Source organism: Typopeltis vanoorti, chromosome 2 (genome assembly GCF_054136105.1).
Source record: "Typopeltis vanoorti isolate ZY-2024b chromosome 2, IOZ_Tvanoo_1.0, whole genome shotgun sequence".
In the NCBI taxonomy this organism is placed as follows: domain Eukaryota; kingdom Metazoa; phylum Arthropoda; class Arachnida; order Uropygi; family Thelyphonidae; genus Typopeltis; species Typopeltis vanoorti.
The window spans coordinates 154887463-154959551 of NC_143550.1; the positions used below are offsets into that span (position 1 = coordinate 154887463).

The 72089-nt window shown below is 36.5% G+C and overlaps 1 protein-coding gene across 1 annotated transcript; it reads right to left on the reverse strand.

Moving 5' to 3' along the window:
- Positions 1-8179: 8179 nt before the first annotated feature.
- Positions 8180-48147, reverse strand: LOC150109548 (uncharacterized). The gene is made up of 2 exons (XM_090408941.1): positions 46769-48147; positions 8180-8652 (listed from the first exon to the last, which is right to left on the reverse strand). The coding sequence occupies exons 1-2, from the start codon at positions 46857-46859 to the stop codon at positions 8375-8377; spliced, it is 369 nt and encodes a 122-aa protein (XP_090265067.1). The 5' UTR covers positions 46860-48147; the 3' UTR covers positions 8180-8374.
- Positions 48148-72089: the final 23942 nt, after the last annotated feature.

The following is a 72089-nucleotide window of genomic DNA, read 5'->3' on the forward strand; positions in this document are numbered from 1 at the left end:
ATCATTTTTAACATTCTCCCTTTGCACTCTTTCCACTGTATTAGAATCACACTGGAAACCAGAGACCAAACCTGCACATAGTAATCCAAGTGAGGTCTTATCAAGGCCTTATAAAGAGGCAAAACGACATCTTATATTTACATGCCAAAGTTTGTTGCAGCATTGCAATTATCTTCTAAGTTGTATTTGCAATCTTTGCTACATGGCCCCTGAACTTCCACTTGCTAATCTACTAACACTCCAAGATACCTAGCCTGATCACTTTCGTCTGGTATAATCCCACCAATATAATACGACACTGGATGTTTAATCACGTCAAAGTGCATAACTTTACATTTACTGACATTGAAGTGACATTCATTTTCCCGTGCACATAATTCCAGCCTATTCAAATCATTCAGCAAGTACTGCAAATCAGCAGTATTTGGGATTACCCTACCTATCTTTGCATCATCAGCAAATAGCTGTATGTCACCTGTCAAATCCTTCCCAATGTCATTAATTAACAGTGGACCAAGAACTGATCCTTGTGGTACACCACTGATTACCTTAAATCTTGAAAACTCACATCCTCCATATACACTTTTTGATATCTTTCAGTCAGCCATCCTCTTATCCATGCTAATATTTTATAATCCAGACCCATATTCTTCAATTTATGCAACAGTCTTCCATGCTGTATAGCATCAAAAGTCTTAGCAAAATCCAAAACTAGCATAGTGTATCCATTCCCCTTGTCTAGATCAATGGTAACATTATTATAGAATGTGAGGAAGTTGCTAAAACATGACCTTCCTAAATAAAACCATGCTGTTCTTTGCAAAGTAGAGATTCTGTCAACACATTTCTGAATGTGAGCCCTAACCAATTTTTCCAAATTCTTTACCACCACTCCTGAGATACTGATTAGTCGATAGTTGGATACATCAGTCTTTGCATCAACATTGAGCAATGGGATTACCATACATTCTTTCCACTATTGTGGAAATCTTCCCTGTTCTGAGATTCAAATTGTATAGCCTGGCCAAAGGAATAGCCAGTTCATCTGAATACCCTTTTAACATCCATGCTGATATCCTATCAGTCCCTATTGTTGAATTCTTATTCAATTTGAGTAAAATCTCTAGTACGTCATCCTCATACACCTGAGTTTCTTCATTCAGTGAAGAGGTAGCAGTCAGTGCAATGTTACATACAATAGCTGATCGCTTTCAGCAAAATTTACACTCATTTGTTGAACAATCTCTTCAGCATCTGTCACCCTCATACCATCTGCATTCAGTAGAGTTATTCTTTCATATTGATTCTTTCTTTTACTTGCAGTATAATGAAAGAATTCTTTGGGTTGTCTTCAGCTTGCAGAGTCAATTTCTTTTCATACTCAGACATAGCTTTCTGTACAACAGTTGAGACTCTTTTGGCCTGCTGCTTATAATTTTCATAATGGACATCATCCTTATGCACATGGTATTCCTTCCACATCATCTGTTTCTTATGAATTTCTTGCTTGATCAGAATACACGTTCATTTCACTCCTATTTCACAATCATTTCACTCCTACTGTATTTATTCTTCAAACTTTAGTCACACATTTTGACACTGCCTCATTTAAGTATTTTTTAAACACAGTCCATGCACTATGAATATCCTTCCAATCCAACAATGGATATCATGGCAAAAAATCCAGCATACTCCTCAGCTGGTAATAATTTCCTGTTTTGTAGTTCAGCATGTAACTTTTTCTGAATGGAATATTCATAAACTTAGACACTTTCCAAGTGAGTACTGCGCAGTCACTGTCACCAATCAGAGGCAGAATAGTCACATTTTTAACTGAAATTCCCTCTGAGAGTATAATAAAATCTACCACTCTTTGACCTCACGTTCCTTCTGTGACATGTTGCTTGAGGAAGTTGTCTCACAACAGCTCTCATACTGCTATTCAATCAATGTTTGGACAATTAAAGTACCCCAAGTGTGATTACTCTTTTCGCACTCATTATCTTTATTTGATGTTGCATTTTTTCATCAATAGCAACCAATCCACTAGGCCTGTAACAACACCCCCCACTATCTATTTGATCTTGTTAACCTCCACTGCACACCAGAATGTTTCAAACTCACTCCAGATGAAAAACTGTTACTAGTAATACAGTCATAGGTCTCAATACTAACTGGATTCCAATAATCCAATATCATTAGAAGCACACCCTTCCTCTCCTATTCTGTCTATCCTTCCTAAAAATACTGTACCCTTTACACTCGATATCAGTTAGTATGTCTGCTTCTCATAGCCAAGTCTCACTAATGCTTACAATTTAAGGTTCCTACATATTGACCAGGGCAACAAATTCTGCCCTTTTGTTTCCAATACTCCTAGCCTTTGTGTACATAAATAATAAGCTACCTGCTTGTTTTTTTGTATACTCTTTTCTGTAGACTCTGTGACACAGTTGGTAACTTCACACTCACTCCACACATTCAAAAACTTGCATTTATTCCTTCTACACAGCCTATGCATTGAATTGTTTACCTTCATAGCCTTTCTTCTTAATTCATTTTTATCATATCTACGTAATATACTTGCGAATTTCACTTTCTCACTCTTCATACTTGCTTTTCAATGACCATTCCATATTCTCTCTCATACTGAACTTATCGCTAATTAAGTTATTAGTGCCTACTACAATTCCTATCTCTGTTACTTTTCCATTTTGGATGGAGATATTCAGTTGTTTGCAGATGATGCAAAGTTGGGACAAACTATGAAGAGCAGAGAAGATGTTGTGGCCTTACAAGAAGACTTGAATAAATTGAGTGAATGGCACCGAAATGGGAATGCAAGTTCAATGTTGCAATATGTAAGGTTTTAAAATCTGGTAAACAACGATGGGATGTAGAATTTATAATTCATACTTGGTGGGGATATATTGTTGGAGGTGAAGGAAATAAGATATCTTGAGGCGATAATGGATAAGAATCTGAAATATAGGGGACGCACTGCCAAAATTGTGAGGACAACACAAAGAATTCTGGGAATGATGTGGAGGACACTGACTTGTAGAAGTAAGAAGATTCCTGTTCCATTGTATAAGGCTTTGATTAGGCCACACATGGACTTCTGTGCACAGATTTGGTCACCTGGGTTTCAAAATGACGAAGAGATGTTGGAAAGGATAGAGGTGACTGACTAAGTTAGTTTCTGATCTCTGAAATGTCAAATATGAAAAAAGGTTGAGAAGATTCAATTTATAGAGGCTAGTGGATAGGAGGAAGATTGATGATATGATAGAGACCTAGAAGTTATTAAGAGGTTGTTACAGAATCAATGTTGGAGAGGTTCTACAGAAAACAGTGGGAGATCAGGGGTGAAGGTTTCTAAATAATAATGCTGCTAGTGTCATGAAAAAATATAGCAGTGTTTTTTGAATACTAAAAAAAGAGCATTTTAATTTGTTTTGCATTGCTTTTTATTTTATTTTATTTTTTTTGTAATAGTGCTTTAATTTTGTTGCTTTTGGTTGGTACTGCTTGGTATCCTGTTGTCTGTTGAAATTTTAAAAATAGCATTTGTAAGGAAGTGCACATCAGTGGTGGCAAGTTTCAAATCAAAGGTTGTGCTCTTCTTGGCACTGAATTATTTCAGTGGATATACTGCAATAATTGTTATTATATGCATGAATCAAAAAATGTGAAATATTTTTGGACTGTTACGTGAACGAAAAGAAAGTATCGGAGAGTGTGATGATAATAGAATGGAGCACTCCAAAACTGAGAATAACATTACTAAAAGTAGTCAGAAAATAGATGAAGGTAGATAATATGATAATAATGAAAATGAAGAGTGAAATGCAGTGCATGGAGGATGAAACTGCATGTCTGAAGAAGCGACTGATTGATGTGAATGAGAAGGAGAAAGTTAGAAGTATGGTGAATAACAGAGTACATAAAACATGCTTTCCAGAAAGCACATTGAAACAAATAACTGAGATTTTCATGGAAAGAAGGGAGGAAGGGATGGGAATCAGAATTCAGAATTGACCATACATGGGCAACCATTTTCTTCAACCATATATGATAACAGTGAGTTGAAAAGGAGCGTAGAGATAATGAATGACAAAATGATTGTGTGGTGTGAGGCAGAGTGTGTAGTATAGAGTGAATTGAAGGCAAGTTGGAATAGTTTGAGGTTGACAGACTGCATGTGAATAGGTTTTGTGTTGGACATTTTGAGCAACCATTGTCTGCTGAGTGTGCAAAGTCAAGATAAAGTTAGTGTGGCTAAAGATCAGACACGGATTGAAAGTAGGCTATGGAAAGACAGGAAGATGATGGATATAAGATTGAGGAAGTGATTACAGCAGGGAGTGATGAATGAATAAAACTAGAGATGAGAGGGATATAAATGGAGAGAAATATAAGCGATCAGAGTGATAGGAGGAAGTATACTTACAGCATCTAGAGTAAGGAGGAATAGTGTTAGCAGGATGATGTCTCAAAGGGAGCAACCTTTCTAAATTTATATATAAAATTACAAATTTGCTGGCCATTTTGTTACCTTACTGTAGCTACTGCAGTGATTTTTAGAATCCTTCTGTTATTTGTATATTATGCTGTTCCATTTTTGTACTGAAGATGCATTTGGTAAAAAATTTTAACATTGATCAAATTATTTAACTGAGTTTTCTGTTTCTTTTATTTTTAATAGTAAATGACAACTTACGTTTTTTTCAATTTAAAACAGGAAAACAGGTAATTATTTTAAGCAGCATGTGATGGAAGCAACTACGATGGCATCTGTGAGGAGAGAATAATAACAGACATAGGAATAATGGATTGATATTTCTCTATGCGATACCAGGCATATCAAAACTAAAGGGAATGAATTTGTGGCATTGACTGCAGCCTGATAAAAATTATTAGAATCAATGAAATACGGATGACAGAAGATGTCCTGATGGGAACAAAAGTTGAGAGGTTCAGCATATGGTAAGATGGGAAGAGAAACAGGTTGCTGGAGAGTCATGATGTGACAAACTGTGCCACTCAAAGTACAGATTTGAAAGGAAATGGCACTAATGTTTTGAAAGTGTATAGTGTGAGATAGAGGCAGGCAAGATAGGATATTCAGTTTGATGTTGCTATAGGCTAGGAAACATAGAGTGTGATGAGCACATATTTAGGCAGCATAGTTCGGCATGTGAGATTTTATGATTTGTATGAAATTTCAACTACAGCAGTATAAACTGGGCAGAGGAAACAGTATACGGTAGTAAGAGAATGGGATTTCTGGAATTCTTGAGGGACAGATGCCTTAGGCATAATGGAGTAGAAGGAACATGAAGATCAAGAGTTTTGGATTTGGTTATAGCATCAGGGGAAAGTGACCATGTAGTCTTGACTTGGAGGATGAATAGACATTCAGAAGTATCAAAGAGAAAGGATTTCATGTGGGATGTGATTATAATAGCTTAAGAAATCAATTTGCTTGAGCTCATATCTCTCCCTTCCATTTCTTCCATCCCTGAAAGAATAGAAAGGGAAGGATATCAGCAGTACATGAGAGTTATTTAAAAAATATTTATCAACAGCTATAGCAGTTACATACCTCAATGATAAAAAAAGGAAAAAGTGAAAAAATTGGAGTTAAGTGGATGACTAGGGAAATCAAACAGACACTGCTGGTAATTAAGTTATAGAAAAAATACAGAGAGCAGTTGCATGAGAAATATAAGACTCACTAAGAAAGTGGTATAGTGAGGAAGATAAAATTGAAATAGGAGAGGAGAATAGATATGTTTAAATTAGAAAGGAAATTTTTCTGGATAAATACAGAAGGGATTATACATGGAACAGATGAGAATAAGAACAGGATGAACAGGATAAGAATGAAACAGGATGAGAATAAGAGGACATCCTTGGAAGTTTTGTAAAGGTGTGGCAAAGAGGGAGTGAAAACTTGAGATTTTGAATTGTGAATGCTAGGAGTATGAATGAATTTAAGTTTCAACATGACAGAACGACCGACTGAATGAGACCTTCCGCAATGAATGTGTTGATTTCATGAAGATTTGTTATAATATTAATAATCTCTATAAGGTGGACTCCTGTGCAAAGATGTAGTTTTCTAGATTTCTTAGGAATGAGCAGTGAAGAGGATGAGTGACTGGTATGTGATCTGTGCAATGCTATCTATTTGGAGAGAATGAAGCATTGTTGATAACCGTTAACAGTTGGTTGATAGGGAAAAAAGGGATGTTAATAGAAAGATATCTTATATATATATATATACTAAATTGGATTTAGATACATGGTTAGTGGGTAACTTATCAGTTCATGAGTTTAAGGAAAGGTATAACAGTCATTGTGTGAATAATGGTTAGATCTAATAGGCTTTCCATGATAAGTTTTTTGACTAATCATGAAGATGTTTATATGACAGCAATGATATTTCCAATACATTAATCAATATTTATATATAATATGTATATATAATATGATGGAAACTTTTATGCTGGGTGGAGGAGTTTACCAGATTAATGAGGAAATATGCATAATCTGAGTGAGAAAGAGGTGGGGGAAGTGGAACAAACAAGATACTGAGTGTATATTTTAGATTTTTGTATGGAGAGTAGTGGGTGCGTAGAATGCATTGCCAGAGTTTGTTGTGAATGCTAAGAGAATGAACAAGTGTGGTGATCTCTCAATTATCTGATATTCAAATGAATGAACCTTTAATTAACTAACCGTGGTTTGGGTTAGTGTGTCAAGTGATTTCTGGAACATGCAATCTAACTGTACCTTTAGTTATTCAACTCTTCAATTATCAGACTGGCAAACTGCTCTCCCATTGTGGTTGGATAATTGAGGGATTAGTGTACTTAAGTTTCAATAAGATTTGTTGTCTAGTTGTGTGCAACCTCTCATTATGAATCTATTGATTTCAATCAGGTTACTTAATGATGATGATGATGATGACAATAATAATAGTAATAAATACATTCTTAGCCTGAAAATAATAAATTAAAAATAAGTTCATGGAAATAATTTTATGGGTGGGAGCCACATAAAAAAACAAAATTGATAAACACTGCAATTCTGATATGAATTATTGTATTATGTGAATTACAGTGCCCTATCAATAATCAACCTTCAAATGAACAAATGTTCAATTAACCAATCCTTGAATGAGTTAGTGTATTAAATTATTTTTACATAATCGTGCCTTCAATTATCCAACTCTTTGATTACCCAACCAGCAAATACTTTCTGCTGTGGCTTGATAAATTGAGGGATTACCACGTTTAATAATTCCAACAGTAGTAATAATAATTCTTATTATTAGAATTATAATAATTCATATTATTTACAGCAGCATTTTCAATATATTGAGAAAGAATATTAATTTCTAAAGCTTTAATATTAAATATTATTTTCTAGAAAACTTTCTTACTTATTTCTAGATTTGCTATATATCTGGTAATGTCAATTAAGTCTAAAATATAAAGTTTTTCTAACATAGTAAACAATTTATAGCTTGATATTTCTAAACAATGCAATTCTATTTCAAGGCTTTCATATGTCAAAAACATCAACATGATTATGTTACAAAGGTTTTATTCTTTATCTCTTTACTGAATTGGTAAATAAACTTAGTTCTATTTGATAATACATAGCTTAAATCAACCTTAACTTATTTTATAATTTGCAATATTTATTATTTTAAACAGCATACATGCATTTGCACCTAAGCTGTTCAAAATAATAAGACCTACGTATGCATATGTATGTATGTCTGATTATCATTGTCATTATGAAAGAATTATTTTATTCAAATCAAATTCAAAAACAAAGCAATTTCTTAAAAACTTTTTTCTTATGAAGATGTTACTTGTGATTGTTTCAGTTGCATTCAACATTTCAAAATTCAACTGTGTAAACTGAATTACACTGCTGAAATGATTAGAAACAAGAGAAAAATTATAATAAGCAGCAAGTAATTTTTATTTTTTTAAGTTGGTACCATACATCTGATGTAAACATGAAATGTATTTATTGTTAAAATTTTATTTAATACATGTTAATATGATTCATATCAGATATCAAAAAGATATTTTTAATATCTTTTAAATACATCTTTCAAGAACTAGTTATAAAATATTTTTTCTGACACAGAATATTTACTAATCTTTACCTGCAGTAATACATGATGCATCTAAGATTTTGCACCTTATGCAAAACAAAACAAAAAAAAGTAAAAGAAAGAAACATTTATGACCATTTCTTAAACTGTGTAATGTCAAGAAGGTAACACTAATTTCAGTGAAATTTCAAGACAGGCAAAATATCATTTAAAAAATATATATTTTTCTAGTTACAAAAAGTAATTTTCTTGATGATGTCTTCTTATATGCCATCTTAGTGAATGTTTCCAGCGAAATGTTTCTTTGCAGTACATACAATGAAAAGAGTTAGGGGCATGCATTGCTAGATGTTGTCTTAAATTATACTTAGATTTGAAAATCTTGCCACATAGATGACATGGATGACTGGGAGTAGAATGTACAGTTAAATGTTGCTTAAGACGATGCAGTTTTTCAAACTTTTTTCCACAATAGACACACTGGTAAGGTAGCTTTTTTGGAGCACTGCCTGCAAAAAAAAAATATATTTTTTTAAATATAAGTTGTCCTAAACTTTTAGTTATGTTTATAGTTGTACCACTATAAAAGCTACTACTCGGAAATAAATATGAAGACACTAGATTTCTCAATTTCCAAATTTTTCTAAATGCCAATATGTCATTTAATGAGAGAAATAAGTATATGATAATAATGAAAAATATTGAGAATAACTGCAAATGCTGTGCATCTCATTTTCTTTCTATATCCTATATATATTAATGTTTTGTCTCATATACTAGAATATCATGAATGCACAAGTTCAAATTGAAGCAGCCAGTAAAATTTTAAATAACCAGTTTATATTTAACAATGAAAAAAATCAAACCATTTTCATTGTTTTCAACAATGTTATCTTGTGCAAAAAGACAATTTTTAATTAATTAAGAAGAGAGCTGTCAATTCTTTTAATATTATAGTATTCTTCTTCAAGAGGCATTTTTAAAATTTTTATTTTTAAATACAGTACTAAAATAAACTTGCAGTTAAAGTTGTTTCCAAGTAAAGAAATAATTATTTGCAACTTCCCAGAAAAATAAATATAGTAACAAGGACTTTGCTATCTGGTACACTAACATAATTACAGAATTCAATACCAAAATTTAATATGGACTTAAGATACTAGACTAAATGATAAGTGTTTTAATAGCATTATCATTATCATTAATCAATTGTTCTAATAACCAGCCACTTCTGTAATGCAGTTGAATAAATGATTAATCCTATATTGAGGATGAAAAGATTATTCTCTAGGCCTTGAGATGAAGATTAGTTAGCTGGCCACAAACATGAGCAGTGCATTTGTTTATCATCTGAGTAACCTTTTCCCTTTTATGGAATAGAAAAAAACCATATACATATTCTCTCATATTTGCATAATCTCATGGCTTTAGTTAGTATTGCTTTTAAACACAAGTTGAGAGTTATAAAATAACTACAGTTGCCTCCAGTGGCGCACCCAGAGGGGGGGGGGGGGCAAGGGCCTGGGCACCCCCCACAAAAAAGGAAAAAACACTAGAAAAATTTCCAAAAATCTTTTCCTAATTAAAATTCATTTTTTTTATTTATGTTGTGTGCTACTTATGAATTAGCGATCACTGCAGATGCTCAGTTATAGGTTGTATGTGTAGTGTGTATTCGCAAAACGTCTACTCAACTCCCCCCCCCCCAAAGGTTAAATCCTGAGCGCTCGGCCCCCTCAAGATTAAATCCTGAGTGTGCCACTGGTTGCCTCTGTTATAATGAATTTTCTTCATTATTATATCATATACCTTACTCTTTTCCTTAAAGTATAGATTAGTGTTTAAGTTATCAATTTACACATTTAATTTTGTTTAAGTGTGTGCGCGCGTGCACACACAAGCACGCACGTGCACACACACACACACACACACACACACACACACACACACACACACACACACACACACACACACAGTATATATAAACTTGTTTACAACTATTTAAAAAAAATGCTTTTTCTTGAGAAAATGGTATCTGTGTGTGGGGGGGGGGGAGGCACATGAGCAAAAAATTGTGTATGCATTTTTGTGCGCACACACACACACACACATACAGTAATACTGCGACTTAAATATGTCAGTTTATTTGTGTTTATGTGTGTATTTGTGTAAAGAATTGCATTCAATTTACTTACTGCTTTCTCCATGCAAAAAATATTCTTTTTTGTTTGCTATCCACTTTCACTATTTCTGGGGCCACCTTTTTCCTATTTCACTTCCTTCCAATCTTCCACTGTTTTAATATCTTTTGTATCTATCTGGTATCCCCCCCCCCCAATTTAAATATTTCTAACACATCACCTCTTTTTATTGTTCCCTCATTACTAATTTGTGCAGATTATATTAACTCAATCCATCCATATAATAATTCCAGTTCTGATATTACTTTAGTTAATTGTTTGTAGTCTTCATTATTCTACAAACAAATAGCTAAAGTGGTTAGATTATCACTTCAAAATTCGATGTTAAAGATAATTTACCTTCAGGGTTTTGATAAGCTTATCTAGATTATTTTGCTCTCCGTTGTCTTTTTGTTCCTTACAGAATCCTTGGATTTTGTGAAAGTTCAGAAATATATAACAAAAACAATATTGGATTTTGTGAAAGTGAGGAGACAGTGGAAAGCGTTCAGAAATATATAACAAAAACAATATTGGACTTGTGAAATATTGATCATAAAGACAGATTGGTGCAATGTAGCTGTCTGGTTAATAGACAGCGAAGAAAGACAGAAACGTATAAGTTAGTAAGGGAAGTTTACAGATGGATACACAAGAAAATTTTCCTTTTATGAAAGGTGGGAAAAGAACAAGGAGACCATGCCTGCAAGCTGAGAATACATGTCATTACACACAATAATACATATAAGACAGCACCTTATCTCAAAATTATAGTTACAAAAGTCAGTTTATGTTCTTGGCCTTAAATGCCTATAAGTACCATTTATTATTATTATTAATAATATTAATTATTATTTATTACTGATTTGGTCATATGATGCAATACAGTAATTTCATTGTTGAACCAATTCTAGGTTTAAGAATTACCATCTGATCTCCATGGAGTCAGAGACTCATATAAGGAAAAAGCTACTGTCATTTTTAATAGAAAATTAATTTTGAAATGATTATAATAATATTTTTTTTTTATAACTGGACTATTTTTATTGATAAAATGATTTACAATGATAACAATAATTTTCTTGATGGAATTATTATTGTTATTATTATCAATATTAATTCATAGCCTAATGGATTTAATGAAATTTGATATTTAGGATAACATGAACTGGACCATTTTAATGACAGAATTAAAGAAAACAAAATTATAAGCAGATATGCTAAAAAGAGCTTTAGGTTAACTTTTTAATGTAAATTCCATCAATGGAATATTATAAACCTATAATACATTCATATTGGTGAACTAAAGTTAAATAATCCAGAAATCCTGTTACAGAGATCAAACATAAAACATTTGCAAGCCATTTCAGATCTCAACTAAGTGGTGTGGTGGTCTTACACCAGATAATGAAATTCATCTACCAACTAAAAACTTCTGTAACAATAATGAATTTTCTTATTTTTTTTACATTAGCCTCTCACACTAGAGGTTCAAAAACCTATCGAACATTTGTGCCATTTGTGAGAAAGTGGCAAAAGCGAAAGCTGGATGCTTGTAGTGATGGCTGGAAAAAGTCTCCGCATACTAGTATTAATGGAGTCACAAGTCTAGACCCATCTCAGACAACACAAGATCTCTCACATACTACTTTGAACAGACAGAATATGGATTACTGTACACAGATTTGTTCGTCAGGTTTTCAAAAGGATGATGAGATGTTTGAGAGGTCCAGAGACGATTGACTAAGTCGGTATCTGGTCTTTGGAATGTGGAATATGAGGACAGATTGAGAGGATGCAAATTACAGAGCCCAGTGGATAGAAGGAAGAGGGAGACATCATCAAGGTGTATAAGTTGGTAAGGGGTAATTACCAGATTAGTGTGGATATGATTTTTCATAGAATATTTGGAGACAGGGGAAAAATGAGGCCATCCCTGGAAGCTGTATAAGGTGGATGTGAGCAAGGGGGTGAAGAGTAGAATTTTTGTATGGAGAGTAGTGGGTGATTGGAATGCATTGCCTGAGAGTGTGGTGAGTGCATTTAAGTTGAGGTAGGATGAACTGTGCATGTGAGAGTGGTACCTCCCACGAAGAGCCTCTTGACTCCATGGAAGTCTGTTGATAATAATACTTTTAAACCCATTTTACCACCCCTATCAAGCAATGAATTCTATAGTTCATCCACTCTCCATACAAAAAAGCCATTTCTCACTCCCATACTCATCACCTCTTTTCACAACTTCCAAGGATGACTGCTTAGCTTTCCTCTTGTTCTACTATATGATGACCTATGACCTATGTGATGACCTATGTCCTCTAAGAGTGGAGAATTTGGAAGGAAGTGAGACAAATGATTTTGAGAGCGTATGATGTGAGGTAGAGGTAGGCAAGACAAGATATTTAGTGGGGTGTTGATACAGACCCAGGAGCACAGAGGATGGGGACCAGGAGATGTTTAGACAGCTAAGTTTGGCAAGTGCAAGAAGAATGATTGTTATGGGAGATTTTAACTTCAGTAGTATAAATTGGAGAGAGGAAGATGCATGTAGCAATAGGGGAATGGAATTTCTAGAATTCTTGAGGGACAAATGTCTTAGGCAACATGTAACAGAGGGAACAAGAGGTTCAAAAATTTTGGATTTGGTTATAGCATCAGAAGAGTTGATAATAACTGAGTTGATGTCTCTCCCACCAGATGGAGAGAGTGACCATATGGTGTTGACTTGGAAAATGAATAGACATGCAGGAGTATCAAAGAGACAGGAACTTATGTGGAATTATAAGGCAGGTGATTATAATAGTCTTAGACGTCAACTTCGGGAAGTTTCATGGAGGGAGGAATTGGAAGGCCGGGATATCACCAGTGCGTGGGAAATTGTGAAAGAATATTTGTTATCAGCAATGGTAAGTTGTATACCACGAGTGAAGAAGAGGACGCAATTTGGAGTAAAGTGGATGACAAACAATATTAAACAGGAATTGCATGCGAAAAAGAGGCTATGGAAGAGATATAAGGAGATAGGTGAAGAGATGCATGAGGAATATAAGACACAGGCCAGAAGAGTGACTAGTGTGGTAAGGAAAGCGAAACTGGAATATGAGAGGAGATTGGCCCTAAGATCCAAAGAAAATCCTAGGGAATTTTTTAGCTATGTGGCCAGTAGGAGGAGAAATGACTGTGGAAGAATGATATTGTGGGATAAAAATGGGAATAGAGTGACTGATGCAGAGGACATAGTGGAATTGTTCAATGAACACTTTATTGGAGTATTTCATCCTAGAGGAGTCAGTTTTAATGCTAGAGGGATAGGACTGGTACGAGGTCTGGAGGTACAGGAGGAGAGTGTGTTTCAGATACTGAGTACTCTGGATGTCAGCAAAGTTGTGGGACTGGATGGTATTTCGCCACGAGTTTTGAGAGAATGTGCTAGGGAATTGACAGTACCTTTAACGTGGCTTTTCAATGAAAGTCTGGCTTTGGCAAAGGTGCCCGAATGGAAGGAAGGTAAGATAGTGCCATTGCATAAGGGTGGTAACAGACTGGAAGTGTCTAATTATAGGCCAGTCTGTGTGTCATCAGTAGTTGTTAAGATCTTGGAGAAAGTAGTGAGGGACCGTGTACAGCATTGGGCAGATGAGGGTAATGTTATCTGTGAGAATCAACATGGATTTGTGAAAGGACGCTCTTGTTTTAGCAAAATGCTAGCCTTTCATAATAAAGTTACAAGAACATTAGATGAGGGAAAGGCATATACTGCAATTTTCTTAGACTTGGCGAAGGCATTTGACAGGGTGCCACATGATAAGCTGATATTTAAGTTGCAGCACATGGGTCTGGATGTCAGATTGGTCAACTGGATTCAGGATTGGCTGTCTGATAGGTATCAGAGAGTTGTGTATGGTGGAGCAGTTTCCAGGAGGCAGAGGGTTACAAGTGGGGTCCCACAGGGCTCAGTACTAGGACCTATATTGTTTAACCTTTATATCAATGACATAGCCAGTGGATTGCAGGGGAATATTCAGTTGTTTGCAGATGATGCGAAGCTGGGAAGGATTATTAGTAATAGTGCAGATGTGGTAGCCCTGCAAGAGGATTTAAATAAGCTAGATAGATAGGCAAATGAATGGGGGTGTCAGTTTAATGCAGCAAAATGTAAAGTCTTGAGGTTTGGGAAACATCGATGGGATGCTGCATACTCTATGGGAGGAGTTATACTGGAGGAAGGGGGAGACAAGAGATCTGGGGTTGATGATTGATAGAAACCTGAAGTTTAGGGGACATATTGCAAAGGTGGTGAAGGTAACACAGAGGATTGCTGCTATTATGAGAAGGACACTGACCTGCAGAGATAAGAGGGTTATCATTCCATTGTATAAGTCTCTGATCAGACCACACTTGGACTATTGTTCTCTGATTTGGTCCCCAGGATTTGAAGGGGATAAATTAACTGTGGAAAGGATACAAAGACGGATGACAAAGATGGTTTCAGGACTGTACAAGGATAGTTATGAGGATCGGCTGAGAGAATGTGGACTGCAGAGTTTGGTGGATAGAAGAAGGAGAGGTGATATGATTGAGACTTTTAAACTGTTGAGAGGTGGTTACAGGGTTGACACTGGGGAGTTCTTTCGCTTGGTTGATCAGCGGGAAGGAGTGATGACAAGAGGCCATCCCTGGAAGTTACGAAAGGAAGCTGTGAGCAAGAGGGTGAGGAGTGGTTTCTTTGTGTGGAGGGTGGTTGAGCCGTGGAATGCATTGCCTGATGGAGTGGAGGGAGCGAGAACGGTCAATGAGTTTAAAGAGTGGTATGATAGACTTTGTGTTTCTCAGGGGGGGACCTCCCCTCAGTGAGTCTTGACAGACTTTATGTCTTAGGAAGGACCTCCCTCGATGAGTCTTTTGACTCCTTGGAGGCCTGAATAATAATAATAATAATAATAATAATAATATATGAAAAATCCCATAACAGTTTTTTTTTACGTCTCAATCATGTCACCCTTTTGTTTATCCACCAAATTCTGCAGTTTGAATGTTCTCACAGTCTATCCTCATAACCAACATTGTACAGCTCAGATATCTTTTTTGTTATAGCCTCTACACTGAAGTACTTCATCCCCTTCAACTCCTGGTGACCGGATTTAAACACAATAATCCAGAGATAGTCTGATCAAGGCTTTATACAATGGAATCATCACTCTTGTTAGTAGCAGCAATCCTCTGGATTACCTTCACAGTATGTCCCACAAACTTTGAATTTTTATTGACTATCACTACATGATCCCTTGCTTTCTCTGCTTCGTCTAGTACAGTTCCATCAATAGAATAAGTAGTCTCCCATGGTAGATCCAAAATCTAAAGAGCTTATCTTTAGTTGCATTAAAGTGACATCCCTATTTTTTCACCCATCTGTCTGGCTTAATCAAATCTTCCACCACATCAGCATTATTACTAATAACCAATCTTAGCTTCGCATCATCTACAAATAACCATCCTCTGTGATAATATCAGCAACATTAAGGTTAAAAAGCAAAGGTCGCGATACTGATCCCTGTGGAATCCCACTTGTGACATTCCTTTTTCTTTGATATTGTTCCCCTCTACATAACTCTCTGATATCTATCAGATATCAGAGATACGGCCAATTTCCAATCCAGTTCACTAACCTGATATCAAATACCACGTGTTGGAACATAAATATAAACTCATCATATGGCATAAGGTCAAATACCTTTGCAACATCCAAAAAATGCCAGTCTGTTCCTTTCTGTCATTAATCACTCTAGTCACTTTATTATAAAAGGTAAGCAAATAACTGAAACAAGAGCATGTTAACAAATCCAGACAATATTACCCTAATCTTCACAGATAATATTACCCTAATCTTCCCAACTGCATATATGATCTCTCACAAATTTCTCTGAAATCTTAACTGCAGAAGAATATACAAATACAAATGGGCCTAGAGGTTTTTTTTTTATATCTGAACCACATACAAAAGGTCACGATACCTATAGAAGATCAGTGCTGTGTATGTGGAGAGAGGATAAGAAGAAAGGAGGAATCTGTTTACTTTTTTTTTTTTTGAACAACTGATGGTTGTATTCTTTGGGGAAGGCCATTCCAAAGAACAGAAGTAGATGGAATGAAAGAGAAGGCAGTGGAGTTGGTTCAGTGAGTTTCAAGCTGGTACTGGATAGCAGCGGCTCTTGTTCTACTGATTTTGGAGGAAAGTGGAGAAACAATAGTGGCCACAGAGCACTATCCATGAAAGCTGTACAAAAGGCACAAGCAAAAACTGAACATCTGTGAGAGAAGATACATGAGAAAGAGAGAGAAATAGAGCAATCTCAGAGAGGATTTTGGTGAACCGCCCTAAATTTTGGTGCTGGCCTGGTTGGTCGAATGATTAGTGCATCTGCTCTCCAGCCAAAAGCTGCAGGTTCGAATCCTGCTGTGGACATGGATGTTTGTGATTGTCTGTGGAAATACTAGCGGTGGTGGTGGATGGTAGATGCCATTGGTGTAGTTATGGTTGGTGATTGAGTGGTGGAGACAGAGAGAGAGAGATGTAGAATAGGTGCCCTCCCTCGATGAGTCTGTGGACTCCCTGGAGGTGTCTCGTAATAATAATGATATTCCATGGTCGAGTGGATTTGGGATTTGTATACAGTTAAGTAGTGTCTTGTGAAAAAGTACATGCAGAAGTTATAGTTGAAATGTGTTTGTGCCAGGAGGTTGGAAGTGTTGTCCAGTCTAAGAAAGGAAATCTGATTGTATTTGGATACCTGGGTATTATTGAAGGTAAGGGGGGGGGGATGTAAGCTCTTTCTTGTGAAAGATCAGACAAGACTGAGTTTTGGTGTTGTCTTTGTCCATTGGGATACAGCTGGGAGATAAGACTTCAAGACAATGGTCATGGTGGATCTTGAGGATTGTAATACTTGAGTACTACAAGGTTTGTCAAATGAAAAGGAAGAATGAGGTGTGCTATCATCACCAAAGCTATGGATGAAATTGGAAGTCTGAGGGAGCAGGTCATTTATATACAAGAGGAAGACAGTGGGTAAAATAATGGAACTCTGGGGTACTCCTGCATTGGTTGGGCAACAATCTGAGGACAGGAAACCATCCACCATGACATGTAGTGAGCAACCAATGAGAAAGGTTGGTGATCCAGTGCAGAGTGTGGAAGGCAGACCATAGGATGACAGTTTATATTTCAAATGCCTTTGAAATATTGAGGCCAACCATGAGTTTCTCCAAATTTTTCCATGGCTTGAGTCCAGAGGTAGGTGGTGAAAAGCTAGATCAGCTGTAGATTGTGAGTGTCGGAATCTGTGCTGTTGGTCACTGATTGGTGAGTAGGTCTCTAGGTAGTTCAAGAAAGGTTGTTGATAACCTTCTCTATAATGTTAGAGAGAACAGAAGTGAGAGCAATTCGATGGTTGTTTGTTGGTTGACGTTTATCACCTTTCCTTGAGATGGGCTGGATGTGGCCTGATTCCATGTTGTAGGGTAGATATCAGTTGAATAGGATGGATTGAAAAGATGATACAGGATAGGCGTTAGTTCTGGGGTACAATTTTTTTAACACAATAGGTGGGATACCATCAGACCAGATGTCTTGTTTTTGTTCAGATTATTAATCTATGAATTTCTTTCTGGCAGAAGATATGGCTTACCTGGAGGGAGCACTTATTGGTGGAGTAGGGGGGAACTTTCCCCAGCTCAACAATGCAGGAATTGGGAGAGAAGAGTGCTGCCAGTAAGTCAGCCTTGTCTTTAGGTGAGGTAACTACAGCACCATCAGGATGTGAGAATGGTGGAAACCTGGATAAGTAAAGGTTGTATCCAATAGCCATAGTAAGGGACCAGCAGGAGCAACTACCATTTGGGCAGGAGGTAAGTTTGCAGCATTTGGTTCTTTCAAAGTCTGATTTGGATTTGGTGATGATTCATTTACAGCTGTTGTGAGCTATAGTAAAGGTCGAGTGAGCAGCTGGAGTTTTGGTCTTGGGCCATTAATGGTATGCAGAGGTTTTTTTTTTTTTCTCTGCATTGGAACACTTTTTTGAGAACCAAGGTTTGAAGTGGCTGTGAATTTAGGGTGAAATAAGGGATGAAGGTATTCATTCTTGTTATTCAGTCTGAGCAGGTGTCTGAATTAGGAGAACTGAAGCAGTATTTGGACCATGGGAAGGAGGAACAGAAGTCACAGAGGTCATCCCATTTGGAACCCTTGTACTACTAAAAGAAACAAGACTAAGAACAGGTGGATAGAGGTTGTTCTGTGGTAAAAGAGACTTGTATGAGGTTGTGATCTGAGTCACCAAGAGGAGTAGTGACATCCAGAGTATACTTAGAATGGGAGTTTGTTAGAAAGAGATCAAGTAGATTAGCAAATTGGAGTAGCTGTCAGGTATTTTCAATGACCTATCACAGATCATCAATCTGTGATAGGTCATTGCTAATGGCTAGTACCTTGGCATCTCTGCCTGCTTTATTGGTGAAACTGAAGAGGAGAAGCAAATTTGAGTTGTGGATGTTGAAGTCCTCAAAAAGGATGATCTCACTATTAGAATAATTTGACTGTAGAAAGTCAAGCTTTAGAGAAATAGTTGAAGAGATAAGAGTGATTAACAGTTTGAGAGCATATGAAATATTAACAGAGAGAGCATATGAAAAAGGCAGATTAGGTTGGTAGAGAAATTTTGTGCCAAAGCAGATCAAACAGAAGGATTTCAGGATTTGCAATCTTTAGCATAGTATGTTAGCTCTTATGAATGTGCAGGTGGCTTTTTTGTGACAGAAAGAACTGTGTAATGTGCAGTTCAGGTGGACAGTGGTTGTTGAGGTTGCCACTTGGAGTTCTGATATGAATAGTAATTCTGGTTTAGATGATTGTAGGTAGTGTACATCAGTTATATTGCTGTTTAGGCCATAAATGTTGGTGGAGACAGAAACTTTTTTTTGGCAAGAATTAATGTTGGTGTTTTTTTTTTTCTTTTTTGTTGTTTTTTATGTTTTTTGGTTAGATTTTTTTGTTTTTATCATTGTTTTTGTAAACTATTTTTTGTGGAAGAATTTTTGTGATCTGCAGTAAAGTCCTATTTCTTTGGATTGTGATCTGTTGATCACATACAGAGGGAACCTCTGTATGTGTGGTATGTCTCCTCTCCATAGATAGCCACGATAGTTTCTCCCTGCAAATACTGTACTTGGTCTCCCTTGAGTCATGAGTCTATTTTACCAGTGGCTGCAGGATTTAATGCTAGCTGATCTTATTCTCTTTCCCCTCCTTGGGCACTTTTCTAGTAGTGATACCTTCATTGAACAGCCAGGTCAATGGAACTGTCTGTTTCTTAGCTCTTAAAATATGTGGCAAAATCCCCTCCAGGTCCAACTGCCTTACTTCCAGAAAGTATTTGAAACACATTCTCCTTGTGCACTTCTAAATTTTAAACCCTCTACATCCTTTAGGAATAAAACCTACTTTTTTGGGTAACACACTCCAATAAAGTGATCATTAAACAGCTACACTATGTTATCTGCATTGACCTGCATTTCCATCTAACAGGATCATTCATTCAGAATGAATGAATGAATGAATGACAGGGTGTATCATTCATCAAGAATCATTTATTCTTCTACTGGCAATATAATGAAAGACTTCCTTAGAATTTTCCTTGGATTGTGGTGCTAGTTTCTTCTAGTATTCCATTTTTGTGTTCTTACTATACTAGTCTAGACCAGAGTCTTATATTTTTCATGAAATTGCTCTTTATACTTTCTTCAAAACCTGTTTTTCAGCTGTAATTCCTGTTTGAATTCTTTATTCACCTGCTTTACATCAAAATCATACTATGTTTTTCACTTAAGGAATGCAATTTGCCATTTCTGTTGATAATTATTTCTTATTTCAAATCTATTTCTTATCTCATTCTCAGGCACTGATGATATTTCTTTCTTTTAATTCTTCCATCCATGGAACTATCCCTAGTTGATTTCTAAGATTATTAGAGTCATTTGCCTTATAATTCTATATAAGTTCATTTTTCTTTGATACTTCTGCATGTCTGCTGACACTTGAAGTTAAGACTACATGGTTGCTTTCACCAATGGGGGAGTTGGGCTGTCAATCAGATCCTCTGAAGCTAATCCAAAACTCTTGATCCTTGTGTTCCCTCTACTATACACATTGCCTGTGAAATTTGTCCCTCAAAAATTCCGTTCCCTTAATGCCATATGTTGTTCAATACGGTCAGACAATAAATATAAAAATTTAATTTATCTCTCTGTAGCCCTTAGAATCCTCTATCTTTATGCCATCACCACCTGGTGGAACTGTAGCGATAGATGAACTGAAGGTATGCAGAAAATATAATGAAATCTTAATGTTAATGGGGAATTTGTACTTAAATGTAATATTTCAGTACAGTTTGTAGCATTCTTTGTGCAGTGTTTAAATAATGGCAACAGCTACAGCTCAGTTTGCCAATGACTTATCAAGTCCATCCCCATTTAAGGACTACATTTTATATATCACACTATGGGATTTTGTGGTATGTGGTGCTTGTGGAATGTATGCATCCAGGTAGTTAGAAATGTGGCAGGTGAGAGATTGAGGAGTGCATGTTTGTGGAAAATGTAGAAAATGGGAAGAACTTTGTGATTTAGAAATTAGAATAACAGACCTTGCAGTGTTACGTCAGAAATGGATGAATACTAACCGAGAGAGATAAGTAGCAAGATCAAGGGTGAGGAAATGAGCAGAATGAGAATGAAAAAATAAAATTGGCAGTGTCGTAGGTTTGAAACATCATGACATTTTCAAAGATAGTGTTAATTGGGAAGATGAATGTTGAGTAAGAGTAGGTAGCTTGCAGAGAGAGAGAGAGAGAGATGCTTGAAAGAAGAAGAAGTCGAATGAATTGAGAAGCATGAAGGTTGAGATTACGTAACTGGGAACAAAGAATGCAAAGCAAATCAAAACAGGAGTGAGAGAGAGAGAGTTATGGGAATGATAGAAAGGGGAGAGAATAGGAGAACCAATGAGAGAAAGCTGAGACAGTACTGGAACAAGGGATGGCAAGGTGACAGGACAACAGGTTAGAGGAGAGAGAGAGAGAGAGAGACATACAGTGAGGGATGTAGGTGAGCAAGTAAGAAACTGACTAGTAAGAGGTGTGATGTATGGAGACTTGATGATACATGGTATACAACATAGAATGCCAGAGGAGTGTTTGCCTGGAGGAATGATAGATAGTATGACTATGGCAACTAAGTGAGGTGAAAGGGTGGATGAGATAATTGTAATGATGAGCACCACTGACTTGAGAGGCAGTGTGAATTGGGTGGCAAGAGATCTGAATTCTTCTGTTCTTCACCAATTTCTCCAAAACCTTAACCACTACACTTGAAATGCTGATTGGCCTATTATTTGCTACTTCTGTCTTGGGACATCCTTTATGCAGTGGAACTAATTTGTGCTTTTCCACTCCACTGGCACCTTCCCAGTACCAAGGCATAAATTAAACAGCTTGGTCAGAGGCATTGATTGTTCCCTTGCACAATCTTGTAATATACTAGATGATATGCTATGTAATCCCATGACTGTGTTTGCATTGATGTTTTGCAATATTCTAAGCACCTCCATTGCTTCAATCTCTATTCTCCCAACAGTCAATGTCACTTCTGGCACTGCAATATCACCACCTAGATGGTACACCCTTACAAAATGATAATCCAGTAATTCAACTATTTAGTTTGCTATTGTTACTTCCCCAATATCAGCACTTTTTAAAATCATCCTTCCGTAGTCATTCTTCCTTTTACTTGTCACATAATGAAAGAACACTTAAGATTTCTTTTGGTTTCATTAGCTACCTTTCTGTCATAATCAGTTTTGACTTCCCTTACCATACAAAGTCACGCTTCTTGACTTGTACTGCTCATGGACATATTGATCACCTTTTTTCTTTATATTCCCTTACAACCTCACAACTTTTTCTTGGTCTGCAATGCCTGCTTAATGATGCTCTTCATCCATCTAACTCCTACCTGATTTATCCTTCTGACACCCTTTGACAATGCACCAAAATGTCTCCCCCTCCAAATTCTCATCCAATGGCACTGCTGAAACCAGACTCCTCAGTTTGTCATAATCAACTGCTTTTAATTCTACATATATCCATTCTTAACAAGCATGTCTGGCAATTTCCCAGGTCAAGATTACATGAAATGCTAATTGAATCACTTTCTCCAAGCAGAGGCAGCATAGTCAGATTGATTACTGTTAAGTTCTCTGATGCGGTGACCAGATCCAGCACTCTTAAACCTTGTGTTCCCTCCGTTACATGCTGTCTCAAGTAATTTTCTCTCAGCAGCTAGATAAATTCCATTTTCTTTCCTACCCTTGACAATTCCACCTTTCAGTCTATTTCCCCATAGTTGAAATCTGCCATAATAACACTCATCGTGCTAATTTTCTAATGCATGCCATCTACATTTTCTCCCTTATACCGCCTGGTTAAAACAGCAATCAATTATATATTTCATCCTTTTGGCTTCCATCTCGCACCAGATAGCCTCAAATGAACTGCCCTGTGCATGTCTCCTCCTGTTTTTGGTTTCAATTCCTCTGCTATCATTAGCAAAAACCCCATCCCCGCCATCCTGTTCCTTCTGTCCTCTCTAAAGATACTATATCCTTTGAGTTCTATTCCTATATCATCATTAGTCAAGTCCCCCTAATGCCTATAACTTTTGGCCAAGATGAGCTAAGCAATGCCAAAAACTGCAACCCCCCCCCCTTTATCCTACAACCATCTTTACATCTTGTGTTGATTAGCCTATTATACATTAAGAATGTGGGAAGCTAAATTTAGCATCAGGTGATCATTTTCTCACTTACTACCCTCTAGGGTGCCTGGACCCACACTCACCTGCATTCCAACTAAATATTCTAGTTTCCATGATTCTGCACTTAATGAACTCTCACTGAACAACACTTTCTCAAGACTCCTCACCTCAAATCCATTGAAATGCAAGCCATCCACCATAAATCCTCCCTTGAATCAAACTTCAAACTCATTCCACATATCCAGAAACTACCAACACCGTTATTATTATTATTACTGCACCCTCCATGGAGTCAGCATACTCATGGGAGATTCATTCAACTGACAACATATTTATCATGCTGAATCTTAAAATCCTTAACACTCCTTGCATTAACAACACATTCTGGTAATGCATTCCATTCACTGACAATTCTCCATTCTAAAAAATCTACTCCACAATCTTACATAACTTCCTAGGATGACCTCTGGTTTTTCCTCTCTCATCTTCTATTCTTTTTTATAATTTCACATGGATTAACTGGTTACCCTCCTTTTTTTGGGACACTACTCCATTGTACACAACTTGCTGGTATCGTTCAGAGAGCCAATCTCTGATCCATCAATATACTATCTTCAACATCTCTCCATAGCCAGCATTCCAAAGTCCTGATAATGTCTTAGTCACTCATCTCTGGACCCTCTCCAATGTTTTCACATCACACTGAAAACCAGGTGCTCAGATTTGAGCACAATAGTCCCAAGTGTGGTCTTACTAGTGCTTAATACAGTGCGCAACTACTTCCTTATTCCTACAAGTTAGAGTATTTCTTATCATAGCAGCACTATGATGTGCAGCATTTGCAACACTAGCAATATGCTCTCAACTTTGGTCTCCTGTCAACCATCACTCCCAAATCTCATCCACTTTCTTCAGTATGGCATCATCTATATCACAGTCTTATATTTCTGCACTTTAAAATGTAACACCTTGCAATTATTAATATTAAAACTACAACTCTACTCCTTTCTCCAAGTCAAAAGTCCATTCAAATCTTCCTGAAAGGAATTAACATCAGCAGTGGTACTTATAATTCTCCGAAACTTTGCATCATCAGCAAACAACTGAACACTGACAATCAGTTCACATGATATAACATTTACAAACAAATTAACACGTTCGCTGCCAACTACGAGTATACTCGTAGTTGGTAAACCAGCCACACAAGCCAGCTACGAGTATACTCGTATGACGCTTACCGCCGGCAACGAGATTACTGTACTGACCTTGAAGAAGTGAAAATGCTTGGCTTATGGAGCTAGCATCAAAACTGTGTATTCTCATAGAAGGTATATGCTCTGCACAAGCCAACTATGAGTATACTCATATGACGCTTACTGCTGGCAATGAGATTACCGTACTGACCTTGAAGAAGTGAAATTGCTCGGCGTACGGGAACAGACTATGCTGAAGTAGTGTGGCAGCGAACGTGTTAAACAGCAGGGGCCCAAGAACAGAAACCAGGGGAATGCCACTGGTTACCCAACTGTTTTGAGACACTACTCCATCATACACAATCTGCTGGTATCGTTCAGAGCCAATCTCTGATCCATCTAACTAATCTACCATCTATCCCATTCTCTGCAGTATGTACACCAACTTGTCAATCTATCAAACACTTTTGCAAAGTCCAAGAATATCACTTTATATATAAGATTGTGATGATAGGAACAAATGACTTGACAGGTAATGTAAATTGGGCAGCGAGAGATATGAGATTCTTGCTTGAAGTTGTGCGAAAGAAGACACAGAGAGGAAAGATAGTGTGTGTGTGTGTTGCCTAGATATGATAGTGAAGAGCAGTAATATTGAATAACATAATAGCTATAATGTGTCAGAAGAGAGGATTGGAATATGTGGATGCTTGGAGGGTGTTTGAGGATAGAGAGGAATTGTATGCAAGAGACTGATTGCATTTCAATGAGGATGGACATAGGCATCTGGAGAGATTGCTGTTCTGAACGAGTCGTTGCGTCCCAGGGGTGGCCTCTTGTGGGAATGGATACTTGGGAGAAGGGGGACGACATTGGGTAATGCTGAGCCCAGCAGAGTCTAGAGTGGATAATGCTGGGTATAGAAACAATGGCATTTTTATGCTTTACACCAATGCCAGGAGTATCTGGAATAAAGGAGAGGAATTGATGGCGCTGATAGCATCAGCCTGGCCAAAGATTATTGGGATCACTGAGATGTAGTTGACAGAAGAGGATATAATAACAGGAATAGAAGTAGCAGGATACAGCATTTTTCAGCAGGATAGGAAGGGAAAGTGTGGTGGTGGAGTACTGCTTATGATAAGTGACAACTTATGTCCTCTAAGAGTGGAGGCTTTGGAATGCAGTGACACTAAGCATTTTGAAAGCATATGGTGTGAGGTAGAGGTGGGCAGAACAGGATATTTAGTGGGGTGTTGCTACAGACCAAGGAGCACAGAGGGTGGGGACCAGGAGATGTTTAGACAGCTGAGCTTGGCAAGTGCAAGAAGAATGATCGTTATGGGAGATTTTAACTACAGCAGTATAAATTGGGGAGAGGAAGTTGCATGTAGCAATAAGGGAATGGAATTTCTAGAATTCTTGAGGGACAAATTTCTTAGGCAACATGCAATAGAGGGAACAAGATGTTCAAGTTTTGGATTTGGTCATAGCATCATAAGAGTTGATAATAACTGATATGACATCTCTCCTACCAGTTGGAGAGAGTGCCATGTGGTTTTGACTTGGAAGATGAATAGACATACAGGAGTATCAAAGAGACAGGAACGTATGTGGAATTATAAGGCAGGTGATCATAATAGTCTTAGATGTCAACTTGAGGAAGTTTCATGGAGGGACAGGTTATCATTAGTGCTTGGGAAATTGTGAAGGAATATTTGTTAGCAGCAATAGTAAGCTGCATCCACGAGTGAAGAAGAGGACACAATTTGGAGTAAAAGGGATGGAAAACAATATTAAACAGGAACAGTATGCGAAAAAGAGACTATGGAAAAGATATGAGGAGACAAGTGAAGAGAAGATGCATGAAGAATATAAGACACAGGACAGGAGAGTGTCTAGCATGGTAAGGAAGGCAAAACTGGAATAAGAGAAGAGATTGGCCCTAAGATCCAAACAAAATCCTAGGGAATTTTTTAGCTATGTGGCCAGTAGGAGGAGAAATGACCGTGGAAGATTGACATTGTGGGATAAAAACGGAACAAAGTGATTGATGCAGAGGACATAGTGGAATTGTTCAATGAACACTTTATTGGAGTATTTCATCCTGGAGGAGTAAATTTTAATACTAGAGGGATAAGGCAGATTTGAGGTTTAGAAGTGCAGGAGGTGAGTGTGTTCCAGATGCTGAGTACTCTGGATGTCAGTAAAGCTGTGGGAATGGATGGTATTTCACCACAAGTTTTGAGAGAATGTGCTACAGAACTAACAGATCCTTTGACCTGGCTTTTCCATGAAAGTCTGGCTATGGGAAAGGTGCATAGGGAACGGAAGGAAGGTAAGATAGTGCCATTGCATAAGCGTGGTGGTAGCAGACTGAAAGTGTCTAATTATAGGCCAGTTTGTGTGCCATCAGTAGTTGCTAAGATCTTGGAGAAATTAGTGATGGCCCGTATACAGCATTGAGAAGATGAGGGTAATGTTATCTGTGAGACTCAACATGAATTTGTGAAGGGGCGCTCTTGTTTTATAAGCAACTGGTAATATGGTAGCCTTTTATAATAAAGTTACAAGAGCAGTAGATGAGGGAAAGTCATATACTGCCATTTTTTGGATTTAGCGAAGGCATTTGACAGGGTGCCACATGATAAGCTGATATTCAAGTTGCAGCACATGGGACTGGATGTCAGGTTGGTCAACTGGATTCAGATTGGCTGTCCGATAGGTATCAGAGAGTTGTGTATGGTGGGGCAGTTTCAAGGAAGCAAAGGGTTACAAGTGGGGTCCCACAGGGCTCAGTGCTGGACCTATATTGTTTAACCTTTATATCAATGACATTGCCAGTAGATTGCAAGGGGATAGTCAGTTGTTTGCAGATGATGTGAAGCTGGGAAGGGTTATTAGTAATAGTGCAGATGTGATAGCCCTGCAAGAGGATTTGAATAAGCTAGACACATGGGCAAATGAACGGGGGATGTCGGTTTAATGCAGCAAAATGTAAGGTAATGAGGTTTGGGATACATGGATGGGATGCTGCATACTCTATTAGAGGAGCTATACTGGAGAAAGTAGGGGAGACAACAGATCTAGGGGTTGATGATTGATAGAAACCTGAAATTTAGGGGACATACTGCAAAGGTGGTGAAGGTAACACAGAGGATTGCTGCAATAATGAGAAGGACACTGAGCAGCAGAGATAAAAGAGTCATCATTCCATTGTATAAGACTCTGATCAGACCACACTTAGACAATTGTTCTCAGATTTGGTCCCCAGGATTTGAAGGGGATAAATTAACTGTGGAAAGGGTACAAAGACAGATAACAAAGATGGCTTCAGGACTGTGCAATTTCGGTTATGAGGATCGGCTGAGGGAATGTGGACTGCAGAGTTTGGTGGATAGAAGACAGAGAAGTGATATGATTGAGACTTTTAAGATTTTGAGAGGTGGTTACAGGGTTGACATTGGGGAGTTCTTTTGCTTGGTTGAACAGCATGAAGGAGTGATGACAAGGGGCCATTCCTGGAAGTTACCAAAGGAAACTGTGAGCAAGAGGATGAAGAGTGGTTTCTTTGCATGGAGGGTGGTTGAATCATTAAATGCATTGCCTGATAGAGTGGTGAGACTGAGAACGGTCAATGAGTTTAAAGAGTGATATGATAGACTTTGTGTTTCCTAAGAGGAATCTCCCACGATGAGTCTTGATAGACTTTGTGTTTCGTAGGAAGGATCTCCCGCGATGAGTCTTTTGACTCCATGGAGGCCTGGATAATAATAATAATAATATGATTCTCCCTTATCAAACATGCTCTCATAAAATGAAAGTAAATTGCTAAAACAGGACTTACGATTACAAATCCATGCTGGCCATCCTAAAGAATGCTATGTTCATCAACCCAATCCTGTATTCTATCACTAACCAATCTCTCCAATACCTTGACCACAACCTTGCTTATACAGACTGGTATATAACTGGAAACTTCTGTCCTAAAAGTACTATTTTGCTTCCTTTCAAATCCTTAAAAACCATATCCACTGCAAGACATTCATTAAATAACTAGGTCAAGGGCATAGCCAACTATGGTGCACATTGCTTAAGAATACATGGTGATGTGTAATATCACCACGTATTCTCAGGAGTGGTGGTGAAGATTTTGGAAAAACTGGTTAGGGCCTGCATTCAGAAATGGGTTGACAGTGAATATCTACTTTGCAATGAACAACATGGGTTGACTAAGGGAAGGTCATGTTTTAGCAACTTGCTCACATTCTATAACAATATTACCATTGAACTAGACAAGGGGAATGGATACACCATAATACGTTTGGATTTTGCTAAGGCTTTTGACAGAATACAGCAAGGAAGACTGCTGCATAAATTGGAGAAAATGGGTTTGGGTTATACAATATTAGCATGGATAAGAGGATGGTTGACTGACAGATATCAAAAAGTGATATACAGGGAATCTGAGTCTGCAAGGTTTAAGGTAACAAGTGATGTACCACAAGGATCTATACTTGATCCACTGTTATTCAATCTGTACATTAATGATATTGGGAAGAATTTGACAAGTGACATATAGTTATTTGCTGATGATGCAAAGATAGGTAGGGTAATCAGGAATGCTGCTGATATGTAGTCTTTGCAGAATGATTTGAATAGGCTGGAATTGTGTGGGCATGGGAAAATGGGTGTCAGTTCAATGTCAGTAAATGCAAAGTCATTCACTTCAGCATGATTAGATATCGAATGTCATATTATATTTGTGGGATTAGGCTAGAAGAAACTGATGAGGCTAGGGATCTTGGAGTGTTAATAGCTAGGAAGTTGAAGTTTAGGGGCCATGTGGCAAAGATTGCAAATACAACTCAAAAGATAATTGCAATGGTGAAACGAACATTCACATGTAAAGATAAGGATCTTATTTTGCCTCTTTACAAGGCCTTGATAAGACCTCACTTGGATACTATTGTGTGCAGATCTGGTCTCCTGGTTTCCATTGTGATTCTGATATATTGGAGAGAGTTCGAAGGAGAGTGTTAAAAATGACATCAGGATTGTGGAATACTGATTATGAAAATAGATTGAGAATTTGTACACTGCAGGCGCTAGCAAACAGGAGAAAGAGGAGTGATATGACTGAGACTTACAAACTTCTGAAAGGGTCATACAGGATTTCAATTGATGGAGGGTGGCGAAAGGATTTCAATTGATGGAGGGTGACTGAGACTTACAAACTTCTGAAAGGGTCATACAGGATTTCAATTGATGGAGGGTGGCGAAAGGACGAGAGGGCATTCTTCCAAGAATGCCCTCTTGTCCTTTTGCCAGAATGAAGGCCGCCAAGAAAGGTGTGAGGGCTAGATTTTTCTCTCAGAGGATGGTACAGGATTGGAATGGATTGCCATTGGATGTTGTGAATGCAAGCAGTGTGAATGAATTCAAGTATGATAGCTGGTGTATGTAGTATGCGGCCTCCCTCGATGAGTCTCTGTCTCCCTAGAGGTCTCTCTTAATAATAATAATAATAATCATTCCCCCAGCCTTAATAACATCAAACCCAATCAACAACTGATATATATACCTCTGATTCTTTTGCTTCCAATTCTCCTAATACTTGCCTGCCTTCTATATATTGCACTGCATCATTTACACCAGAATGATATATGCTAATAAAAGTGGTTATTCAATAATTCCACTAACTTTTATCCTTTTTAACTGTAAGTATGCTGCCATGAATATACATCCAACAGTATCAACCTACCATAATTATTCTTTCTCTTGCTTGCAACATAGCAGAAAAATTCCTTTGAGTTATCCTTGGCCTGACCAGCTAATCTTCTCATACTGTACCTTTTCTTTCTTTACCATCCTTGTCACCTTCCTCACATGCACTTTATACTCTTCATAGATCTGAATGCCACCAACTCTTTTGTACCTACTCCACAGCACTTTCTTTTCCAGCACAGCTTGCTTGATATCACCATTCATTCATTTCACCCATACTCTGTTTACTTGATTAATCCTTGGTATGCAGTTATACATTGCTTGTGTCAGATACTGCCTTGTGAGTTTCCATATATTGTTAACATGTTTTCTCCTCAGCTTCTACCCAACTTACTGATGCTAACTGACTACAACGATGCCTATAATCACCTGCTTTATACTTCCAAATATATCCATTTTTGGGAGTAAACTTTTGTTGTTTCACCCCCCCCCCCCCACAAATAAGTACCTCATGATCACTATCACCAACCGGTGGTAGTGTCAACACTTCATGAATCTTGTGAAGTTATCACCAAATCCAAATCATTAATGGCTCTAGTTGTTTCAGTCACATGTTGCTTAATATATTTATCTCTCAGAAATTCAACAAGCTCACTCTCCTTGTTCCTATACACTATCTCCTCCTTCCATTCTATTTTCCTGTAATTAAAGTCTCCCATTAGGATCATCTTCTTTTTACATGCAGAACTAATTTGCCTGAACATTTCACAATCGGTATTATTTTTTGCATTCCCAGGCCTATAGCAGCATCCTATCAGATATACTAGCCTGTTAATTTCATCTTCACACCACACAGATTCAAAAATTTGTGCAATGTAAAGTTGAATGCACTAGCAACTTCCACACTTTGTGGACACAATTCCTCTGCAATCATTAATTATCTTTTCACATTTCAATTCTTCTGGAAAATTATATATCCTTCCATTTCTATTCCTGACATCACATCCTCCTCAGACAACCAAGTTTGATTTATTCCAATTATCTTTGGGCATACTGACTAAATCAATGCACAACAAACTCAGCTCTCTTGTTTTGAATACTCCTTACTTTTATGAACAAACATAACAATCCCTGTGTCTTCTTTGAGGCCATTCTACCATCCCCAGCATTCTCTATTCTAGCTGCCACACCCCCCTTTCTCTCTCTCTCTCCCCCTCTCTCTGGTCTGACCACTCCCGTTTCCCTGATATCCATTCATTTCTGTCTCATCCCCACCTTTATGCATTCCATCACCTTGTGCTGCTGGAACCATATCTTTCAACCTCATATCTATGTTCCTCCTGTTGTACAATCCATTTAGTTGTGCTATCCTGCTTTACAAGTAGACTCTGTCATTTACTACATTAACTTTTTGACTCTGTGCCTTCTCAGAAAACAATAGCTTTTCTAAATGCCCAACACCAAACTCATTCAAATTTAATCCATCAACTTTAAACCATTTCAACTTTCCTTCAAATTTATTCCAAAGATTTACAAATTGAACCTCCTTTGTCTCAAACAACTGAGCCATCTTACTATTCATTATCTCTGTTTTCCTTCTCAATTCACTATTGTCATATCTGGGCAACATGCCTATGACTTTTCCAACAACACTATTATTCTTTACATGCCGCAACAACTTCTTCAAGTCTCTATCAACATTTTTTCCCCCCAACTAAGTCACATTAGTGCCCACAACTACCACTAACCTTTTCTTCATAATACTAACTTCTTCCTCCTTATTCTCATCAGCCAATCTCTTCTTTAGATGTTTAATATCCTCTTCCAAATGTTACATTTTGCTTTTCATTTTCATTAACTCTTGCCCAAGCTCTTCTCCTACAGTCCTAACTCTTGCTCCCATTTCTAATCACTCTAATCTTTCAAGACACTTTTCACATACATTAATGCTTTCCTTTTTCCTGTATAATCTTAGTGATTCACTGATGATCATAATGCACTGTCTAAGCTGACCCTCCATTACCATGGCAACAGACACACAACTTTCTCACTCTTCTTTTTCACATGTGCTATTCATATCTTCTCACATGCTAAACTTTCTTTGGCTAAATCATTTGTACCAACCAAAATAAACATCTCTTTCACCTTCATTCTCTGCATCCTTATAGTATTAGTAACATCCTTAATCTTGGCACTAAGAAAACTCCATTTCATCACCCTCTTCTCAAGCACTCCAGTTATCAATGAATCACCACACAAACTTTGATCTTTATTCTCACACTTTTCCTCTTTCTTACTCTGCTTTCTCTCCCCTTGCATCTTCTTCCTTCTTTCATTTCTGTCATGTCATCTGTCAGACATTTCTTCAACAACTCAATCTCATGAACTCTCAAGGAAAATGTGATTGGCATGGTTGATGTTACAAGCAATATATGAGTGACTGTAAGAATGAAATGGTTGAAAATAAAGACAATGACCAGAAGGTAATCTGATCATATTTTTGCATTTCTCTACACTGTTAGGGCAGTGTAGAGAAAGTCTGATAGTCGACTGTAGAAAGCATTCTTGGAGTTTTCATCTGAAGTCTCAGTGGGTGCATTGATACAGGTTATTGTTGCTTTTGGATTAGAGTTTAAAGTTATTGTCAGTAATCTCTCAGAGTATTTGAAGATAGTTTGAGATGTGACTATAGATCCTTTTGTTGATTAGGATTCCCAATTCCTCCATTACCAGATTTTTCTACTGATATATAGATGAAAGTACATTTCATGCAATTTCCATTGTTCTCTGTTCAGTTTTCTCTATTCAATGTCCTCTGTTCAAGTAGTTGCTAACTAGTAGCTTGAAAACTTTCCCATTCAACCTAATAACAAAAAGCAATGTAAACTTTATCGTATAATTATTATTCGAGTTTTCTCACTTCAACTTTCTATAGAAGAAGGGGGAAATTCATTAAGTTAAATTCTATACCAAATTAATTGGTGAATTCAAGGACAGGTAGGGGTTGAAATGGTTTTGAACCAAAATAAAATGTTCCTCCCAATTCAAAAAGAATTTTTTTTTCTAATTACATGAATTAATAATCCTGGATAGAAATTCTTTTGTTACTGTGAATTTTTTATCTATCCAGATTGGAACAATTTACTTGTTCCTCTGAAAATATATTATTTCTGGGTCAAAGCAAAACATTTCACACACACACACACACACACACACACACACACACACACACACACACACACACACACACACACACACACACACATTATATGCATTTACTATTCAAGAGTAATTTAAAAATTATTATAGTGGAAAAAAAATCATGCAAAAATAGTATTTCTTTATGTATTGTTATTATTAACAAGTAAAAAGAGTACTGATATTCAAAATACAAAATTGAAATAAAAGAAAAGTTTTACTTATAGAAAAGATATAAGCAGCGTGTTTGAGTATGTGTGTTTTGTCATGGAATTTTTTTAAACACAACTTATTATGACATGCCGTGCAAAGCTATTTGCTTACCACTATTATAAATGCTCTGAAAACCAAGTACTGCTCTTGCATGCATGCACAAAAAGGCAAAAAATTTCCCTCCATGAAAATATAGTTCCAGCTGAAAGAAAAAAAAACTGCAATGTTTGTAAACTTCTGATTTTCTTTTCAAACTTCTTATTTAAATCTTCCTCATTACAAGGTGCCTACATAACTACATCTATCATTAAACTCCTCTAAATATGTTTTTGACAGAGATGGACAGGAATGCATGACTTGTTGTTTACAATGTTCACTTTTTATTGCCAATTGTTCAGAGAATGTCTAAGTACAAATATGGAGAGACAAAAGAATTCATATTATTTGAATTTGATGAGACTCATTCAAAATCCAAATGCAAGCAACCAAATTGCAATGTTCAGCTAGTTGGAAGCCTGAGATGTCATTTACAAAGGTACAATCCAGAAATTTTCAATCAATTTTGTAACAGAAGAGTGAGATAATGAAATGAAGGTGCACCAAGATAACCCTCTCCATGCACCTTCTACTGAGAAAAAGCAAAAGATTTGTATTGAAATGTCTCAGGCTCAAGTCAGACAGTCTTTATTGCAGTTAGTTGCTAATGAAGGTGTACCTTTCAAATTGTAAGATTCCTCTGCATTTTGTATTCTAATTCAACATGTATATGAGGCATTAAAAATGTCTATTATGAATTCTCATAATACTGACAATTTAAATGAAAATAATTTAAATGACATAGCTGCAAAAGTATGAGGAAATATCAAAAAACTATCTAAATAAACTGTTACCACTGAAAACTGCTACTAGACAAGAAAGGACCATATTAGGAATAAATCTCAAATATATTGAATCAAATTCTATAGTGATCAAGACAATGGCCATGGTTCAAATGAAGGAAAAGCATATGAGTAACTACATGAAATCCAAAGTGCTGGAAGTCTTGTCAAATCACAACATTAACATTGCACAAGTGTAATTAGTGCATTAGTATAACTACGGACAATGTCAACAATATTGGCATTGTTGGTAGTTCCAATTCATCAACAACTGCCAATGAACTGGAGAATGAATACAATGAATTTAAAGAAACTCTCCCTGAAATGTATACACATTTAAGTAATGAGATTTAGTCAGATCGATGTGCAGCACATAAATTTAACCTGGTCCTTCAAATAATTAAAGAAAAATCCTGTAGTGAGAATATAAAATTTGCCGACAAATAGCAAGAAAGCTTTAGACTCCAACCATCCAAAACAGTTTGACAAGCCATACTAAAAATGATCAAGACACGGACGAAACTCAATGTATGACATGAGAAAGAGGCTAAATGAGATAAGACTTTTTAACACAGTATTTTTCAATCATTGCCTTTTAGTCAACGAGTGAATCATATAATTTTGGGCATAATTTTTACAGGTTTTCAAGCCAGTAAGAGACACTGCAGTTCTTCTCCAGACATCCACTATGACTGCTAGTAATTTATATAAACATTGGATGGAACTGAAACTAAAACTTAATACTTACAGTAAGTATAAGTATTATATGGTTAAAAATTTATTCCACACTATGGAAAGACATGAGTCCAATTTTTTCAAAATGAACTATTTTTGGCTGGCTTATATTTATACCCATGGTTCAACTGTATTGAAATTGAAGGTTTGTCAGTCACCTCCACCTTACTGTGTGTTCCTGGTCCTTAAAAAAAATCAAATTCTCTTGCATCAATGTCAACTGTCCTCAAGGATAGCCTAGTGGCTATGTGCTTCGCAACATATGCCTGGGGAAGGACTGTCCTAGGTTCGATTCCCGTCGACAATGTGAGGAGCTTAAGGATCTTCCTCAGCCATAGCCAAGTTAGCCAGTCTTGGGCGTGGACAGCAGGATTTTCCCCCCATTTTATCTGGGGTTTTTCATCCCTCAAGCAGGCAAACTGGCCCCCGTGAACACACATGGATACAGTCAGGAATACTTAAGACAATCCCTCCAGCCATAGGTCTGAATTGTCAGCTATGCCAGTCCCGAGCACAGATAAAAAATGGGGAGGGGGGGATCGAGGTGGTGCCGTACCTCCCCGCAAAAAGGGCTCGCGGCCGTTGAATCACCATACGAAATGAATGAATGTCAACTGAAAGCACCATTTCTACATCAACCCTGCTCAAAAGTTTTCTATCAGTTGAGTTCAGTGAAACTTCATCTGAAGATACACAATGTGAACTTAAACCCAAGTCTGCCCCTAGGAATTTTGCTGCCCCTTTCCTTTATTTTTTGTATAGTTTATGCCAATTTTGCCGCTCTCCAAAAACTTGCCACCCCGTGCAAATGCACTGTCGGTAGAGCCAGCCCGGCTTGAACCATTTTGAAAGCATTTTTCAAGAAATACAAAACTACAGATAAACAAAGAGGATGCCATTACATACAAATGTTTTGGAGGTATAGGGTGGAAGAAAACACATCTAGGGCTATCAAAACTTAGTGTGATTGCAGAACAATTATTGGTGTTCCTGTAACACAAGTAAATGTAGAGAGGTGCTTTTCAGCCTTAGAACTAATTCTGACAAAAAGGGAAAATTTCTGACAGAGGAAAATTTGGACCTTTTAATTTATAGATTAAATAATGACCAATGATATTTGGCAAAATATTTATATTTATAGTAGTGCTTAGAATTTTTTTTTTCAGAAAATTTTTTTATAGTTTAATTTTTTATTTTTTTTCCCCCTGTATGAGCAGTACTTTGTTTTCATAGCATTTGTAATAGTGGGAAACTATTCAGATCTGTACAATATAAGTCATAAGTTATGTTTAAAATCCATGAGAAACACACACTGCTTATATCTTCTCTATAATTAAAACTTTTCTTCTATTTTCATTTTGTATTTAACTAAATTTAAATTATCAATATTCTTTTTCCTTGTTAATAGTGACAAGAAATAAATACATACTATTTTTGCACCATATTTTTTAACTATCATAAATTAATCCTAAATAGTCAATTATACCTTATTGTTATTATTATTATTATTACATAACACCTCCAGGGAGTCCAAAGACTCATTGAGGGAGGGCACCTACTTTACAATTCTCCGTCTCCACCAGCCGCAACTACCTTCATCATCTACACCAACGCCATCTACCACCGACCACCACCACTAGTATTTTCACAAACAAACATCTATGCCCACGGCAGGATTCAAACCCACAGTCTTTTGGCTGGAGAGTGGATATGCTAACCACTTGGCCAAACAGGCCGAAATATAATATGTGCATGTTTTTTCCAGATGGTACATTATTTTCTCAGAATAAAATTTTTTGCTCCAAACCAAACGATTTACTGGAGCAAAAAAAAAAAAAAAAAAGTTTTTTTTTTTGCTGCTCTGGATTAAATCCTCAAAGACAGATATCCTAGAACCTAAACATCAACTGTTTCAGTAGGATATACATATCCTTTCAAAAAACCTTTCATTCCATTCTGGACTATCAGTCTCAGGATCAAAAAGAATTCGTTCTTCAGATATTTCTTTCAACCTGAGTACAGGTGAACCTCTACTTACAAACTTTCAAGATACAAACAGTTCGCATTTATGAACATTGTGCACACTACCAAATTGTAACCCCCAATTCATTCAGTCATTGGAATATGGAAAACAAACATGATTGTAATAATTATAATAAATTTAGTTTAATCCTTTATCCAAGTGTGAGCAAACAAAGTTTACGCCTGAAAATATCTTCAGGACTGAGGTAAGGCAGTACAACACCGGGCAACTCGCAGCAAAGGTGGATCAAGATCTCAGCTCCTTGTCTCAGTATCTCCCATAATGCACAGCACATCTCCTTGCGGACATGTATACTGCTATGCATTAAGGGGAGGGGTGCACTACCCATACCGGTTTCGACCTTTATTGAGGTCTCGTCAGTGGGAGCCAGGCCCGGAGTGGAGATACTAAGGCAGAAGCAATAGGAGAGGTCATCCTTACCTATAGGAGTTGCCAAAAGGTGTGCCACCTTATGGCAACTATTCGATTGTAATAATTGTGAAAGCATTAAAAGTGACAGCCTAAAGGAGAAACAAAAACAACAACAAAAAAGCATTCTGAATAACTTAATTCAACTGTTTGTGCTTGTAATGTCAATCATTCTAAGTTGCAGGCAATTTTAAAAGAGAAACAAAAAAAATTGTGATTATTCCCAATGTAATTTCTGTTCAGTCTGTAGTATGGGAAGTTGCCCTTCCCATAATGCACAGCATTATACATGTCTGCAAGAATATGTGCATTGCATTATGAGATACTAAGGCAATTGATGTGAAGTCATTAACCTCTATATACAAGTAGCCCAGTCATGAAGTAACTTCATGTGCAAACTTTGTTTTCTACACGTGGATAAAGGATTAAACCAAGAATATAACTTCTTGGCATATTTAATTTATACATACCTTTGGATATGCACTGTAGAATATTTTGGAGAAACTGAAGCCCTTGAATTTTTCCATAGCATCTGACTGAGTGTGGCACAAAGGCCTTCAAAGCTTCTTACCTTTGTTGTTTGCAATTGGATGCACTGTTTTCTCTATAATCATCATCACTTAATGCATGCAATGGTGAAAGACATTCTATTCAAACTTCTCTACTACCAATAGCGATGTAGGGGGTTATTCATACTGTACATTTATAATTTTCTATATCAACAGCAGATTTCATTCACAGTCTGATTTATGATAGTGTTATGTCCTTGGATTTATAGATCTGAACTTCTGGATGTATGGTAAACTCATGAAGTTTTGTGAGTCTGCAGCAATCAAACTCTACCTACAACTTTCACAATGATGGATGTTTTAGCAGCTCTGGTATATTCTTCAAGCCAAAAGGCATTAAATAATTAGACTGGCAGAAACGATCTGGGAGTGAACCAGGTAAGAAGGGATTGATATGTGGCATTCAAATTGCTTAAAAGGAAATCTAAAGCCTCTGTGGTATTAGGTTATGAGATTACTGATGAGTTTCACTGCCTAGTGTATACTGCCACTTTATGACTATAGACTTGAAGTGGACAGAAGCTTGTTTGACTCCAGTGAAGTTTACTGTTTTGCCATTCCTTCCAGCATGCAACATGGATGATATTTTCAGAATTATGGCAGACATCATGGAGAGATGCAACAGTTCATCTGAAGAATCTTTTTCTTATTCTAGCTTGCTGAACCTCTAAGCTTCTTTGCTACAAATACCAGCTTCTTTTCTGCTTTAAGCACTTCCAACACAATCAGAATTCTCATCTCAGCTGCCTTTTTGGATGTTTTCATTCCAATGCCATCACAGTCTTCCTCTAGGTCACTTTCCATTATACCTCATCTTGAATGATTATTTAACTATTCTCTCCTCATCCATTCTTTCCACATGTGCAAGCTGTCTTAGTCTCCAAGTTCTGATTTGAGCAGTTTTAGTAGTGGGAATCTATATAGTCGGTAAAGTTTTTGGTTATGTCTTTTCCATTCTTCTATTTTATCATCACTTACAGGTCCAAAGACTTTTCTAAAGATTTTATTTTGAAAGTACATTTTAGTCTATTATGCTCCACATAGGTCTGATGATTGCATTGTATATTTCTATTTTAACTTTTCTGCTTGAGAGATTTTGAAGATAGCAAATTATGAGGTGAATGATAAGCTCTATTATATGCATGTAATCTAGCTCACATTTCAATGCTAATGTTATAATCTCAAGTAGTTAATGATCCAATATATCTAAAGGAAGTGGCATTCTTAAATTTTTGGTTATTAATCATAAACTGGTCATTTCTCCCTTTTGTTGTTTCTACATACATTTAAATATCTGATTTTATCCTGGTTAATTTATAATCCTAGTTTTTCAGCAGTTTTAAGTTTTCTGAATATTGTAATGCCTTCAGCATTTTCTCCAACTAACACATCTGAATAACCTAATATTACTGTTCTACTTGAGCTATTTGTCTTTTAGTTTCCCCTAAAGCTAAATTAAAATGGGAGCATCTCCTTGTTTCAATCTTGTCTAAGTTTCAAATCTAATTCTATTAGTCAATATCATGCACAACTTTTGAATAACTTTATTATCTTATGAGTATTCCAAGTTCATTTAAGACTCTCCAAAGTCCTTCTTTATGAATTCTGTCATATTATTATAATTATTACAGTACCCTCCATGGAGTCAACAGACTCATCATAGGAGGTCTGCTCAACCAGCAACATGGCTATCACATCGAACCTTGAAATTATTTAAACTCCCTTGTTCCACTCGTCAACAACTCTCCAAGTAAAAAATCTACTCCTCACACCGTTTTTCACTATATCATCATACAACTTCCAGCTCTCATTCTTCCCATTTTAACATCCACTCTTTTTATAATTCCTTCTGTGTTAACCTCTATTATTTCTCCAATCTATCAAACTCTGTAATCCAAATTCCCTCAACTGCTCTGGATAACTAACACTCCACATCAGAATCTAATGTTTCCATATCAGAATGAAAACTAAGTGACCAAATTTGAGCACAATAGTCCATCTGTGGTCTGACTAATGCTTTATATAGAGGCACCACCACCTCCTTATTCCCTCTGTGTCAATGTACTTTTTATCATGACAGCAACATGATGTGCAGTCTTTGCAACACTTGTGATGGGTCCTCTGAACTTCAGTCCACTGCCACTGTTTATCATTTAAACGCGTGGATAGGCTTATGTGTTCGTAACACATGCTGAATTGGATTTAAACGGTATTGATGCGAACACAGACTGATAAGAAAATACAACACAAGATGAAAGTCCTAATACAGTGCCATATAAGTTATTAAAAAAAAAAAAAAAAAAAAACAATAGTCCAAAGTTTTGAAAAAAATATAGTAGTCCAAATAGTAGACTCTGACTTCTTCACAGAAGCTTCTAAAAGTCAGAGAGGTTGTTCCTGGAATCAACAGAAGCCTTAAAACATACTCCAAACCTCAACAAGTATGGCTGTATAAATCTACCGAAGATTTGGGAGACAGTCATCCTAAGACCAAATTAATATTTATTTATTTTAATTTTATTTATTTTAATTTTTATTTTTTTCAAAACTTTGGACTACTATTTTTCAAAACTTTCAAAGACTACTATTTGGATTACTATATTTTTTTTCAAAACTTTGAACTACTGTTTTTTTTTTTTAACTTAGATGCCGCCGTATTAGGACTTTAGTCTTGTGTTGCACGCTGCAATTACTTATACTAGCCCCACTGTTACACCAGATTGTGGTTGTCTCGCATTTGTAACAAACTTTGTTTGTGTGCTCTGAGGATGCTGGATATAATACCAGCAATATTAAGTTAATAAATAGTTATTTTCTTATCAATCTGTGTTCGCATCAATACCGTTTAAATCCAATTCAACTATTTATCATTACTCCAAGATCCCAAATTTCATCCACTTCTTGAAGCACAGCTCCACCAATATATCTCTGCATCTCAAAGTGTAACCTTGCATTTATTAATATTAAAACTGCAACCCCACTTATCTGTCCAAGCTAAAAGTCTATTCATATCTCTTCTGGTAGAGAATTAACATTAGCACTACTCCTGATAATTCTACCTAACTTTGCATCATCAGTCAACATTTGAAGATACCCAGTCAATCCACATGAAATATCATTAACAAATAAGTTAAACACTAGGGGGGGGGAACTGAACTATGCAGCACACCCCTGGTTTTATTGTCTCAAAAACCACGGGTGTGCTGCAAAGTTCAGTTTTTGAGACGCTTCCCTATCATGCACTTGCTGGTATCGTTCAGAAAGCCAATCTTCAATCTATCTAACTGATTAGTTATCCAATCCTATCTTCTGCAGCTTATGCACCAATCAGTGTGGTAATCCATCCAATGCTTTTGCAAAGTCCAAGAAAATCACTGCGCATGAATCTCTCTTATTAAACACATTCATCACCTTATCATAAAATGTAAGCAGATTGCTAAAACAAGACCTGTCCTTCACAAATCTTATATCCATCCACCCTGCTTTTTCTGGTTATACTGTTCTTTTTCATCAAAATTTATCTTCTAGAGAAAGAGTCTAAAAATCTAGTCTACTGTGGACTTATTTTTGTAAAATCCTTCTTGATATTCAAATACACTTTCTTCAGCAAATAGTAAGATTTAGTACAAAAATAAATAAAATTTTCTTATCTATGGATATAAATGATATTTCCCTATAATTTACACATCATTTTTGTTTCCTTTTTTATATATTGTGATTCTTTCCATTCTGAGGGTATGTATCCCTGAGTATCATTAAGCTACTTCCTTAAACGTTTTTTTTTACTCTGGATTCCAATTGAGATTAATGCTATTAGTCTTATATTATCCATGATACAATTCCAGATGTTCTAATATTTTGAGTTAATATAAATTCTAAACATAAATTGGATTCTAAAACATAAACTGAATTAAAACCAACCAAACAACCAACCAAACAAACAAACAACAACAACAAAAAAAAAAAAAAACTGAAATTCTCTTTCAGTTAATAATTGATGACTTTCAATTTTTTGTTTTAATTCAATTGCATACTTTATTCTCTCTCTCTTCTATTTTATCCAGTTTGTTAATAATATAATATTATAGCTTAGCTAGTTCATATATACAGAAAATATTTACTATTTATTTTGACTCTAAAAATGGCTCCAATTAGAAAATGATCACCCTCAGCTCCTCTATAATTATGAATATTCTGGATATGATTTCTATGTATTTTACTGATTATTATATGGTTTATTTGGTTAAATGTATATTCATCAGGTGATTTTACATATCTGCTTTTATATACTCTTCCTCATAAACATAGTACTTCTTGTTATTAGATTTCTAGGCCAAATTTGTTGATCTTTCTCCCAATATTAATATTTGTTTCCAATTATATATATTTGATTTAATCCTTTATCCAAGTATAAGTCTCATCAGTGGGAGCCAGACCAAGAGGTGGTGATACTAAGGTGGAAGTAATGGAGAAGTCATATTTCCATATACCAGTTGCCAAAAGGTGTCACACCTTATTATTAAAATTCTCTGGATTAGACATAAGTTGATAGAAGCTTTCTCACTTGGCTATGCTACCAATTATATATATTTGGTTTAATCCTTTATTCAAGTGTAAGCAAACAAAGTTTGTGCCTGAAGTATTTTCAGGACTGGAGCAACTCGTGGCAAAGGTGGTATAACTTCTCATCACTTAGTATCCCATAATGCAAAGCACATCTCTTGCGGGACATGTATAATGCTATGCATTAAGGGTTCACTACCTAGACTGGTTTCGACCTTTATTGAGGTCTCACCAGTGGGAGCCAGGCTCAGAGGTGATACCAAGGTTGAAGTACTATGGAAGAAACATTATGGGATACTAAGGCAAGTGATATGAAGTCATACCACCTTTGCCATGAGTTGCTCCAGTCCTGAAAATACTTCAGGAGCAAACTTTGTTTGCTTACACTTGGATAATGGATTAAACCAAATATATATAATTGGTAGCATAGCCAAGTGAAAAATCTTCCATTAATATTTGTTTCTTCATGAAGACTTTGGCTTCAAGTAATTTTTTTTGTATATTTCTTCCTTCCCAATTTTTGTACTGAAATCTCCTAATAGGATAATTGTATCCTTTTGTGGTATTTTTTCAAGGATTAGTTCCAGTTTTTTTGTAGAATTTATCTTTTCTATTCTCTTTTGCAGTTTCTGTGAGAGCATGCACCTTTTACTTGTATTCTTAGTTTGCTTATTCTTTCATTAAAAGCCTAAAATGCAATCACAGATATCCAAAATTTTTTCTCAGCATTGGAGCCTGTGCATAGCTCATGTTTATCTGGGTTTTGTTTCCACAGTAGTAATAAGAGGTTGTCTTTTTTTTTTTTTCAAATTACCTTCTCTCATCTAACTTGTTTCATGTATTCATAACTTATTTTAATGGTATTAACAACACTAAACAAATTATTTTATAAAAAAAGATGTTTATTATCTGATTTATATTTCACTGAATTTCAAACCAGCATCTTCAGACCACAAAGCAGCATATTAGAGTTTACACATGACACTGAGTAAGTGAAATAATTTTGGCACCCTTTAATGCTGTAAAAGAAGAAAAAAGTATTATAGCTATGTAAGAGTTGATCTTAAGATGCTGGTTTGAAATCCAGCAAAATATAAGCCAGTTAATAAACAACTTTTTTTTATAAAATAGTTTGTTTGACGTTAATATAGTTAAAATAAGTTATGAATAATGTTCAACACATAAGCTTGTCTGTTAGATCGTCTCATGTATTACTACTACATCCATTTCAATTAATTCATGAGCAAATTCCTGAAAAACGTTTATGATTCACATTTTATGACCAGAGTCCATTATATTAAGGCTTGAGTTGATATCCATTTAAATTAGTCTAATAAAGATTTAAGAGTATAACTTTAAAATAGTTATTTCACAGTACATTGGACTGATCTAATTTTAATACTTGTGTGGGCCTCTAGATAAGCAAATAAATAAAACTTCCGTCAGTTATGCATAGAGGAAGTCTGATAGTAATATGTGCATGTGTGTGTATGGGGGGGGGGGGGTATAGGTATTGTCAAACCAATGATTTCTAGAATATTTGAGTAAAATTCAATACATTAATGGCTTAGCAAAACACTCCATTAATACAAGAAGGTGACCAACTCTGTTAGACTTGTAGGTTATAATATCCATTCTCCAACTATCAGACTGTGGGTTTGACTCCATCAATTCTACTGGATGTTTTGAGAACATCTTTAAATGGTACAAACATGTATTTTATCCTGCTTACTGGAGACTAAAGTGGTTTGATAAAGTTTCATTTCATGTTTCTAGAGTAGGGTTTTCATATTACAGATTTTGCTGGTTATCTCATGATTTTGATTCTTCCTCCTAGTGATTCTTCCAAATATAAAGTGAATTTTGTTTGTACTCTAGTTTACAATCTTAGTGTCATTTTTGTATCCCATGGAACAAATCTCACATAGCCACTGAAGTCCTTTCTATTCTGAATTTTTGTTTCCTGACATTAGTATATTAGTATTGAGGATAAGGAGAGAGAGAGAGAGACAATCCAGATTTCACTGAAATCTGGATTGTCTCTCTTTTATTTTAATTTTCTGTACTTAATTTACATTTAATGTCTAAATATAGTGTCTTAACCCTCTCATGCATGAATTTTTATATTCATTTATAAAAAATTATAACGATGATACAGTACCATTTAATCCTTTTCTGTACTAGCTTAAACTTAAAACAGTTCAACAAATTACCAACAGAATGAAAATTGATTTTGAAAGGGCCATAAACAGCAAAGTTCCATCTAATCAAACGGCAGTCATGATTTCTTCTTGTTCCCTCCTTTTTTGCAGTACTTTCATAGTTGTATTATACAACCTAAAAAAAAATCAAATTTTTTTTTTTTTTCTTACCAATTAGTGTATTGATGATCTCATTAGATGTTCTCCTACCATTTCCACCTTGCAATGTCACCGTTGGGATTTTAACAAAAAGAGATCTTGTCCAATGCAAATATTAAAAAAACCCTACAGGTCCTGATGGCATTTCTGTGAGTGTACTGAAACTTTATTTTTAAAGGCAACTCCTTTTTTTGTATTGCATTTTTATACTCTTTTATTCCAGTTGTATTCTGATAATTTGGAAATCAGCCTATATCTAATTGAATCCTAAGAAGGGCCTCAAATCTTGACTTCTATCCAGTAGTGCACTCAGGATTTAATATCTTCGGGGGGGGGGGGGACGACACAACACAACATAAATAAAAAAATGAATTTTAATTAGGAAAAGATTTTTGGAAATTTTTCTAGTGTTTTTTCCTTTTTCTTTTGGGGGGGGCAGGGCCCCCATGGCCCTTCCCTGGGTGCGGCACTGCTTCTAAACATTTTCAACATCACATAATCTGATATGCTATTTTGCCACATTTGCAATATGTCTTCAGAACTTCACCTCACTGTCCACCATCGAATCCAAATTCTTACCTTCATCAATTTCTTGCAATACTGGCCTATCTAATAAGAATGAAGGTTTCATCAAGCATTCCATGGAAATGAAATGTCGAACTTTGTACTGAGATGCACAAAAGTCAAGCCTTCTGGTTTAAGTCCATCTCTTCTATGCTCCCACCATTTAGTTAGTGTAATGGTACAATTGTGGTATCACTGAAAAATAAGGCCTCTGACATCATTCTTCTTCTCCAACTCCTTCACTGATGACTAAGAGCCTATTCCATGCCATCACCACCTACAGTCTTTTGAAAGCAAGAAATCAGAAGAATCCTGAATAACAAGGACATTAATAAGTCATCTGGTCTTGATGGTGTCCCTCCATTTGTGCCAAAATCCTGCTGCACAATTACCACCTGTCCCATTGACTTTTTAATCTTTTTTGCTCAAATGGCATCTACATTAAAAACATAGAAATTAGCTTATGTTTCAGCCCATTCCAAAAAAAAAAAAAAAAAGTAATACTGTTTCAAAATGTTGGTTCTCACCAGAAACCAGGCAATTCATTTTGTTCAAATGGCCAATTCCAAAAACTCATGAGTGACCTAAAATGTCACTCTCTCAAGTAGCTCCAAAACTAGATCTGTTATGAATCTTTGCACTCTGCCCAATCACCATCCAGAACCTCAGCCCAACACAACCAGAAGCAAGTACTGACAACAAGCTAAGCCTTTGCTTGGTGAAGTGGCAGACAAACTGCTAGAGTGGTCCAGTCTACTGTTCTTTTTAGAGACCAGTCAGAAAGCCAAAAAGGCAGTTAAGCTTCACCCATTCAAAAAAAAAAAAAAAAAAAAGTAATACTGTTTCAAACTTCTGGTTCTTATCTGACACCAGGCTGAAACCTAGAGAGCACAAATTCTCTTAGTGCCACAGCAATCCAACATCAGAAAGTTAAATTCATCATAAATGAACTTTAGTAATAGATGAATAATCAAATTACTAAAATATAGAGCCAAAAGGCTTCAATTTGGCATAAGTAAGAAATTAAAATTATTAGGAATCCATCCATATTTTATAGCAAAACATAGAAAGAAACTCAAGAAATGTTTCAAATAATAGAAAAGTAATAAAAGTTGTTCAAACAACAAACCATGCATCCTGTTTTCATCTGGCTTTGAAAAATCATGGAGAAAATGCCAACAGTCAACTTCATCATGTAAAGGCCCTTGGATGCAAGCCATAGAAAGGTTTGTTGAAACTCACATGGTTGCTCTTCACATTTCCAGGACATTTGATGTGGTCTGCCACTACCTAAGAAACTTCAATCTTATTGGCTGCCTTCCATCCTCTGTAATTAGATCACTGGCTATTTTTCTTAATGTTGGAGTATCCAAGGCTCTGTACTTTCACTAATTCTTTTCATCCTGTATATAAGAGATTTCTCAGCTCCAAGGGTAGTGAAGAAGCTTCATGTGCAAACTTTACCTACACTGAGATAAAAGATTAAACAAGAATATAATTGCTTATAGAATATAATTTACTTTGTAACCAAGGTGAAAAAACTTTCTGCAACCATCTCTGATTCAGTGCATTTTCATATATTTAAGGTGATCGACCTTTTTTACAACTTGCATATGGAAAATATATGATTTCTACATTATGGAAAATGGCCTTTTCCATAATATTTTTGTATTACGGGATTCTGAGGTAATTAATGTGAAGTCAACAGCCTTTATATACAGTATCCCAGTTTTGAAGATACTTCATGTGTAAACATGAATATAATTTCTTGTCAAATATAATTTCTATAACTTCTCACTCTGACCTCAAATCCTACAGTGGTAAGAGTGTAGACTCTATTTTTATTAAAAGATTTGTTAAAGTCCTTTAACTTGAGCAATCCTTTTAATGCACATTCATCTGAAGCTTCCAGATTACCAATACTATAAATTTCAATGCTGTGAAAACACAGACATCTTATTTCTCACAAGATGGAGCTCACTTTGTGTCCCTTTTCACCTTTTTGATAAAACACAGATTTCCAAATATGATTATATTTCTCTTCTTAAGATGATTTTCATCTCTACTGTTTTCTGAAAAAAAAAGTTTCTTCTGCCTCCAAATAAACTAAGGTGCTCTACTTTCTGCACCCTTTCATGTGTAAGTGTGATTTCTTATTCTTCTCATGAAAAAATAAATAAATAGATAAAATAATTCTTCAGTAGTATCACTTCTAAGTCTCCATGGAGTCTGAAGACCCATCACAGGAGGCTGAACACTCACATACCTTAATAACTATTGTACCCTGTCCTAATTGGAGACATTCAGCATAGGAGCACTCATCACTCAATTCCAGCAATGTATTTCATTCATTCACCTCTTGCCATGCAAAAACAACTCATTTTTACTTCCTCACTCACATGACCTTTATACAGTTTCCAATAATTCCCTTGTATAGTAATTCTCTATCTATGTGATATATTATCTATGTATTATATATAGATAATATAAGATAATATATGATATATTATCCATGTGTATATGTATCACATCTATGTGATATATTCCTCTCACCAATATATACAGGGTGTTCGGGATAAATTTGACAGTTTCGTAAGGAAAAAGAAAATCTTCTTTGTATCTATTAAATTTAATGAATTGACAAAAAAACATTACAGGCAGAGTTAATTACAATACTATCAACAAGATTTACTCAAAATAACCACCATTAGCATCGATCACAGCTTCAATTCTGCTTCGGAACCTCGAACAAGCTGATGCTACAGTCTCCCTGGGAAGGGCCGCAAAAACTGTTTTAATTTTATCCATTAACTGGGCTTTTGTATTACTGGAAGTGCGATTGGTGTCTTTTTCAACTGCGCCCCATACAAAATAATCCATGGGGTTAAGGTCTGGGGAGTTTGGAGGCCAAACATTTGGACTGGTGAAGTCGTAGAAATTTTCAGACAACCATTTTTGACTTTTCCCAGAGGTGTGGCAAGGGGCCGAATCCTGCTGCCATACATACGGCCTACCATTGGCTACCCTTGTTATCCAGGGCTTGACTACAGTTAGCAACTCCACGAACAAAGCCCGAATTCCAATGCCAGGGTTCTTCAACACCTGTTCCTGCAGATTTGCGAGGAATTCTGCTGTACGAACGCAATCAGATCGTCTGCTAGGGATCTTTCTTCTTGCTACATCCTCGTAGTCACCATTGCAAGTCTCTAGTTCATGCCTGATTGTTTTTACTGTATTCAGGGAGCATTGGGCAGCAGTCGTAATATCCTTATTTTGATGGCGGGCACGAATCATCATGATACAAGTTATTCTCTTCCATGATTCAGGTGGGTTCCAGCTATCCATCCTTTCTGACATCTTGTATATGAATGAAGAAGGGTCCAAACTTTTAAATGAAGAGAAGTGTGTGTTAATACATGTAACTTACGGAAAAATATAATTAATTATAAATATGTCAAATTTATCCCGAACACCCTGTATGTCTTGATCATATCACCTCTCCTCCACCTATCTATCAAGCTATATACACACATTCCTTTAATCTGTTCCCAAACTCAACATTCAATAGTCTTGAGAGAGTCCCAGATATTATTATTATTATTATTATTATTCGTGACACCTCCAAGGAGTCCGAAGACTCTTCGTGGGAGGACACCTACAACTGTCTCAACTACTACACCGAACCTCTACTACGAATCATCTCCATCAACGCCAACTACCGCCCACCTCCACCACTATCACAACTAGTATTTTTTGTCTGTAAATTGCGTATGTTCTGAAGGGCCGATTTGTCTGTATGCGGGATGAAAAAGAGTTTCCGGGAGAAAAAACCCTGCTACCTCCATATGAGATCGGCTAACTCACCTTCGATTAGCCTCTACATTCTCTCCTTATAACTGATATAATCAGGTGAACAGATCTGTCCACAGACCTCCAAATGTGGCTTGATTAGTGCCTTATACAATGGAACTATCACCTCTCTATTCATACTTGTTAGGGTTCTTTGCATCATTGTAGCAATTTTCTAGATAACCTTTACAACTTTCTTGATGTATCTCCTAAACTTCAGTTCTCTAAGTCCACCAAGATCTCCAGATTCCTTGCCTCCTGAAGCAAAGATCCTCCAGTATATCATACTTGGAGGTGCTTGGGCTGAAGAATGAGGATGTCACTTCATTGTTGCTAACTGTAATGTGCTCTTTGGCCTGAGAAGATGGAATGATGTGTATGATATACACAGTATGCACATGTGTATGATATACATCATTCCATCTTTTCAGGCCAAAGAGCACATTACCCCCATTCTTCAGCCCAAGCACCAACACATGCAAGAGGATTTGAAGCAAATGCATCACATCAGAACTTCCTGGCATTGCTTTTTTCTAATATAGCATCATCAACAAACCTGCTCATACAGGAAGATACATAGATAAACTTTCTCATCATCCCCCTTCTCAAAAATATGGTGTCATCAAAACCCTTGTGAACAGAGCCTCCAACCTCTCTTCTACCCAAACTTTGCTTACAGTGGAACTCACCTTTATTTGCCAAATCTTCCTGTCAAATGGTTACAATGCCAAAAAGATCTACAAATTATCTATCCCTTCCACCTCCTCACATCCCTCTCAACATAAAGATTACAATAATGCCATTACCATTCCCTATATCCAGAGCACTTCAGAAAAAATAGCCAGAACTTAAAAGAAATATAATCTCTGCATTGCTTTCAAACCCCATTTGAAGCCAGTTTCTCTTCTCTACTCTCATAAGGATCCGCTTCTTCCTCTCTTTATTTCAGTATTTACAAAGTTCCTTGTTCTTGAAAGTTATCATATTATGGTCAAACTGGGAGATCTGCAAACATCTACCAAAAATTACACCCACCAATTATGGTCAATCAGGTCTTGCAGACTATGCCTTAGAGACTTTGTACAGAATCAGATAGAAGAAAACTGGTCCTGCTCCATCAAAGTAAATACAGACTTGAAAGACTCTTCTTGGAATCAATAGCAGATTTAAAAAAAAAAAAAAAACAGCCTAATGTTAACAAATATGGTCGTATATTAAACTTCCCAAGATTTAAAAAACTTTAATTCTTAGGCCTCCTGCTAAAAATCTAAGGCTAGCCAATGGCATCCATACAGGGCACCCCTTTATACCACTTTAGTCTTCATTTAGTCTAATTTCATTTCTTCCACTTATTGTTTCTTGTATGTGTTATTACAATTTTAACATTGAATTTCTGAAGATGTCTCTGTGACAGAAATGAAAAACTGAAACGATTAAACCTGCTATTTAATTATTCCTCTTTGTGCTGTAATTATTCCATTAAAATGAATCATGAATGTCTGTCCACCCAATCCTGCATTTAGTTCCTATCCAATCTTTTCAATTACTTAAATACAACAGCAGATAAACAGATATATAACTGGAAACATTTGTCTTACCATCACTTTTGTGCAGTCGCACTATTTTTAAATGATTAAACAAGAACAAAATAAAGCATGAATAACTTCGCATATTCTCTAAAACTATGCAATGATATATGAATCAACCCTCTCAACCTTATTAACATTTAGTCTGCTTAACACTATACATATTCTATTCATTCTCATCTAGCTGCTCTAATATTTGCCTCTCATCTGGGTTTGCATACATCTCTCCCATCAGTATGAGAGACTGAAAAAGTGCTCAATAATTAAGTCCACAACATCCTGTGCAGTGATCCCAATGAAACTAGCATTACTCTTCTTCCTTCTGATGCACATAGCAGAAAAACTCTTATGGATTATCTTTGGTCTTAAGGGTAACATTTCTCAAGTTGTACCCTGAAAACATAATTACTCTCTCTTCCTGGAAGATTCTATATTTCTCAACTTTTATTCCTGCTTTTTTTTTTTTTTTATATGCAAATAATCTTTGAGTGAAGCACAACTCAATCAGTGTGACAAACTATTTAATATATCTAATACTTCTCACATTAGTCCACATGACACATGAAGACCTATTCATCCTGTTTGTATCTATCACGCATCAGTTGGTGAAAATGCCAATCGTCTTTTCACTGCAAGTAATACTTATCCACATTTTACTACACTATGACAATTCTCTGTTCTCTGCTCATTTTGCTTATTTGTTCTCACCTTTACACATTACATACTGTAGACTAATATACACAAACATTTTTCAAGAAAAAATGAAATAGTTTGAGAACATAAACCAAACCTTGGAGAGCTAGTGGCAAATGAGAGATTGAAGAAAACACTGAATGATTCAGCCAGAGAGGCATGTGATGATGTTGTCTGCAAGGATAGAAAAATCAGAACCCCATGGTGGACACAAGAAGTTAAAGAGGCAGTGAAGGAAAAGAAGAAAGCATATCAAAAGTTCCTGGCAAATAAGTCAGCTTGTGCTCTTAGAGAATGCAGAGACAAATGTAAGAAAGCTGAACACTGTGTAAAACTAGCTAAACAAATGTTATGGGAAGAGTTTGGTAAGAACACAGAAAATAAATATCAACAAGGTGACAAAATATTCTGGAGGCTGTTGAAAAAGCTCAGAAATGGAGGAAAGAGTGCTGTAAAAGGAATTAGAGATGATAAAGGTGACATGAAAACTGGTGAAAAAGATATCCTTGATGTATGGAGTAATTACTTTGAAAAATTGCTAAATGAAACAAACAGTGATGACAGCACAGTAGTAAAAAACACACAACAGACATGCAATCAGGAATACATATCCATACTTGATGTAGAAAAAGCCATCAAAAGCTTGAAAGGTAGTGAATTGAATAATTCAACAGAAATGCAGAAGTATGGAGGTATAAAATTCTTACAGTGGCTGCACTGCATAGTTCAGAAGGCCTGGACAGAGGGACGAATTCCAGATGATTGGAGTAGAGCTGTCATAGTACCCATATATATAAAAAGGGAAATAAAACTGATTGGGAAAATTACAGAGGTATTTCCCTACTGAGTGTTCCTGGTAAGATCTATTCAGGTATACTTGAGAAACGGTTGAGAAGGATTGTGGACAGGAAGCTTGGTGAAGAACAAGCTGGATTCAGGCCAAATAGAGGCTGTCAGGATCAAATTTTCACGTTAAAACAAATAGTTGAGAAATGGTGGGAATATAACAAAGATCTGCATTTAAGTTTTGTAGATCTGGAAAAGGCATATGGCAAGGTGCCAAAAGAGAAGCTGTTCGAAGTGCTACAGTTGTATGGTGTCAATGGAGCATTATATCAAGCAATACTTAGTCTTTATTTGAGTTGTAAGTCAGCAGTTAAATTGAAGGAAGTACAGGAAGATGGTTTAATGTTAAATCTAGTGTCAGACAAGGATATACATTATCCCCTCTGTTATTTATTATCTATATGGATCACATTATGAAGGAAAGTGGTATTAAAGATGATATCAAAATTGAAGATGTTAATCTCAGCTCTTTACTCTATGCAGATGATGTTATACTTCTAAATAAATCTGCTACAAGTCTGCAAGATTCCCTCGCTAAATTGAATAACTCTTGTAATAGATTTGGTATGAAGGCTAGCAATAACAAGACAAAGACAATGAAAATAGGCAGAAGCAATTGAAAATATCAATTGCATTTTGAATGGAGAACCTATAGAACAAGTAAAATGTTTCAGCTACTTAGGCACGATTTTTAGTGAAGACAGTAAATTAAATATGGAAGTAGACAACAGAATCAGCAAAGCTGGTATGGTAGGAAGTCAACTGAATAAATTTATATGGAATAAGAGAGAAATTACTCAAAACATTAAATTAGCTGTATATAAGACAGTGTTCAAACCAGTTTTAATGTATGGATCTGAGAGCTGGGTTAGAAGTAAAACACTTGACCCAAGACTAGAGACCACAGATATGAGAGTCCTAAGAAAGATTAGAGGAGTGAACAGATGGCATCAGTGGCAATGTCAATATTAAAAATGAGGATATTAGGAAAGAATTTAATACTGTTAGCATCCAGGAATGTGTTAGCAGAGCTAATCTCAGGTGGTATGGTCACTTAAACAGAATGGGAGAGGAAAGATTAGCAAAACAAGTGTTCTTTGCCAGGTTGGCAGGAAATGACCCAGAGGAAGACCAAGATATAGGTGGATTGATACAGAAAAAGTGCCGTAGAAGATAGACATATAAGATCTGATAATGTTGAAGTCTTGACAGGTAACAGACTGATTTGGAGGAAAATTGTAGATAGGAAGTTAGTAATGATGTAAGTTTTTCATGCAGTACTATCATATCCTGTACAACCTCTTGAGGTCTCTTCAGTGGGAGCCAGGCCCAAGTGGAGATACCAGGCAGAAGCATTAGCAGGTCATCTCTACCTATAGGAGTTGCCAAATGGTGTGCCACCCTTTTTTTATAAATTACTCTGGATTTAGAGAAAGATGTTGAAAGTTTATTTTTCACTTGGTTAGAGTATAATAAAATTAGTTTAATCCTTTATCCAAGTGTGAGCAAACAAAGTTTGCACCTGAAAGTATCTTCAGGACTGGGGTAAGGTGGTACAACACCAGGCAAACTCCACTTGGGCCTGGCTCCCACTGAAGAGACCTCAATAAAGGTCGAAACTAGTCTGGGTAGTGGCCCTTCCCTTAATGCATAACATTAGACATATCCGCAAGGAGATGTGCTTTGCATTATAGGAGATACTGAGATAGGAGTGTTGGTAGCTTGCTCCACCTTTGCAACGAGTTGTCCTGGTGTTGTACCACCTTACCCCAGTCCTGAAGATACTGTCAGGTGCAAACTTTGTTTGCTCACACTTGGATAAAGGATTAAACTAATTTTATTATACTATAACCAAGTGAAAAATAAACTTTCAACATCTTTCTCTAAATCCAGAGTAATTTATAAAAAAAGGGTGGCACACCATTTGGCAACTCCTATAGGTAGAGATGACCTGCTAATGCTTCTGCCTGGTATCTCCACTTGGGCCTGGCTCCCACTGAAGAGACCTCAATAAAGGTCGAAACTAGTCTGGGTGGCCCTTCCCTTAATGCATAACATTAGATATATCCGCAAGGAGATGTGTTTTGCATTATAGGAGATACTGAGATAGGAGTTTTGTAGCTTGCTCCACCTTTGCAACAAGTTGACCTGGTGTTGTACCACCTTACCCCAGTCCTGAAGATACTTTCAGGCGCAAACTTTGTTTGCTCACACTTGGATAAAGGATTAAACTAATTTTATTATACAATTGCAGTTATACAGACTAGTCTATAACTGGAAACTTCTGTCCTAGAACCATATTTGTGGAGTGGTACTATTTTGCATTCTTTCCACTCCTTAGGAACCCTACCCACTACAAGACTTTCATTAAACAATCAGGTTAAGGGCCACCTTAAGAAATGTGCTCCAACTGAGGTGCAATTCTTTGTGCACCACTGTTACATGGTGAATATAACAGATAACTGAATCAATATCTGATACACCTCTGATTCTTTCACTTCCAATTCAAATACATGCCTCCCTTACTGCATCATTTACACCGGTATATGTTGATAAAGTGCTCATCGAATAATTCCACTATATCCTTTGCAACTGTCACTCTGCTGCCATAATTATCCACCAGTGTTAATCTGCTATAATTATTTTTTCTCTTGTTTGCCATATAACGTAAAAATTCCCTTGAAATCGGCCTGAATAGCCAATCTCCTCTCATACTGCACCTTTTCTTTCTTTACCATGATCGTCACCTTTCTAGCCTGCACTTTATACTCTTAATGGATCTGATCACCATCAACTGTTTTGTACCTACTTCATAGCACTTTCTTTTCCAGCACAGCTTGCTTGATATCACCATTCATTCATTTCATTCATGCTCTGTTTACTTGCTTAATCCTTGGTATGCAGATAATGTCAGATACTGCTTTATGAATTTCCATGCACTGTCAACTTCTTTTCAGCTCAACTCATCTATGCCTCCTTTATGAAAGTAAAGGAGGCATAGAAAAGACTGATTTAAATGAAGATGCCATCTATGTCATCTTGGTATACATGCTTTGTGTCTATAGGATTAAGGCAGAACTGAATTATTTACTCAAAAGTAATGTTTCTATGTGATTCATCCGATGGTTTGAAAAGTTTATGCTTTTTTTTTTTTTTTTTTTTTGTTAAGGAAAATTAAAGTTTTTGCTTTCTGTATTAGTTGTAGAATTATAATTAATTCATATGAGAAGTTTTATAGATAAACGTTTTATCAATTCAATTTCAGATCTAAGGAGTCAACAAACTCATCATAAAAATAAGTAAATGATAAGACTTTTCTAATTCTTAAAAATTTAGGAAAAACTAAATTAGCCCTACATCACTTAAGGAACATAAAACTATCAGATAGTGAGATTTACTTGCATTTCAAGAAACATTTACATAACACTTTATTCATCCTTCCTCTTGAGAATATATGTAATTAAATGAAAATAAGATAAGAAGGAAATATGTTTGTATAAGATAGCAGCGATACAGTCATTAAAAAATGATTCTTATTATTATCAGAGACCTCCAGGGATCAAGTATTCATCAAAGGAAGTTGTATAATACCAAGAGGTGTCATACCTTCTCTTAAGCTCATACACTAGATGCACTCGCCATGTAAACAGGGCAAATTTTTCTGTTCACTGCTCTGTGAGAGAAAAATTTAGCTCTCACTCCTTTCTTAACCACATACAAACTGCATTTTTTGCAGATGCATCTCCCCATCCTCTCCTTACTTTCCATAGAACAAAAAATTTCATTAATCAATATCCTATAACACTGAAGTTTTTAGATGTCTATGATATCATCACTCTATCTCCAGTCTAACAGTGTCTGCAGTCCACTTACTCTCAATCTGTTCTCATAATCTACATCCCATAATCCCAATATCACCATTGTAACTCTTCTTTGTAGCTTCCACAGATTCTTTATCCCTTTTGAACCAGGAGCCTAAATCTGTGTGCACAGTAGTTCTATCAAGGCTTTGTAAAGAAGCAGAATGACTTCATTATCCTAATATGTCAATGCCCATTTCAACATCACAATTGTCATCTGAGTTTTATTTGCAAATTTTGTTCTATGGACTTCGAATTCCTCGCCATCATAACTCTAAGATCACTAGCCTCATCAGTTTCTCAAAGAATAATCCCACCAATATAATATTTCCCTGGATATCTCATCATGCCAAAGTGCATAACTTTATTCTTTACATTTTGACAGTGCCATTATCATTATTATTATTCGTGACACCTCCAAGGAGTCTGTAGACTCATCGTGGGAGAGCACCTAGTGTCTTCACCACTACACACCGAACCTCTACTACCAATCATCTACATCAGTGCTTCCCAAACTTATGGATGCCAAGGTCCCCTTTGGAAAAATTAAATTATTCCACGGCCCCCCCATTGAAAAAAAATCGTAATACAGACATATATCATTATAATATTTATTGTATTTATATTCAAGATTTTGCGTTCGTAATCTTTTTTGTGCTTCTTATCAATACCTTTGAATTAAAACTTATATCAATAAGCATATATTTACTAATATTCATTAAGTGCCGAAATACGCAGGAAGCAAAATTTGTGAACCAGCACCGATGTGTGATTTTTTCCATTAAAATATAAAAAATAAATAATAAAAATGAAATACGTTTCTTTTAGGATTAAAAAAAATCTACTTAGTCTTAAAAGATTTTAAATTGGTTTTCATCATTTCACGGCCCCCCTCAACAAAACCTGCGGCCCCCAGGGGGGCCGCGGCCCACAGTTTGGGAAGCGCTGATCTACATCAACGCCATCTATCGCTTACCCCCCCCCCCCCCCACAAAAAGAATTTTTTTGTTTGTAAATTGCATGTGTTCTGAAGGGGGGCCGATTTGTCTGTATGCAGGATGAAAAACCCGAGTTTCCCAGAGAAAAAACCCGGCTATCAAAATGCTAGTAATGGCGTGCAAAGGTCATAACAATAAATCATAAATCAATCAACCAACCCACAGTTCCAGCTTATTCAAATCATTCTGTATATCAGTAGTATCTGAAATTACCCTGCCTATTTTTGCATCATCTTGCAGCTGCAAACTACTGAATATTTGTCACAGTCCTTCCCAATATCATTAAGGTCTAGATTGAACAACAATGGTCTAAGGAGTGATCCCTGTGGTACACCACTGATCACCTTAAATCTGGTAGATTCACATTCACCATATGTTTCAACCTTCATATTAAGTCATCATCTGGAGTATACATTGTATATGTATAGAGAGAAAGAAGTAACATTGCAGTGCAAATAGTATACCTAAGTATCACTAATTTGGTTAACTGTTATTATATTGGCTAACCTCTAGTGGGAAAAAAAAAATTATGCACATCAAAGCTACATCCTGTTTTCCATGGCCACAGATCATGGAAAACAGAATCTAATTAATATTGATACCGTCTTATTAAGGTCATGATCTGAAGTATTATTATTATTATTACGGGCAGCTCCAAAGAGTTCTTAGGCTCATCAAGGGAGGCCCAACATTCACACAGTATCTATCATACTTCACCTTGAACTCATTTACAGTCATGGCACCCACAACAGACTCTGGCAGCTTATTCCACTCATTTACCACTCTCCAAGTAAAAAAACCTAGCTCTAACACCCTTGCTAACCACACTCTTACCAAGCTTCCATGGATGGTCCCTAGTCCTCCTACTACCAGTCCTATTCTCAAAAATATCTTCTGAATTAATCTTATAGAAACCCTTCAGTAATTTGAATGTCTCAATCATATCACCCCTTTTTCGCCTATCAACCAATTTCTGCAGCCCACAAATCTTCAACCTGTTCTCATAAGGTTCATTCCATAGTCATGCTATTATCTTGGTCACTCGCCTCTGGATCCTCTCCCCATCAAGAAGAAACCCTAGTGCCCATATCTGGGCACAGTAGTCTAGATGGGGTCTTATCAAGGTTCGATACGGAGGAACAATAACCTGTTTGTCTCTGCTTGTTAAAGTATTTTTCAGCAACCAAGTGATTTGATGAGTTGATTTAGCCACTTTTGCAATGTGCCCCCTAAACTTCAACTCCCTATCCACCAACACTCTCAAATCCCTAGCTTCATCAATCTCCTGGAGTATGGTTCCACCAATGTGATATACTGATGCTAATCTTTTCACTATAAAAAAGGCATAACCATACGCTTTGCCACATTAAATTGACATCCATTTTCCTTAGCCCAGTCCTCCAAACTATCCAAATCATCTTGCAAAATTTTGAAATCCTGTGCACTCACTATTGCTCTACCCAACTTTGCATCATCAGCAAACAAGTGAACCCTTCCTCTCAGATCCTTTCCTATATCGTTAATGATCAAATTGAAAAGTAGTGGTCCAAGAACAGAACTCTGTGGCACACCACTAGTCACAGGCCGTCTTTTGGACTCTACTCCTGAATAAATCACCCTCCGATATCTCTCCATCAACCACTCTCCTATCCATCTCACTAACCCTATATCCATCCCCATATGCTACAGTTTACTGATTAGAATTCCATGTGGTATCCTGTCAAAGACCTTAGCAAGGTCCAGTAGAATCACTGTAAACCCATTACTCTTATCCAGTTCAGCAGTAACTGTGTTATAAAACGTGAGCAAGTTACTGAGGCATGATCTACCCTTTACAAAACCATGTTGTCCCCCATACAGTATCCCATTTTCATCTATCCATTCCTGTATTTTTTTCTTGACTATTTTCTCCAAGACCTTGACAACAATTCCTGATATGCTGATCAGCCGGTAATTTTCAACAGCAGTCTTGGAACCTCCTTTAAGCAGTGGAACTATTTTTCCCTCTTTCCACCCCCTTGGGACTAACCCAGACCCGAGACTCATATTAAACAAAATGGTCAAAGGCACTGACAATTCTTTAGCCGCTTCTCGTACGACACGAGCTGGTATACCATCCAATCCTACAGATGAATTGACATTGAGGTTTTGTAATAGACTATTCACCTCCACTTTATTCACCACAATTCCCGTATAAGCTGTTGGTTCTTCCATTTCTGTAATGTCACCACCAGGATGATATACTCTTGCAAAGTGCTCACTCAGTAATTCTACTAATCTTTTACTTGCAACATATTGAAAAAACTGTTTGGGATTCTCTTTAGCCTGCATGGCTAATGTTCTTTCATAATCTGCTTTTGCTTTTCTTACCACACTTGTTACCCTTCTGGTCTGGGCTTTATGCCGTTCATGTGCCTGCAGGTCACCTTTCTCCTTAAATTCCCTCCACAGTTGTTTCTTTTTTTGCAGCTCAAGCTTAATGTGTTATTCATCCATTTAATCCCTACTTGATTTATTATTCAGACTCTAGGTATACAGTCAGCCATTGCCTCCTGCACACACTTCTTAACCGCCTCCTATGCACTATCAATATCCAGCCCTTGCAGTTTTACATGCCATGGCACTGAACCAATCAAACTCCTAAGCTTGTCATACTTACCAGCCCGATAATTCCACATGTACCCTGTCTTAATTGTAAATTCCACACCTTTAGCCACCTCCCAAGTTAAGACTCTTTGATCACTCTCACCAATAGGTGGCAATGTGGTCATATTCATTACAGTCAGATCCTCAGATGCAATTACTAGGTCAAGCATTCTCTGACCCCTAGTATTTTCCATTACATGCTGTCACAGATAGTTATCCCTTAATAACCACATAAAATTCAATTCCTTCCTCCCATGTGTCCTCTCCTCCATCCAATCAATGCTACCATAATAAATCTCCCATAATAATTACCCTCCTTCCACTCATTTCTTCTATTTGCTTATGCATACTATCTCCACCATCTTTTCCATCACCTGGTCTATAACAGCACCCAATTGTATATTTTGTTCTGCTAGCCTCAATCTCACACCAAATGGCCTCAAATGTGCTCTTTTCTCTATCCTGTAATTCACCTTCTATTCTCCTTGGCTGCAGCTCATCAGCTATCATCAATAATACTCCTCCCCCCATTTTATTCTCCCTGTCATTCCTGAACACATTATACCCCTCAAATTCAATCCCACTAGTTATATCATCTTCAGTCAGCCATGTTTCACTAATGCCAATAACCTGTGGTCTGGAAGTGACAACCAAGGCCAAAAATTCTTCCTTCTTGTTCCTAATACTCCTAGCATTAGTATATTGCAGACCTCCGTTGGCCCCATTCCTACCTTGATGCCTTATACTAACTATCCCATTCTGATTTGTTGTCCTTATTTGCTTGGGCATATTATACTCATCCATACAGTCAACTGCCTCCCTAAGGCCTGCATATCTACTTCCCCCACCCCTTAATAAATCTAGTTTCCCTGATTCTGCACATCCACTTCATTCAACAACACTTTTTCAAGTCTCCTTACACCGAATCCATTCAAATGCAAACCATCCATCTTATATAAATCCTTTCACCCATCGAACTCACTTCACACGTCCACAAATTCCACACCACTCGTCATGAATAACCCACGTATAAAGTCATTTGCAATTATGGCCCTCCTCCTAAACTCTTCATTGTCATACCATGGCAAAAGACTAATCATCCTAACTCCCTCACTCTTTTCTTTTCCTACTTCAACCAATTCATTCAGGTCCTCTATCATTTCCATTTTATCTCCTTTCAAATCATTCGTACCTGCCACAACTATCATTTCTTTCACTCTTTGCTTTTGCTCCCTAATAGACTCACTTACGTCCTTAATGGTCGCACCAGGTTGGTACAATTTTGTCAAATTCTCTACTATCACACCTCGTACTAACGAATCTCCACACAGCACTCGTTCCTTCATTTTGTTTATGTTCACAATCATACTCTTATTTTTCCTATCATACTTTTTTTTATTGGCTGGTACACTCGGTAGACATTTGTGCATACGTTCCAGCTGCCGCTTTGCTCTATGTATTGCTCCGCTCAACACTGCGATCTCACTCATTGTATCTATCTTATCTTTTTTATTATCTGTTAAACCATTAATTTGCTCTATATTAATACCTTCATTCACACTTTCTACATTCACGCCCTCACAGCTCTCTAGTACAACCTCGTAATTTCTTATCATATCGCTATTTTCTACATTCTGAAATTTGACAAAAATATCACACTCACGACCTGAAACACATTTTAATTCCTCATTTTCCTTACATTTTCTGCACATATTCACTCCACTATCATCATCTAACCATACTCCAACCGCTTTCCACAATGCATACATTTCATAGATAGTACACTGAATAATCTCCTTTATGTTACTGTTATTGAACAAAGATGGCGAACCATTATTACTATCCGCCATTTTTCTTCTTACCGGAGTCATGTGCTATCGTATCTCATCGAATTAATAATTGAAACAACACCAAAATACACAAACAGACACACTAAGATACGAAAAGCAAACAAAACTATGTAATATTCAAGCAAAATTGTCAATGATAACTTAAAATAACACTTATCTTATCAGGAGCCCTCAACAAACATTACACACCACGAGTCCCTTTAGCGGCCGATGTCCAAACCAGTATACATTTTATATATTTCATATTCATACATATTCACGATTCATGGAAAGAGTTACACTGCAATGCATAGGGTATTACTATGCATTGCAGTGTAATGCATAGTAATTCAAAGTATTACTATTTTGGTTAACTGTTGTTATACTGGCCTGACCCCTGGTGGAAAAATAATATTACTTACATCAAAGCTATATCCTGTTTTCCATGACCAGAATTCAAACTCATAACCTCTAAGTTAATGTGAATTTGATCCTGTTTACCATGATCTCTGCCCACAGAAAACAGATGTAGTTTTTTATTTATTTTTATTTTTAATTTTTTTAAGTTACAGCCTAATCAGTATTCAGAATAAAGACTGAGGTTTGTTACTATCAAATTATGACTAAGATCCTGGAGTACTATATTTCTAATTACTATGACTTGCTAGAATAAGTCATGTGGACGGAATATGTGCCATCAATGTTCTTGAGATTTTTAGGCCTTCATTATTGTTGAGATTAGAGTGATTAATTAGAATTTCACAGGCTTCTTTAAATTTGTGCTCATACTAGGTTTTGGTGTGATGTAAGGAACAGGTGCCTTTATAGTCAATTCTGTGTAGAGGGTCCAGAGCATGCTCAGAAAGTCTAGATTTATCGTAGTTATTAAATTTAATTCATTGTGTTTGTTTTTTCTAGACAGGTAATGTGCACCCAATTTCACCAATATAAGGCATATTATATAGGTATATAATATGCCTTATATTGGTGAATATATCTGTATTATATATATATAGATATATATATAAGCCAGGGGAAGAGTAGGATATTATTTGAGGAGTCAAACAGTTCTTTAACTTTGCAGGAAGTTTGAAAGTGGCATTAAGTTTGTATTTATGCAGTATTCTGTTTATTTTTTCTGATATCCATTTAACATATGGAATGACCACAGTTTCATTGTAATCTAAATTATTTTTTGTTTTCTTTTTAAGTGCAGTCTTGTGAAGAATTTTTTCATGGTATTTGTGTTTTCAGTTGCATTCATTTTTTAGGAAAGTATTGTTGATAATTTTTAATTATCAACAAAAGGGTGAATGTGAGATTGGATATCAGGAAAAGACTGTTAACTTTTCAGTTGGAAGGGTAGTTTGCGTACTGCTCAGATGTTGGAAGTTTTTTCACCTGGTTAGACTATAAATGATATATTTTGTTTTATCCTTAATCCAAGTGTAAGCAAACAAAATTTGTACCTGAAGTATCTACAGGACTGAGGCAACTCGGGCAAAGGGGGGGACTGACCTCACATTACTTGCCTTAGTATCCCATAATGCAAAGCAAATCTCCTTGTGGGCATGTATAATGCTATGTATTATGGGAAGGGTCACTACCCAGACCGGTTTCGACCTTTATTGAGGTCTCTTCAGTGGGAGCCAGACCTAGAGGTGATACCAAGGTTGAAGCAATGCAGAAGTCATATTTCCATATACAAGTTGCCAAAAGGTGTCACACCTTATTATTAAATTACTCTGGATTAGAGAAAGATGTTGGAAGTTTTTTCACTTGGTTAGACTATAAATTATATATTTTTAGTTTAATCCTTTATCCAAGTGTAAGCAAACAAAGTTTTCCCCTTTAGTATTTTCAGGACTGGGACAACTCGTGGCAAAGGTGGACTGACTTCACATCACTTGCCTTAGTATCCCATAATGCAAAGCACATCCCCTTGCGGACATGTATAATGTTATGCATTATGGTCTAACCAAGTGAAAAAACTTCCAACATCTTTCTATAATCCAGAGTAATTTAATAATAAGGTGTGACAACTTTTTGGCAACTCATATATGGAAATATGACTTCTGCATTGCTTCAACCTTGGTATTACCTCTGGGTCTGGCTCCCACTAAAGAGACCTCAATAAAGATCGAAACCGGTCTGGATAGTGACCCTTCCCATAATACACAGCATTATACGTCTGCAAGGAGATGTCCTTTGCATTATGGGATACTAAGGCAAGTGATGTGAAGTCAGTCCCCTTTGCCACGAGTTGCCCCAGTCCTGAAAATACTTCAGGTGCAAACTTTGTTTGCTTACACTTGGATAAAGGATTAAACAAAATATATAATTTGTAATTTTGTAATTCTATTCTAGAAACAATAGAATTACTAACTCAAAAATTTCCGTCTGATATAGTTGAATTGTTCAAGTTTGTTACTGCATCAGGTTATTTCACCTGGAAAGGTCAAATTTACAAGCAAGAAGAAGAACGAACAGCAATGGGATCTCCTTTATCACCAAACCTAGCAAACTTGTTTCTAGAACACCTTGAGGAAAAAAAATTCACTTTTGAACCCAAACCAAAAAAAATTTGGTTAAGATATGTCGACGACGTATTTGCAGTCTGGGATCATCCTGAACATGAATTACAACTGTTTCTAGATAAAATTAACCTTCTTCATCATCGCATCAACTTTATGTTAGAAAAAGAATCTCCACAGGGTATCTCCTTTTTGGATTTACACATCCAAAGAAAAGAAGACGATTCCATCGCATCTGTCTTTCGCAAGCCTACATTCTCAGGTCGCTACATTCACAATTCTTCTGCTCATCATCCAGCTCAGAAATCTGGCATTATTAAATCACTAGTTTCCAGAGCACACAAATTCTGCTCCTTTGAAGAATCTTTAAACCAGGAGTTAGAAGTAAACAAAAATACAGCCATTCTAAATGGATATAATCCTAAAACAACTCAAAAAAATCATCAGTTACTTCTCCACACATCAAACCAGACAGGAAGAAGTCCATAGGATTCCCATACCTTATGTCAAAGGCATCTCTGAACGAAATACAATTTTGCCACTACTTACAAATCTATCAACCAAATTTACAACTTAATTAAGAGGGAGATGTTAAATTTTGGCTTATTATCTTTGTAAATTTACAACTTGTTACCTTCTCCTAAGGACAAACTCTCACCTTTGATGTTGCCTGGTGTTTATGAGATTCCATGCTCATGCAAATTGTCTTACTTTGGACAGACAGGTAGGTCTGTTCAGAAACGCATCTCGGAACATCAAGACCACATTCATCTTTTTAAACCGCAGAAATCTGGCCTCTCTCAACATGGAATTCAAAATCCAAACCATAGGATCCATTGGGAAAAGTCTAAACTTTTACATAGATCTTTATATAAACATGAACATTTATACAAAGAAAGTTCTGAAGCCCTACTACAAAGACCAAACTTAAACCACAACGGCGTTCTTACTATTCCTAAAGTATGGGAAATTGTCATACAAAATTGTGTTAAATATTTTTTTTTTTTTTTACTTCTGTAGCACGTTACGCACGTTTAATGAGATTCTATTGTAATCATGAGCCCTAACTGTATGTTATTCCTATTATTGTTTTAAACTACTGTACTGATGATGTCCTAAGATACTTAGGATGAAATATTTACAATTAAATAATTTTCACTGTGGTTAATATGTGTGTTTCTTTTAATTATGTTTATTTATGAATGCCAGGAGTATCAGAAATAAAAGAGATGAAATTATTGCATTGATTGAGTTTATGTTCCTGAAAATAGTTAGAATAAGTGAAACATAGTTGGATGAGAATGACATCTTGACAGGAATAGAAATGAAGGGGATATGATATTTTTCATAAAGATAGGTAAAGCCAGAAGGGGGGGGGGGTGCTGCTGATGATAGCAGGGGAATTATGTCTACACAAGGTTGAGATACAAGGAGAAAAAAGGGGCATGGATTTTGAAGCAATATGGTGTGAAGTAGAGGTTGATAGAATGAGAGAGTTGGTTGGGTGTTGCAACAGGCCAGGGAATGTGGATGGTGGAGACAAATAAATGTATAGGCAATTTGGCTTAGTGAGCAAGCAAAGGGTAATCGTTATGTGTGATTTCAACTACAGCAATAATGATTGGAATGAAGAGATAGCATCAGGGAATAAGGAGAATGAATTTCTTGAGTTCATAAGGGACAACAATCTTAGGTAGTACGTAATGGAGGGCACATGAGGGTTTAGAGCATTGGATCTGGTTATATCATCAGAGGATGTGATTGTGAAGAAAGTGTCTCATCTCCCCTGGTTAATGAATGACCATGAAGTGATCACATGGGTTGCAGCCAGTCACATAAGAACTTCTATAAAGAAGGGATATATATGTGGAACTGCAAGGCTGGTGATTGTGGAAAGTTTAGAAGACAACTGGGAGCTATAGTGGAAGAGGAGGAGTTGAGTGGGAAGGATATAGATGCTGTGTGGGTATTGATCAAGAACTATTCAACAGCAGCAATGTCTAAATATATTCCAAAGGTGAAATAACTAAATAAGGCAGGAGTAATATGGATGAATGAAGAGATTAAGCAGGAAATTTGGAAGAAGGAGGTGGCACTCTGGAGGCAACACAAGATGAATGCTGGTACAAAGAGCAGGCCAGGAAGGTAACTCGGTTGGTAAAGGCAGCAAAAGTGTAGTATGAGAAGAAGTTAGTGAATCAAGCCAAGAAAAATCCTAGTGAGTTCTTTCAATATGTCGCAAGTAAAAGGAAAAATAACCATGGGAGGAGGATGCCAGCTGATGACACTGGCAGAGTGCTATCCAATGTGGAGGATATAGTTGAATTATTCAATGATCAGTTTATTAGTGTGCTCCATCCATGTGATGTCAACCGAACGAGAAGCTGGAGTGCAGAGCATATAGTAGAGAAGGGACTGATGGTGAATTAGCAGGAAGTATATGAGGAATTAAATAAATTGGATATTAATAAAGCAATAGGACTTGACAGTATATTGCCATGTGTCTTGAGGGAATGGCCTATGGAATTAATTGCACCTTTGGCACAACTGTTTAACATGAGTCATACAACAGAGCGAAACACAAAGGAATGGAAGGTGGGTGAAAAAATTTTTTCCACTTCACAAAAGAGGAAGGATAAAACTAAGGCTACAAATCAGTGGCCAAACTGTGTCTGAGGTTGTTGTTAAGGTATTATAGAAGTTGTTGAGGACTAGAATTCAGAAGTAGGTTGATAATAGCAGTATTCTTTAGGATGGTCAGCATGGTTTTGTTAGGGGGAGGTGATGTTTCAGCAATCTGCTTAAGTAATACAACAAGGTGACAAATGCACTTGATAAAGAAGAAGCAATAAACAGTGGTGGTGTACTTGGATTTTTCAAAGGCCTTTGATAGACTGCCACATAACAAGCTAGTAACTAAAATGAAACAAATGGGATTAGATAATAGACTAGTAAGTTGGACAGCTGATTGGCTGTCGGACAGGTATCAGCAGGTTGTACATGGAGGAGTGGCATCCCAAAAGAGGAAGATCACTAGTGGAGTACCAGGGGTATCTTTTTTGGGACCATTATTGTTTAACCTGTACATTAATGACATTGGAACCAGATTAACTGGAGATGTGCAGCTGTTTGCTGATAATGTAAAGGTGGTAAGGGCTATGAGAAGTAGAGCAGATGTTGTGGACTTGGAGGAGGATCCGAATAGACTGTGAGTGAGCAAATGACTTGAGCTCTCAGTTTAATGTTGCAAAGTGCAAGGTCTTGAAATATGGTTGGCAAGTTTGGGATGCAGAGAATACAATTAATGGAGAAATTTTGAAGGAGGTGAGAGATCTGGGAGGGATGGTGGACAGAAGCTTGAAGTTCACATTGTTAAAATTGTAAGACCATCCCAATAGATTATGGCAATAATGAGGAGGACATTGGCATGCAAAAGCAAAGAGGTTATGGTTCCCTTGCATAAAACTTTGATCAGGCCACATATGGATTAATGCATGCAGATTTTGTTGCCTGATTTGCAGGGAGATTGAGGATGTATTGGAGAGGGTCTGGAGAAGGTTTATGGTTCTAAGTTAATGTCAAGTCTATGGAATTAGATGCGAGGAGAGACTGAGGGAATGCAAATTACTGAGCCTTGTGAATAGAAGAAAGGATATGATTGAAACCTAAACTGCTTGGAAAGAAGTCAATGGACATCCCAATGGGCAAGGTGCATCGTGCCTTGTAACGAGTCATGTGTTTGTAGCCGGTAGAAATTGAGGGAATATGATGGTCCCATGCTACACCTTCTACCAAGCAAATAACAGGTATGAGTGTGGCAGATGCCAGATAACCGTCTCTTAGCAGAGTGCATAATATGATCAGAGTGATGGTATGATCCTTTTTTCCCCTAGTTTGGCATTGGAACGCTGTGGTGCCACAAACATTGAACTCCTAGAGGTATCTGAACATTCTGGACAATGCAATACTTCCTACTTTGTGGCATTTCTATGGAAAGGACTATTGCCTTTTTCGCACCATGTCATAACTCTGCTGCTGTAACTGTGTGGACATCTGTGGGATGAACTGGAGCATTGGCCTCTACAATAGTCCAGGACCTCATTACATGCCTGCAGGAAGAATGAAGAATGATCCAAAATTCCCATTGATAGCTATTTTACATACTGTGTCATTATATATTTTATATAATGACAGCTAGTAGAAAGTATGCCCCATAAGATTGCTGCAGTCATTGCAGTGAAAGGATGTCCTAAATCTTATTAAGGTAGGTACCATGGCTGTTTGTTCCTATCACTATGGTGTCAGTTAACTTCTGTCCAAGCAGTGTATAAGTTGGTGAGGGGTTGTTACCAGATTAATGTGGAGAAGATATTTCATAGAGTAGAAAGAGGCAAGGGTAGAACTAAGGGCCATTCATGGAAAGTGAAAGAAGCAGGTTCTTTGCATAGAAAGTGATTGGTGAGTGCAATGCCTTGCCTGAGAGTGTGGTGAGTGCAGAAACTCTCAATGGCTTCAAGGCATGGTTTTGATGATCTTTTGGCATGGGAGAGTACAGCCCTCCTGCCACGATAAGTTCTTTGACTCCATTGAGGCCAGATGTTGGTAATAATATAATAATAAATTAAAATCTCTGAGAAGTTAAAACATTTAAGGAAAGATTTCTAGATGTCATTTAATATAAATGCTCGGTTTCTGTTGGAGATACATGTGAATTACTGTAATGAATTATTTTAGGAGTCTGGCATAAAAATTTTCTTTGGAAAATACTGTAAGGTGAAAATGGCCTCGTCTACTATATGGTTAGTAGTTGAGGTATGGTGGACCAGACCAGATCTTTGTTTTATGCTCAACCTTGCCATTATGTTCCCTCTTTATCATCTCAAATCCATGGCTTCTGTCCTACTCTGACTACATGAGCATAGTATTTGATAGACTACTGACTGTTTTTAAAGGGAATACTGCCTTTAAAGAGACCTAAGTAGGCTGTGAATGGTTTGAATTGACTTGAAATTCACTCTGATGTTATGATCTTTAAAAAGAGAAGAAATCCTAAGAGATGACTGCCAATGTATGGAATGCTGATTGAACCTCTGGCTTAGACATTCTGATTATGGAGAGAAGGGTGATTTGAAAATAAAATCTTGTCATCTGTTTTATGGAATGTTTGTGGAGTGATACTATTCTCTTCCTTCCACTCTTTAAGAACCTTCTTCCCCAGTAAGATATACATTGATAAAATGCTTACTAAATAACTCCACTACATCCTTTATAATATTCACTCAGCTACCTTAAGTAACCACCAGTGTCACCCGTTTATAATTATTCTTCCTCTTGCTTGCCATAACGCAGAAGAATTCCCTTCACCTGCCTGGCCAATCTCTTCTCATACCACTTTTCTTTTTATCCCATGCTTGTTACCATTCTAGCCTGCACTTTATTTACTCCTCATGCATATGATTGCTATTGTCTGTTACCTCCTTGATAACTTCATTTTTTCCAACACCGCTTGTTTGATTTTATTATGTAAGAATTAGAGCCTCTGTAACTCAGTCAGTATAGACAAAGCTTTTTGGTCAGAAAGACCTGGGTTCGATTCCCATCAGTGATGTGAGGAACCTTTATCTTGTCTGTTGAAAGTTTTTTCACTTTGTTATACAATAAATTAAAGATTCCAAGAAATTATATACTTGGTTTAATCCTTTATCGAAGCATAAGAAAACAAAGTTTGCGCCTGAAATATAATCAGGACTGGGGCGACTTGTATATACAAGCTAATGACTTCATGTCACTACCCTGACCGGTTTCAACTTCTATTGAGGTTTAGTCAGTGGGAGCCAGACCCAGAGACGATACTAAGGTTGAAGTAATGCCGAAGTCATATTTTCATATACGAGTAGCCAAAAGGTGTCCCACCATATCATTAAAATACTCTGGATTAGAGATAGTTGTTGAAAGTTTTTCCAGTTGTATAAAGGATTAAACCAAGTATATAATTTCTTAGTATCTTTAATTTTTGTATAACCAAGTGGAAATACTTTCAAGAACTATCTATAATACAGAGTATTTTAATAATAAGGTGTGACACCTTTTGGCTGCTCGTATATAAATATATGATTGGCATTATTTCAACCTTTGCCAAATATATACAAGTTGCCCCAGTCCTGATTATATTCCAGGTGCAAACTTTGTTTGCTTACACTTGGATAAAGGTTTAAACCAAGTACAGGTAACCCTCGTATAATGCGGTACTTATACAACGCAGTTTCGATATAACATGGTCTACAAATTGTAGTAACCCTTTATCTTTTCATATATTCTTCAGCGGACGACTTAAAAATCAAATTTTACCTTAATTAAATTTGCGTCTGCCTTATTGTGCATGTAGTTATAAGTAGTGAATTTTTATTAGGGGAAATACCCTTTAGCACGCATTTACGTCAATTGTTTACTGTATAAAGTGTTTATTGTTGAAAATTGTCTTCATTTTCTGCCAGGAAAGCACATTAAAAATCATAACTGTGTTAAACTCAAGCTCAGCACTTTATTTTCTGGTGAGTTACAATATGTAATGCTTTTTTTATGTAAAAAATTAATTTTTATAGTAATGGCCAGTTAGAGGGCTTTTGCGATATGGTTGAAAACGAAATTAGTGAATTAATTGATGGTGAAACAGATTTAAATGAGGAGAAACTGATACAGTTAATAGATGACATTGAACCAAATGGCAGGGAAAGTTTTCTGCCAGAGATTCTGATTGTGATGAATCCGTTAAAAAATTCAGTTTAAAGAAATTAAAAGGATTGGACTTGGCAAGAATGTTAGGAAGTTATTTTACGGATAACGATCCCTCAGTGGAGCGCTCCGGAAAATTCACAAGACAATTGGATATTTGATTAGCTCCATGTTATGAACGTAATAAAAAATTGCAGCATAGTGGTAAGCAAGGTCTTATTACTGACTTCTTGATAACTAAACCAGCTGAAGTATGCAATGAGAATTATACAAATGATGTCCAAGAGATTTCAAGTGATGACGCGTCTGGCCACTCATAGATAAACATCTATGAAATGTTTTGAAGACAGTGATGACGATTACAATATGCACTTTATTTTGCCTAAAACATATTTCATAGTTTATATTTTCTTAACTTACATGAATTATCAGATTTAAATAAAAAAATATTTTTGTTGGGTATGTCATTGTTGTTTATATAATTAAAAAAAAAAAAAACGATTTCGAACATAACCCTACTTTTTCTGTGTGATCCGAGTCTCGCATAACGCGATTTATATAATGAGGCATTTCTAGGGAACCTAACATCCGCATTATACGAGGGTTACCTGTATATATTTTCTTGGTATCTTTAATTTACTTTATCTGGTCTATTTCGACTACAGGGTGAGTTAATCATATGGAGGTGGAGGGTTTTTCTCCTGGAAACTTGGGTTTTTCATCCCTCAAAACAAGCAAACCAGTCCTGTGAACACACACACAGCTACAGTCATAAAATATACTATGGCAAGGAAGGCAACAGGACCCTGTTGCCTTCCTTGCCATAGTATATTTTATGACTGTAGCTGTGTTTTATCACCTTTATCTTATTTTATTT

What these genes read in the sequence shown, in the direction of transcription:
- LOC150109548 (XM_090408941.1), bottom strand. Translation starts at nt 46,859, where the DNA reads ATGGCTTGCATCCAAGGGCCTTTACATGATGAAGTTGACTGTTGGCAT. An exon ending in AGATGAAAACAGGATGCATG is followed by an intron (nt 8,653 to 46,768) that starts GTTTGTTGTTTG and finishes TTTTTTTTGCAG; the next exon opens with GCAGTGCTCCAAAAAAGCTA.